This window comes from Salvia miltiorrhiza, chromosome 7 (assembly GCF_028751815.1).
Source record: "Salvia miltiorrhiza cultivar Shanhuang (shh) chromosome 7, IMPLAD_Smil_shh, whole genome shotgun sequence".
Classification (NCBI taxonomy): Eukaryota; Viridiplantae; Streptophyta; class Magnoliopsida; order Lamiales; family Lamiaceae; genus Salvia; species Salvia miltiorrhiza.
In genome coordinates this window covers 20,514,679-20,585,835 of record NC_080393.1, presented here as the reverse complement: position 1 = coordinate 20,585,835, position 71,157 = coordinate 20,514,679, and the positions used below count along the sequence as shown (strand labels likewise).

The 71,157-nt window shown below is 36.8% G+C and overlaps 5 protein-coding genes, 5 long non-coding RNA genes and 1 other non-coding gene across 16 annotated transcripts; 7 read left to right on the top strand and 4 right to left on the bottom strand.

Moving 5' to 3' along the window:
• Positions 1-4,357: 4,357 nt before the first annotated feature.
• LOC130993322 (uncharacterized) lies at positions 4,358-6,771 on the bottom strand. The gene is made up of 3 exons (XR_009091634.1): positions 5,970-6,771; positions 4,893-4,960; positions 4,358-4,537 (listed from the first exon to the last, which is right to left on the bottom strand). It is a non-coding gene; the product is annotated as an uncharacterized LOC130993322 (long non-coding RNA).
• A 284-nt stretch (positions 6,772-7,055) lies between these two features.
• LOC130993323 (uncharacterized) lies at positions 7,056-9,287 on the bottom strand. Its single transcript, XR_009091635.1, has 3 exons — positions 8,668-9,287; positions 7,591-7,658; positions 7,056-7,235 (listed from the first exon to the last, which is right to left on the bottom strand). It is a non-coding gene; the product is annotated as an uncharacterized LOC130993323 (long non-coding RNA).
• Positions 9,288-15,085: 5,798 nt separating this feature from the next.
• LOC130993321 (protein CLT2, chloroplastic-like) lies at positions 15,086-17,638 on the top strand. Of its 5 annotated transcripts, none has more exons than XM_057918154.1 (6): positions 15,111-15,631; positions 16,000-16,145; positions 16,281-16,318; positions 16,593-16,708; positions 16,997-17,145; positions 17,307-17,638. In XM_057918154.1, exons 2-6 carry the CDS (start codon positions 16,064-16,066, stop codon positions 17,336-17,338), a joined length of 417 nt encoding a protein of 138 aa, XP_057774137.1. In that variant the 5' UTR covers positions 15,111-15,631; positions 16,000-16,063; the 3' UTR covers positions 17,339-17,638. The 5 variants fall into 5 exon arrangements, 4 of the variants coding, with proteins under 4 accessions (XP_057774137.1, XP_057774136.1, XP_057774135.1 ...); XM_057918153.1 differs by having other exon boundaries at positions 15,829-16,145; XM_057918152.1 differs by having other exon boundaries at positions 15,777-16,145.
• A 5,560-nt stretch (positions 17,639-23,198) lies between these two features.
• On the top strand, positions 23,199-24,493 carry LOC130993319 (60S acidic ribosomal protein P1-like). Its single transcript, XM_057918151.1, has 3 exons — positions 23,199-23,459; positions 23,579-23,797; positions 24,277-24,493. Exons 1-3 carry the CDS (start codon positions 23,391-23,393, stop codon positions 24,328-24,330), a joined length of 342 nt encoding a protein of 113 aa, XP_057774134.1. The 5' UTR covers positions 23,199-23,390; the 3' UTR covers positions 24,331-24,493.
• A 1,594-nt stretch (positions 24,494-26,087) lies between these two features.
• Positions 26,088-27,094, top strand: LOC130993318 (uncharacterized). The gene is made up of 2 exons (XR_009091632.1): positions 26,088-26,698; positions 26,782-27,094. It is a non-coding gene; the product is annotated as an uncharacterized LOC130993318 (long non-coding RNA).
• Positions 27,095-29,103: 2,009 nt separating this feature from the next.
• LOC130993317 (uncharacterized) lies at positions 29,104-32,651 on the bottom strand. Its single transcript, XM_057918150.1, has 6 exons — positions 31,804-32,651; positions 31,054-31,216; positions 30,772-30,948; positions 30,574-30,657; positions 30,043-30,121; positions 29,104-29,762 (listed from the first exon to the last, which is right to left on the bottom strand). Exons 1-6 carry the CDS (start codon positions 32,118-32,120, stop codon positions 29,314-29,316), a joined length of 1,269 nt encoding a protein of 422 aa, XP_057774133.1. The 5' UTR covers positions 32,121-32,651; the 3' UTR covers positions 29,104-29,313.
• Positions 32,652-40,300: 7,649 nt separating this feature from the next.
• TRNAR-ACG (transfer RNA arginine (anticodon ACG)) lies at positions 40,301-40,373 on the top strand. The gene has a single exon. It is a non-coding gene; the product is annotated as a tRNA-Arg (tRNA).
• Positions 40,374-42,282: 1,909 nt separating this feature from the next.
• Positions 42,283-44,861, top strand: LOC130993316 (uncharacterized). The gene is made up of 3 exons (XM_057918149.1): positions 42,283-43,101; positions 44,232-44,314; positions 44,408-44,861. Exons 1-3 carry the CDS (start codon positions 42,394-42,396, stop codon positions 44,520-44,522), a joined length of 906 nt encoding a protein of 301 aa, XP_057774132.1. The 5' UTR covers positions 42,283-42,393; the 3' UTR covers positions 44,523-44,861.
• Positions 44,862-49,647: 4,786 nt separating this feature from the next.
• On the top strand, positions 49,648-51,643 carry LOC130993315 (transcription termination factor MTERF8, chloroplastic). The gene is given in 3 exon segments (XM_057918148.1): positions 49,648-49,960; positions 50,116-51,404; positions 51,406-51,643. Coding segments are annotated over 3 exon segments (1,626 nt in total). The 5' UTR covers positions 49,648-49,746; the 3' UTR covers positions 51,529-51,643.
• A 12,849-nt stretch (positions 51,644-64,492) lies between these two features.
• LOC130993313 (uncharacterized) lies at positions 64,493-66,845 on the bottom strand. The gene is made up of 2 exons (XR_009091628.1): positions 65,225-66,845; positions 64,493-64,756 (listed from the first exon to the last, which is right to left on the bottom strand). It is a non-coding gene; the product is annotated as an uncharacterized LOC130993313 (long non-coding RNA).
• Positions 64,750-66,973, top strand: LOC130993314 (uncharacterized). Of its 2 annotated transcripts, XR_009091630.1 has the most exons (4): positions 64,750-64,873; positions 64,951-65,009; positions 66,285-66,347; positions 66,840-66,973. It is a non-coding gene; the product is annotated as an uncharacterized LOC130993314 (long non-coding RNA). The 2 variants fall into 2 exon arrangements; XR_009091629.1 differs by having other exon boundaries at positions 64,768-65,009.
• Positions 66,974-71,157: the final 4,184 nt, after the last annotated feature.

Below are 71,157 nucleotides of genomic sequence, written 5' to 3'. Positions count from 1 at the left end.
CAATTAATTACTGGCGGATACTTGTTTATTGTGGTTCTATATTTTTTTATTTATGTTTCTAGTAATTTAATAGTTAATTATGCATTATTATTAGTTGATGTTTGTTAATTTATTATGTTTTGTAAATTGAGTTATTTTTTGTATTGAATAGGTCCGTTATTCGAGGCCCGAGCAAATCAATCGTCCAACAGTTGAGATCAGTACGTACAACAATATTAGTTACCTATCGACAGTAGTCCAGAGACTAATCGAAATTGGCGGTTTTGCACTGGAGAATACGTTCAGGCAGGGGTGCTTTGGGCTGATGTTGGATTGGCAGCCGGGCCAGAAGTGCAATGCTGCATTGCACCATATTGTCTCTCGTCATCTTCAGATCAGGAGAGACAATGAGGATGATGAGATCTCCTTCTACATCAACGGGAGGAAGGTTGAGTTTACTCCGAGAGATTTCGCTCTCGTGACAGGATTGTCCTTTGGGGATGATCCTTTTGACCCCGAGGCTGAGCACGATCTGGGGCAGGCTCAGACAATTAGACAATTTTGCCGCTCTAAGCCGGTGTCAGTGCGGGACCTGCGCGGATATATATTTCGACACCGTCAATCCAGTGGTTGACCCCGACGGCGGGTTGTACCTCCGTGTGGCCCACTTGTTGGTGCTACACGCATTTGTATTAGGAGTGGACGTGCGACGACCCGTGCAGTCCTGGACTTGGAAGCTGGTGGATGATTTGCCGGCCTTTTCCAGATTTCCTTGGGGATCGTGCGCGTATAGGAGCTTGAACTACAGGTTGAAGCACAGCACAATCAAAAAGGATTGTAAAAAGTATCACTTCTACGGTCCTTCTAGGGTCCTATTCATTTGGGGTCTTAAGAAAATTCCCAAATTGGGCCCAGCCATAGCCATATGCAATGCGGGGGTTTACCCTAGATTTCGGAGGTGGACTTTCGTGAAGACCAAGTTGGATGGGTTACAGAGTTTTTTTGAGTCTCCGGTAATAATTTAGTTGTTTATTTGTTAATATTATTTTATTTTATGAATATTAATGTTTGACTACATTTTTTTTGTTTCTAGGAGAACGGGATATGGGAGATGATCCCCGATGAGTACGAGGCCAAGACATCTTATTGGCTATCGGTGGCAGGCGTCAATGCCGGGATAGGGGTTCGAGTACCAGAGCCGGGAGTCTTTGGTCATAGGCAGCCTCGGGCGCGCTACACTGGTGGGGACCACAACGAGGATGCTCCTGAGCATCAACCTCAGCGTCGCAGTATGAGACAGGATACTGGCAAGCGCCCGAGGGGACAACTAGTGGACACCTCATCGAGCAGCAGCCATCACGATCAGAGCATTGGGGGCGATCACCCCGTTGATTCTGGTTGAAGGTCTCACAGTCACAGAGCCCCGAGGCCTAGGCACGAGGATGCTCCTGCACCATCACAGTGGAGCGAGGAGGATTGGCAGCGCATGCAGCACATGATGCGCGAGAGTGATGAACGGGTAGCGAGGACCGTGGAGGACAGCCTGTTCAGGAAGATTAAGAATTGGTTCGAGGACAAGTTGGATGCTATGCGTTGCCGATGCTCGCATAGCACTGATGTTCACGTGCCCAGACCTGCTCCACGATCTCACTCTGACAGGAGACGCGAGCCCCAGCCCGAGCCCGACTCCGATCCGGCGCAGCCTACATCCTCAGAGGCCCCATCGCATCATCGATCCCCTGCACATGAGTCTCCTGCACGAGAGGTGGGACAGACTACTGGTGATGCCATGCACACCCCGCAGTGGCAGCATGATCCGTTTGGTGGCCCGACTAGTTTTGGGCATGTGCAGACTCCGCACATGGGTACGAGGCAAATGCCCACATTCGAGGCGTCCAGTTCTTATGGTGGGCCACGCTACTCGTGGGCTGAGCCGGGCACGAGTTCAGCATACCCTTTTGAGCCGGCCCGTTCTTCGGCTCCGATCCTGACTCAAGATGAGATGCACGAGTATTGGAAGCAGTTTAGTGGGGTATGTTGTCGTTGCATTAAATTTACAAGTCATTTAATTTAAATTATGTCAACATTGTTTAACTTGCGTTGTTTTAAGTGAATTATAGGGAGTTTCTGAGGCAGTTTCTGTGGCAGTAGCTGCTGTTCCCCTCAGTATTTGTGCACCAGAGGTTCCACGCAGAAGCCGCCGAGAACGGAACCCGTCGGCTGCACTTCGATCACCGTACGTGCACAGCGCCGTGCCGAGACCCGTCGACTCACAGTATGTTGACGGGTTTGAGCGTATGATGAAAGCTGGCAACCGTGGCAACTACCGGACGATGTCGGTGGCAGAGAGCGAACACCCTCTCCCGTTTAGCTTTTGGACCACTATGCAAAACACGAGGACTGACCTCTCGTCCAATGTTGGTTAATTTATGAATCAGTTGTTATCATGTAAGTCTGGTCACTTGTTACTAACATTTAAGTACGTGCAGGCTGTTGATTGCTACATGATGACGATGAGATCGAGGTTGATGAGGGGTGATGACTTGATAGACGGTGTTGATGCGAGGACCACTATCGTATTGGATACAGAATTATTCGTAAGCATTTAATTAAATATTATTATTGGATACAGAATTATAATCAAATATGCTTTTAATATAATGTTTTAATTGCTGCAGAAATATTTCGATGATGAATTCACAGAGTTGATGTCAGCGTGGCGGGAAATGTTTCCCTCGAAGGCAGAAGGGCGGTTTAGATTTTCCGACGGAGTTTTTGCTACGTGGCAACCGCATTCCAAGAAGATGTATATGGTGCATGGGCAGGGGGTATCTTCGACTCATGGCTCTTGGATGCATGCCACAACGGTACACATATATATCTACAGTATAAATATGTTGGAGTAGTTCATTTTTTATTTCCTCTTCACCAATTGCATATGCGTGTGCAGCTCATTTTGCCTATACATGTGTATGGACGTTACATTACATGCCGAGTGGATTTGCTGAGTGGAGTTTGCGACATCTTCGATTCGCAGTTGTTCAAGACCCTGTCGCAGAAGCGCTTCGATGTGATCGCCGCCCTATATCCGCTGCAGTGCCTGTTGGGTAAGATGCTTGAAGTGTCCCAGTGGTTCGAAAGGACCACGATTGTCGCCAACCCGTTGGAAAACCTCCAATGGCGAAGGTTGAAAATCCAATATGCCGACGAGAATGAGCAGTTTCAGCAGCCCGATCAATGCAGCTCCGGTGTTTTTGCGTGCATGTATGTGGAGCGTTTGATATCAGGCTCGCCGAGCCTTGCGTGGGGCAATGGGCACGCCGCCGACTATAAGCGCAAGATAGGCAGTAGCATCTACGAGTTTTGCATCCCCGCATCGAAATAGCTTATGTATTTGTACATTTAAATGATAATTATGCAAATGACGTTTTGATTAGAGGTTGCAGTATCTTTTTGAGTATGTTTCTATGATTTTCCACTTGCATCCTAGATAAAATTATGAAATAAGATGATTTATGCAACTAGCCGCCAGTAAATAATTATCCGCAATCAGTAGCCGCTTGAAAAAATTTCAGCGGCTACTCACGGCGGGTAATTAATTTCTGGCGGCTACTTGGGCTAAACGTCTTATTTGATAGTTTAATGCATACAAAGGCATACTTTGGGTGTTTTATGCTATTAACTAAACTTTTATATAAAACATTGTTCATTTCTCCAAAGTCTCATTCATAATTTCAACTCATAATTGTTAAGACATGTTCATGTTGGTCATTACTAAAGGCGTGTATTTTCTGCTTCAAATATTTCAAATCAGGAAGCGCAATAGCTTCTAAAACATCAAAAAACCGCTAATTATCAAAGTATCCGCCAGTAAATACATATCCGCGGCCAGTAGCCGCTGATGTTTTTTGTTGGGCGGCTACTAGTGCTAAACCATTAATTACTGGCGGATAGTGAGCATTCCATGGTGTTTGCTAGTTCATCGATATTATGCAAATGACACCGCTTCGAAATTTATTCAATCAGTATCCAATACTCCCAACTTCAGAACATCAATTAGTGGAATGAAAAAACATCAATATCCATCGAAATTTAATATAAAAGGAAATTAAACTACTGCTCCCAGCCCGTACCCTTGCATGCTCTACGTGTGTGGCCAGGCGAGCCACATAGACCACAGGTTTTGGGTGCTCGTTTTCCCAGACTACTTGATGCATCCGCTGTAGTAGTCCTTTGTGTGACACCCTAATCTAATTAAAGTGTTAAATATAAATTTAAATAATTTTTGACAGCGGAAATAACATAAAGATTTGGATTATTTTCAAGAAATAACTTTTTAAATAAAATACTTGAAATAACTTGAAAAGAAGGCCAGCCATGCTAGGAAGCTAATATGATAACATTAAACTTGATAAGTTACACCAAAATCTCAAGAGTAGTTTGAGACTTCGAAAACTGTACAAAACAAAAGGTTGGGTGTAACTACAACATTATATTTTCCAAAAATATTTACTTGACGCGCCCATTCGATCCTCTACGCGTCTCCAACCTTAGTTACCTGAAAATGTTAAATATGGGATGAGCATACAGGGTACACTCAGTGTGGGAACATGCAATCATTGTCCACGTTAATAAAATGAGAATCACATATGATCAATACATTCGTAACTGAAAGTCGCACGGTGGCATACCAAGGACCTTTCCGTCCTGGACCGATTGAGCCGGCCCCTGGCGACTGGTTGCAACCATAACTTTAACATGAAATCGCATTGTGGCATACCAAGGACTTTAATGTCCTGGACCCATTGAGCGGGCCCCTAGCGATATAATTTAATGCAACTCACATATGGTAAACACATGATATTAAAATGGACAAGAATTAACCACGGCATGTACTGAAATAAATCCCACACCTGTAACTTGAACTTGAAAGTTAATTTTGATAATTCAAAGTAAAATCCATGTCCTAGTCGCGCCGCACCTAGTCAGATAAATTCAAATAATAACATATAAGGGCCTATTTGAAATGTAAAGATAATGTAAATATAAATATTAAGAATTTATTATCATAAAACCATTTAAAATCATTGGTCTAATAAATTATTAAAGAACTTTTCTTATAAAAAGATTTGGGCTCAATACTTAAGTAAAACTAAGTTCAAATTAATAATCTAGCCCAAATATTGTATTAATGACATCTTTTGAAAAATGATATGCAAATGCAAGTTCATTGGATAATTAAAAAGAGCCCAATCATTTAATAAAATTAAGCCCCAATTAAAGCCCATTCCCCAGCCCATCATCTAATCTCAACTTAAATTCACCCACACGCACACCAACACACAAACTCACGCAGTCTCACTCCCTCTCAGCCCTCCTCCCTCTCATCTTCTTCCTATCTCCCTTCTTCCCTCATCTCTCGCCCTCGCCTCTCATCCCCCTCTGTCCTTCTCTTCGCCGCCTGCCAGTGCCACCGCCCCGTCCTCATCTCCTTCACCTCCTGGCCGACAGCAGCAGCGGGGCTGCCATCGCCGCCCTCTGCGTTGACAGCAGCACCGCCCCGCCACCTGCTCTCTCTGTCCGCCCGGAATAGCACGGCAGCGGCCAAAGCCACCGCGCCGCGGCCTCTGGCTCCTCCCTCGTCGGTCGCCACCCCGGCTTCTCTCCGCCGGCTGCCATGGCGTACAGCGCCGGCGGCGTGGCTCCCCTTCTCCTATTGCTTACGCCGCTAACTATTAACCGCCGCCGCTTCACCGGCGGTCCAGCATCCGCTCACCAACAACTCCCCATCTCCACTCTACTTCTATGTTTCTAATTTCATTTTATTCTTTCTTTTTCTTTTGATTATTACAGAAAAATAAAATGATTATGCATCTGCTATGGATTCTATTATGCTGTGTAGAATAAATAGGATTTTGGGGAGTTTGGTGTTTGCCTAAAATAAAATAACCGATGTACTGAAATGAAACTACAGAAATAATTAAAGTTACCAGCTGAATGAGAGTTGCAGAATGAGATATGTGGTGAGAGGAAACATCAATGGTTGAATTTACGGTTTTGAAAGGTTTTGAAATCTTTTCAGAAAATGGAAAGAAGTAAACATGATAAAAATGAGGCGGTGGAAACTGGTAGATAAACTTTAAATTGAATGAATTTCATGATGCACAAGACTATTAAATTAAAATGATGCGTGCTCCCCAAGAATTAAAGAAATGTGGCTGAGGAATAAACATAAAAATGTGGCTGAAAAGAAAGGCACGTAATTTTTATCTCAAGGAATTAGTAAAGGAAAGAAATTAATGCTCACAATTTACTAAAAAATGTCATGGGATTTTACTATATCATTAGTCCAATATCAAGAAAATAAGAATAAAAATATAATTAAGGTCTAATATGTAAAATAAAATGTAATCGTGGTCCCATCTTAAATCAGAGTATTAGATAATATAAATCTATATTTTTTTTAAAGGCATAATTTATAATTTAAAGTGATATATCTAACTAGGGGCGCAACTAGATTAAACACAAACTCGACTCATAGATATATATTTTAATAACTAAAAAATATAATAATTTTCAAATAAAATTTGCAAATGAAGTAAATGGTTTTGGGCTGTGACAAACCTACCCACTTAAAAGAATTTCGTCCTCGAAATTTAACAAATCATAGCTGCAATAATCTTCAACATAATAACTTGAATACTGAACTGAACTTGTACTTTCTGATAATACTTCAATCATTGCAGCAAAACTCAACATACTTTCAACGTAAATAATTTATACTCATCCCCATGAAAATATTTTGAAATACATTTACCTTTAAGTCGGAGCACGTAGAGGTCGAATGGATTTGTCATACTTTACTTAAAAACATTTTAAGAAAATTTTTATTTTGCAGAGTCTACAGGAAAGTAGACCTGCTCTGATACCACCTTGTGACACCCTAATCTAATTAAAGTGTTAAATATAAATTTAAATAATTTTTGACAGCGGAAATAACATAAAGATTTGGATTATTTTCAAGAAATAACTTTTTAAATAAAATACTTGAAATAACTTGAAAAGAAGGCCAGCCATGCTAGGAAGCTAATATGATAACATTAAACTTGATAAGTTACACCAAAATCTCAAGAGTAGTTTGAGACTTCGAAAACTGTACAAAACAAAAGGTTGGGTGTAACTACAACATTATATTTTCCAAAAATATTTACTTGACGCGCCCATTCGATCCTCTACGCGTCTCCAACCTTAGTTACCTGAAAATGTTAAATATGGGATGAGCATACAGGGTACACTCAGTGTGGGAACATGCAATCATTGTCCACGTTAATAAAATGAGAATCACATATGATCAATACATTCGTAACTGAAAGTCGCACGGTGGCATACCAAGGACCTTTCCGTCCTGGACCGATTGAGCCGGCCCCTGGCGACTGGTTGCAACCATAACTTTAACATGAAATCGCATTGTGGCATACCAAGGACTTTAATGTCCTGGACCCATTGAGCGGGCCCCTAGCGATATAATTTAATGCAACTCACATATGGTAAACACATGATATTAAAATGGACAAGAATTAACCACGGCATGTACTGAAATAAATCCCACACCTGTAACTTGAACTTGAAAGTTAATTTTGATAATTCAAAGTAAAATCCATGTCCTAGTCGCGCCGCACCTAGTCAGATAAATTCAAATAATAACATATAAGGGCCTATTTGAAATGTAAAGATAATGTAAATATAAATATTAAGAATTTATTATCATAAAACCATTTAAAATCATTGGTCTAATAAATTATTAAAGAACTTTTCTTATAAAAAGATTTGGGCTCAATACTTAAGTAAAACTAAGTTCAAATTAATAATCTAGCCCAAATATTGTATTAATGACATCTTTTGAAAAATGATATGCAAATGCAAGTTCATTGGATAATTAAAAAGAGCCCAATCATTTAATAAAATTAAGCCCCAATTAAAGCCCATTCCCCAGCCCATCATCTAATCTCAACTTAAATTCACCCACACGCACACCAACACACAAACTCACGCAGTCTCACTCCCTCTCAGCCCTCCTCCCTCTCATCTTCTTCCTATCTCCCTTCTTCCCTCATCTCTCGCCCTCGCCTCTCATCCCCCTCTGTCCTTCTCTTCGCCGCCTGCCAGTGCCACCGCCCCGTCCTCATCTCCTTCACCTCCTGGCCGACAGCAGCAGCGGGGCTGCCATCGCCGCCCTCTGCGTTGACAGCAGCACCGCCCCGCCACCTGCTCTCTCTGTCCGCCCGGAATAGCACGGCAGCGGCCAAAGCCACCGCGCCGCGGCCTCTGGCTCCTCCCTCGTCGGTCGCCACCCCGGCTTCTCTCCGCCGGCTGCCATGGCGTACAGCGCCGGCGGCGTGGCTCCCCTTCTCCTATTGCTTACGCCGCTAACTATTAACCGCCGCCGCTTCACCGGCGGTCCAGCATCCGCTCACCAACAACTCCCCATCTCCACTCTACTTCTATGTTTCTAATTTCATTTTATTCTTTCTTTTTCTTTTGATTATTACAGAAAAATAAAATGATTATGCATCTGCTATGGATTCTATTATGCTGTGTAGAATAAATAGGATTTTGGGGAGTTTGGTTTTTGCCTAAAATAAAATAACCGATGTACTGAAATGAAACTACAGAAATAATTAAAGTTACCAGCTGAATGAGAGTTGCAGAATGAGATATGTGGTGAGAGGAAACATCAATGGTTGAATTTACGGTTTTGAAAGGTTTTGAAATCTTTTCAGAAAATGGAAAGAAGTAAACATGATAAAAATGAGGCGGTGGAAACTGGTAGATAAACTTTAAATTGAATGAATTTCATGATGCACAAGACTATTAAATTAAAATGATGCGTGCTCCCCAAGAATTAAAGAAATGTGGCTGAGGAATAAACATAAAAATGTGGCTGAAAAGAAAGGCACGTAATTTTTATCTCAAGGAATTAGTAAAGGAAAGAAATTAATGCTCACAATTTACTAAAAAATGTCATGGGATTTTACTATATCATTAGTCCAATATCAAGAAAATAAGAATAAAAATATAATTAAGGTCTAATATGTAAAATAAAATGTAATCGTGGTCCCATCTTAAATCAGAGTATTAGATAATATAAATCTATATTTTTTTTAAAGGCATAATTTATAATTTAAAGTGATATATCTAACTAGGGGCGCAACTAGATTAAACACAAACTCGACTCATAGATATATATTTTAATAACTAAAAAATATAATAATTTTCAAATAAAATTTGCAAATGAAGTAAATGGTTTTGGGCTGTGACACTTTGAGTAGGCCTCTCACCAGCTGAAGGAATTCTAGATTCTCTTGGTCGACCAGCTTGTCGCCGAGAAAGGTTTGGCAAAACAATATCAGTTGCAACTTCAAACGGAATTTCCCAGTGCTCTAAGGGAGGCAAGTGATTTACTGGACCGGAGTATGTTTGAACCAGTGAACTCCGCAGGTAGTAAGCTTCCACGTAATCTTCCACTGGCTCTTTCGCCTCACTGCGAAAAGAAAGATTATATTTAGTAGGCATCTAATAACTGTAATTTTATAATAAAATAGATTTAGCATACGTAATGGCTGCGATCGCATGAGAACACGGCATGCCGTCCAGGTCGAATTCATTGCATTCACAGCTCTTCGCTTGAAGGTTAACCATGAAGCGACGATCACCAGCACGAACCCTGTATTTTCTCTCGGAGGTCCTCTTCGCAGTGTAGCGACGACTCTTTGAGATCTCCGCACTTATCTTCTGTTTTGCCTCTGGAGTAAGAAGGTCATCGCTCTCTTCCGCAGACGCAAGTCTGTCATTGAACCACTGCTCCAGAACCATCCTGATTGCCTCCAACATGGAGCATATAGGAAGGCGTCTGGCCCACAACAAACGGGCATTCAAAGCCTCGGCAGCATTAGATGTAAGAAAACTATAACGGGTCACCGGACTTTGTGATCGTGCCCACTTCTCAGGGCCTACGCGCATCAACTTCCCGTACGCCGCCGGCTTCAATTGAGCCATAGCCGACATTGCACGTGAAAATTCTGAGTCCGTGTAGGCGTATGCAGCCTGGCGGAAAAGCTCAACAACAGCTTGCCCGTAGCCCTTAATTTTGTTCTGCAAGTGGTAGTAGCAAAGACCGTGAGTAGCATTTGGTAACTCGCTCTTCACAGCATTAGCAATGGAGACATGCGCATCAGAGACAACTAGTAAGTTGTCGGGCTGACCAAAAGTTTGTCTCACATTTGAGAGGAACCACTTCCATGACTCATCATTCTCGATCGGCCCGACACCAAATGCCAACGGAAAAACTTGCTCGTTTGCGTCTTTTGTCACGGCGACGAACAAAATGCCATTGTTCTTCCCCTTCAAGTGTGTGCCGTCGACCACAATCACTGGCCGAAGCGAAAAGAAGAAAGGTGTGATGGATGCCGCAAGAGCAAGAAACAGATGTTTGAACCGGTTGTTTTCGTCTACTTCCAAATCCATCACGGTGCCTGGATTCGCTTGACTTAGGGCATACAAATATTTGGGCAGAAGAAGGAACGAATCATCAATTCGACCGTATATCTTCTCTAAGCTGAGATTTCTTGCACGCAGCGCGACATCATATTTGATTCTGACGCCAAATTCACGTAACAACTCTGACATAATAGATTTCGGCTTAATGACCTCTCCGTCATCGCGTATTCTTTTTTCCACATAAGCTGCAACCACATTCGAATGTGCCTTTATTCGTTTCAAAATGCCCAACTCCCCTTCGCAAGAGTGCTCTTTAAACTTATGCACTCCCCACATCCCTCCGCCGTGACAAGATGCACGCACATCGAACTTGCACTTATCAGAGTGCTTGCACTTGTAATAGAGGCGTCCCTGATCTGAGCGTACAACTTTTGCCTCAGCCCCTTGCTTCATATTCCAGAAGCCAACAGCAAGGACCAATTCTTCTTTACTGTTGTAAAAAGAGTTCTTCCCCAAATCAGCAACTCTGGACAGCTCACTCTCGCGAGCAACGAGCGAAGTCGTGGCATCCACTGGAATCAACGGAACTATCCAATTAGATAGATCACCGGTCGAGTCCGTCGGATTTTCATGACGAGTTCTACTTTGTCGGATCCAACCTGCTCGCTCGGTCGCCGTGAACTCTATCAGATCATCGTCTAATAAATCCTCAGAGGCGGCAGAATCTGTGCCCGACTCGTTCGTTGGATCGTATTCTTCGTCTTCTTCATCAGAATCGTCATCAGGTTCTTCGGCTTCGTCTTCAGGTTGTACGGCTTCATCCGTCCGCACCTGGTTGAATCTCCCGCACATTTCATTCAGATTCCATGCGGATTCGTCCAACGGTTGCCCATCCCATGAAAAGTACTGTGTTGGAGGCGCGCTCTCGCGAGCATGATACGACGTCTCATACTGACTAGATTGTGCTTCATCATCTCCGTATCCCGAAGCCTGGCCAAAATCAAAAGTAGGGATGTACGCTTCTTCGACCGGGTCGTTGTTGTGCTCAACGTACACCATGGGATATTCTGCAGTTTCCAACAAGCCTTGCACATCATCGTCGTCACTTATTACGCATTTCGTCTCCCTTCCAAATCGATTGGTCGCCAAATAATACAATTAATAGTTCGGGCTCAACGAATGCGTTGTCAGCACATTGTTGATGCTGTATATCAGGCTCGCAACTGTTTCATTTAAGAGGGGAAGGACCTCCGTAGTCCCGCCAACATAGTGTATACCATCGACGACTCCGTTGTATCTCACATATATGTATCTCACGAATTCCATCTATAAAACCACATAAAGTATAGTATTAAAATACGCTTAAAAAGTTTAAAACATCACAATAAGCTCGAAAAATGAAGTATCCGCCAGAATATCGTTATCCGTCACCAGTAGCCGCTGACCTTGTGGGGTCGGCGGCTATTGTCGGCGGATAATGAAATTCTGGCGGATACTTTAATTTTTTTGTTCAAAACATTCAATTATATTAGAAACAGGTTTAATATTTCCCTAACATGCTTTTAAAGTTCAGATAATAAAGAAATTCATTAAAATAACGTAAAACATGCTCTCAACGTTAAAAACAACATACGATTAAATATGCAAACTATAATTTATACAAACAATACAGAAGAATCACCTTTTCGGGCTGAAATTCAACACAAATTGTCTGCTCTCGCACAAAACCACTCAAATCTTTAGGGTATGCCTGAATTTCTGAAATTCAAGGTGAGTATTTCAATTTGTGTTTTGGTCATTCACAAATGCAGCCTTATAAGGACTAAACTTGATTCCTTACAAAAAGTTCACGTGAAGTGTAGTGTTCATTCAATACGGCTTCAATCTATTATTGCATGTCACCTCACACATGCATAAAATTAGCATTAATGCCCCACTACAACCAAAATTTTTGCAGAGTCACCTTCTCAGTATGTACTTTTAATATTTTACTAAAAAATTAACAAAAAAAAAACAACAAATACAAAAGAGGAATGCGTATGTTATATTTAAACATTCATAACAAGCTGAAAAATTAAAACTTATACATATTTTGAGATAAAATAATATTTTCTGCCTCAAAGGCCCAGTATCCGCCAGAAAATCGTACAAAGGACCCAGTAGCCGCCCTACCTTTTTTGTTAGCGGCTACTGATAAAGAAAATAATTTTATGGCGGATACTGTATTTTTTGGCTATAGAATCACTACAAGAAAAAAGCAAATAGACAACGGACAAAAACGTTGTCTATTAGAAAATCAACTGTTGTAAATGAATGTATTGTCTATTGAAGGGCGGTCATAGACAACGGTCGGAAAACCGTTGTCTATTCTCTGATAGACAACAGTCGGAAAACCGTTGTCTATTCTAATAAAACCGTTGTCTATGACCACAATTTTTTTAATATAGGCAACAATTTCTATTTATTGATAGACCACACTTTTCCTGCTCGTTGTCTTTTCTTGTGTTACAATATTTTTTTGTAATTTATTTATATTTCCTTATTTTTTAAATATATATTTACCAATACTAAAAACTCATAATAGAAAACTAAAAATACATATATTAATACTAAAAATCCATACATTCATTCAAACATTATTCATTAAATATTACATTCAAACAATATGCTATATCTCATAATGCATATTCTCCATCTAAGCATTTGGGCAGTACCCTCATCTTGTCTCCATCTAATGCTATATCTCACCAAGGCATATCGGGCAGTCCGTGGACCCCACCCCCTGCCTCGACCCGTACACCTCCACCGGGATATGCCGGAGCGCTGCCTTCCTCAGCCCCTTCCTCCCGAACTGTGGCGGCGTCTCGCCCCGATTAATATTCAATTTTGCAGTGAGATCCAGTTTTTCCGGGACTTCTATACCACTGAAACAAAATATATTTCAAAATCAAGAACTATTTCCTATGTTGGAAATGTGAATCCATTCATTATACATTAATGTGTGTGAGAGAGAGAGAGAGGGAGAGAGTATACCAAGTAGAGAGGGTAGGCAAACTTTCTGCTTTGCAATCTTTTTATGAATAAGAAATATTTTCAGGTATTAATAAGCTGAAGCACTTACCAGGTGCCGATGCCATAACAGAAGGATCTAGATGTCCAGAAACAACAGCTGAAATCAATTCCATCTCATTCACAGTAGGCAGAGCATTGAATCTTTTGAAATTTCCGCTATTGCTTGTCATTCCAGCTGGCATCACGCACACCAGATTGTCTCTGGTATTCTATAAAAGCCACATTGATATAGAATGAACAGATACAATTACTAACCTCTGGTTCGAAGAACTTGATTCCCTATATAAGCACAGATGGAGAAAGATCAGAATTCGGGCCAAAAGCAACAGAGTCAGCATTGTAGAAAGCATAGAACAATAACAATAAAAATAAAAATAAAATACAGAAAACGCTCCATATGTGATTCCACCTTCCTTTCTGCAAGCTATGAATTTTCCTCGTTTTATCACGAGGCTGTAAGTACCTGGCTATATTTGGCCCTATCTGGAGTATCACCTTCCTTTGGGCCAACAATAACTGAAACAACATTAATCACCGATTTTACTCAGGTAGCAATGTGCTTGCTTTGGTAATATCTCCAACAATCTGATTGATATATTTTGAAGATGTCAGAGTAGCATTAAAGAAATTGGTTTATCTTATCCAGCATGTTCAACTGGTGAAATTCAAGAAGCAGTGGCTGTTAAACATTTTAATTGTTACAAAAACTAATAGTTGGAGGATACTGGCGATTCAAAGTCATCATCATTAGTTAATAAACACTCATATAGCTAGTCGGTAGTTAATGAGCATCCCTTCTTGTAGAAATCAGAATAAGCTCACTTAGAGTAACTTATGACTTGCCATCATGTTAGGGTTTGAATTAAGTTAGGGTTTGAATTAATTTTGTAGAGTAATTTTGTATTTTGATGGTAAAATCTGATATGTAATTAAAATTTCTTTTTTTATTAAATCTGATATGGTAATAGACAACGATATTTAATAGACAACAGCTTTGAACATCGTTGTCTATTCTCTAATAGACAATGGGTTTTGGAGAACCATTGTCTATTTAAGGCGGTCATAGACAACGCGCTTGAACACCGTTGTCTATTTTCTAATAGACAACGGTTTCCAAACCCGTTGTCTATGACCGCCCTAAGTAGACAACGATTTTTCCAAAATCTGTTGTCTATAGTTATAATAGACAACGGTTTTTAGACTCGTTGTCTATGACCGCCATAAATAGACAATGGTGTTTGGAAAACCGTTGTCTATAATCATATTAGACAATAGGTTTTGAAGCATGTTGTCTATATTATGTTGTCTATAAGCTCAATTCTTGTAGTGAATATTATTTCATTGCCGAATATATGAATTTCCAAATAATTGGTATATAATTTCTTATTATTTTTGTGTCAATATATTAAAGTAGCCTATTTTATATAGCAAAATTAAAATTTAGCCTATAGGATAAAAACATAAAATTTTAGCCACTTTTAGCGCGAAAAGACTAAAATATCCCTCCATAAATATGGGCAAATTCTGTCTCTGTAGCATCGCTCCTTCTCTTCCTTCTCTCTCGCTCTCTCACTTTTGCTCTCTCTCCCCTCTTCTCTTTCTCTCTCTCTGCTAATCGTATAAGCGTCGTTCATCCGCAGTCGGAGGCGGAGCATCATTCTTCTCCGACGTCGGTGCTGGCGCTGGAGGCGGTTCCTCGCCGACGTAAGTGTAAAGAGAGAAAGAGGGGAAATAGAGAGATAATTAGGGTTTGCAGATCACCGTTTAAAATGAAAGGGGGTCCGGCGTCGCAACCGTCGACCGCCTCAGTGGGCTCGACAAACCGATGGGGGCATGGCTTGGTGGCGCAACTGTGGTGGTGAGGAATCATCAGAGTAGTGAATTGAAGGGAAATTGGGTTAATTCTTTCTCGTGGACGTGAGGAATTAGGGCTTTTTTGTGCGATTGGATTTTGGTGAAGGGTGAATTTGATTGGTGATGAAGAGCTTGGTGGCGACGGCGTCTTCCACGGCCAGGGCCAATTGATTAATATCAATATTGAGTATTTTGGTACCGATGAACTGCTGCACTACATTTGTCAGAGGTAATTCTGTTTTCTTTTTCTTTTTTTGTGTGTGTGCATAAGTGACCGCAATTTATCTAGAAAATCAATTATTTATGGGCTAATTTTTGTTGTAGATTAGCTTCAATTTATTGCAGAAGTTTTCATTTTTCTTTGGTTTTCGTAGAGAAAAGGGTGTATTGACTATTGAGTGCTCTTTTTGGCTGAATTGCATCCAGTCATCGTATTGTTTGTTAATGGTGTGAATTCCATGGCTATCTTCACTGAGCAAGTCGCAGATTTATCTGAGCAAACATCATGAATTCCTGAATGGAGGGAGTAGCTCTAAATTGGTACCTTAACTTTTCATTTAATTTGTGATATATATATAGAATTAATAAATGATGCAGGTTGGTGGTAGTTTTCTTCTGGGTGCTGTATGTGAGATATCATGTCGGCGTAACGACCAATGAGATGCTGGCTGTTCCCAAGTCGCCCTTTGTTGCGATTGGCTTTCTTGAATTCCTTTCTTCTATATGCGGGATGTATGCCGGAGGTACAATACTCATTTTTTGTGTATAAATGGACCAATTATCACACCCTTTGAATTTAATTGGCAAAGCCCTTACCATACACATGAGATCATATAACATTAATTTACTCATTTTTTATTCAACACCATCTCTTGCAGCCATGCTTCCGGGACCAGCCATACCCTTATTATATCAAGTAATCAACTACTCTTTATCTGAAATATTGTCGATTTTTAGATTTTAGCAATGTAATTATCTGCAGATTTGATATGCAATTCGACAAGTTGTATTTATTTCGTTCCAATACAAAATTGAATGATGTACGTGGTAGCAACTTTGATCTACATTTACAAGGAATGATTAATTGATACAAACTATCCAATCTAGCAAATTAAAAGTGTTGTTGACTGTACTAACTTGTTTATTCTGGAATTAAATACTTATAGCCATAAGTGATTTGTGTGTGCAAGACATTCTTGGCTTGGCAACTGGTCTTTTCTAGCCTCCTGTTGGGTAAAAGATACTATTTGAACCAAATTATGGGATGCTTTCTTGTGGCAGCTGGTGTCGTAGTTGCGGTTTCAAGGTATTGCTCTTGTTCAAGTCTTACTCTATTCTAACACAATTTGCACACTGCATCAACTACTATTTGTTTGAAGAAAAGAACAGTACTAGTTTCTTGTTTCTTCATTAGGAAGATATATAAATAATTAGATATTGTGATGAAAAAATATAGCTACTAGTCTTGGTTGTTTATGTTGTACCTGAAAACTATTGATGCTCTAAAATTGTATTTAATTTTCTGTTTACCTCTTAAATAAATGTTTATCTCCATGAAATTCACTCTCGTTTTTCTATCTAATTAATTTCACAGGGTTGGTATGCAGCTACTGCGAGAGGCAAAAACACAAGCAGTAGATTATCTGATCCTGTTGATTGTCGGAGCTTGCTTGGGCTCACTCATCAAAGCGAATGATGAAACCTTCGGTTTTAGTGCTTATACATATACGATTATTTCTGTTTGTAAGTCACAAATCCTTAGTTTCTTGTGCCAGTGCTGATAATTCATCTATTATGAATCAAATTTCACTTCACCAAGATTGAAAAACTGAATCAAATTCTGTTGCATCTCTATGCAGAAGATTAAGTATTAGGGATCTGATCTCCAACACTCCTGTTTACAGTTCAGCTACTGATGTATCAGGAGAGGGACTGAGTTTGGTGTTGAGGCGATGGGCTAGCAAGAAAATGGCCGGATCTACGAAAAATGGCCGTGACTCATTGCCCAAGCTTTTCATCCTGTTTGGTGAAAAAGGTTGCTAGACATGTTGAAAGCTAAAAACAAGTTCTTGTGTTTTGATTGCTTAGATGTAATATGTTGTCATTGACTGCAGCACTGAATTGAGTTATGCTTAATAGGGTGTTAGTATTGTCTCAATCGAAATAATACATTGCAATAGTGAGTGGTGTGAATTCCATGATATTATTGTATTTAAATGGTGATTTTTGGCGTCGATTTGGTTTCTTGGACGTAGATTTGGTTTTTTGGCGTAGATTTGGTTCCTTATGTATTGTAACTTCGATCAACCGTTCATCTTTGTATTGCCTACTTGTTGAGATGATGATGAGATTGACATTATTATTATTATCTTTTTTTAGTTGAATTGGATGTTGGATTTGCAAAATGGATTAATATCAACAATTTTCGGCAATCAGACTCCACACAATCGGAGATGGATAGAAATCTTCGATTTGATTGTTGACTTTGCTAGATCCATGAGTTTTATTTTTGAATTCACAATCAGATCTTTAAATTCACAACTTAATATTATTAAATTCACTACTAGATCTATGAATTCACTACTAAAATTAAAATTCACAACCAGCTCTATTGCTGGTTGTGAATTCAAACTTTAAAATTAGAATTCACAACTAGAAAATTCACAACCAACTCTATTGCTGGTTGTGAATTCAAATTTTAAATTTTGAATTCACAACTAAAGGAATTGATGTATTTTGATGGTAGATTGAGTTGTTGTATTTTGGTGTTGTACAACAATTTGATTGAGCTGTATAATTATTTTTTTAATGTTCTTAAATTCACAACCAAATTTATGAATTCACAATTTAATGTTCTTGAATTCACGACCACATTTATGAATTCACAACCAAATCTATAAATTCACAATCAAAATAAACTACAGTTTTAATTGTGAATTCAAACTTTAAAAACTCAAATTCACAACTACTTGAATTCACAACCAAAATAAATTCTAGTTGTGAATTAAATTCTGATTGTGAATTTTACTGGTTGTGAATTCCCAACCAAAAAATTCTTGCTATGTATTAAATTTTGGTTGTAAATACACAACCAAAAAATTCTTGTTGTGAATTATATTCGACTATTTAGGGTTTAGGGTTTAGGGTTTAGTTTTTAGGGTTTAGGGTTCGGTTCAGTTCAGTTTCAGTTTCAGATCAGTTGTGAATTCACAACTAGGGTTTAGGTTTAGGGTTTAGTGTTTCAGTTCAGTTCAGTTGTGAATTCACAAGCGTAACAATTCACAACTAGGGTTTAGGTTTTAGGGTTTAGGGTTTAGTTTTTAGAGTTTAGGGTTCAGTTCAGTTCAGTTTCAGTTTCAGTTCAGTTGTGAATTCACAACTAGAGTTTAGGTTTAGGGTTTATTGTTTCAGTTCAGTTTAGTTGTGAATTCACAATCGTAACAATTCACAACTAGGGTTTAGGTTTAGGGTTTAGATTGGGTTTAGGTTTTAGGGTTTAGGTTTTAGAGTTTAGGGTTTAGTTTTTAGGGTTTAAGGTTCAGTTCACTTCAGTTCAGTTTCAGTTTCAGTTCAGTTCAGTTTCAGTTTCAGTTTCAGTTTCAGTTCAGTTGTGAATTCACAACTAAGATTTAGGTTTAGGGTTTAGTGTTTAGGGTTTCAGTTCAGTTGTGAATTTAATGTTTCAGTTCAATTCAGTTAAGTTTCAGTTCAGTTCAGTTGTAAATTTAGTGTTTCAGTTCAGTTGTGAATTCACAATCGTAACAATTCACAACTAGGGTTTCGGTTTAGGGTTTCAGTTTAGTTGTGAATTTAATGTTTCAGTTCAGTTTAGTTTCAGTTCAGTTCAGTTCAGTTGTGAATTTAGTATTTCAGTTCAGTTGTGAATTCACAATCGTAACAATTCACAACTAGGGTTTAGGTTTAGGGTTTCAGTTTAGTTGTGAATTTAATGTTTCAGTTCAGTTCAGTTCAGTTGTGAATTTAGTGTTTCAGCTCAGTTGTGAATTCACAATCGTAACAATTCACAACTAGGGTTTAGGTTTAGGGTTTAGGGTTTCAATTTAGTTGTGAATTTAATATTTCAGTTCAGTTCAGTTCAGTTGTGAATTTAGTGTTTCAGTTCAGTTGTGAATTCACAATCGTAATAATTCACAACTAAATTTTAGAATTCACAACCAGGTCGATGAATTCACAACTTAACGTTCTTGAATTCACAACTAGCTCGATGAATTCACAACTTAATATTCTTGAATTTACAACCAAATCTATAAATTCACAATCAAAATAAATTACAGTGTTAATTGTGAATTCAAACTTTAAAAACTCAAATTCACAACCAAAATAAATTCTAGTTGTGAATTAAATTCAGGTTGTGAATTCGACTGATTGTGAATTCACAACCAACATAAATCTGGTTGTGAATTAAATTTTGGTTGTGAATTCGTTTGTTGTGAATTCACAACCAAAAAATTCTAGTTGTGAATTAAATTTTGGCTGTGAATTCGACTGGTTGTGAATTAAATTTTGGCTGTGAATTCGACTAGTTGTGAATTCACAAACAAAAAATTCTAGTTGTGAATTCGACTGGTTGTGAATTCTCAATTCACAACCAGCGTGAATTCACAACCAAAAAAAATTGGTTGTGAATTCACACTGGTTGTGAATTGCGGGATTTTTTAAAGGGGTGATGTAAAGTGGACATTTTTTTAATTTTTAATGTGGAAGGGTATTTTGGTAACAGTGGCCATTTTTTAATATTGTTATCTTAGTGGACAATTTTTAATTTTACAATATGAAAGTGGCCATTTTAAAAATCCACTCATTATTTTTTGTGCAAGTCTATTATTTTATGTGCAATCAAATCATGCATAAAGTGAGTGTTATTACCCCCACTATAATCCAAATTTTGGCAGATTCACTATCTCTCATATTTCCCATCCATGTGTACTTCTTGTACTGTAAATATTTCACTATCTCTCATATTTCCCCTTGTAAAATTAAATAAAAATCTAAAAATATCGGTGCATATGTAACAATAAAAAATCACGAAGGATAAAAATTCACAATCATGTTAATTATGAACAAATTGTTTTTTTTTAAGCGAATAACACAAGTATCCGCCAGTAATTAGTAGCCGCTGAATAGTAGCCGCCGGTCACAAACTTCAGCGGCTACTGCGGCCGGCTACGAATTACTGGCGGATACGTGGTTTACTAGTTTCAAAAAAAAAAATTTGCTTAAGAATTGACATATTCGTGAATTTTTTGGCCTTCGTATTAATGTTTGTAACACACAAACGTCCCCTAATTTATTCAAAATTTGCAAATCTATTTAATCTTATAATGCATGAAAGTGACGTGAGTTCACATTTTCTCACATTTTGTACCAATTTTAACTGTTTTCTTACACAACTCTTACACAATTTCCATCATCATCAACTTTTACACAAAAAACCAAGCAACCCATCACCATCAAACTTGCTTTTCGGTCTTTGACTTTGAAAGTGGGTAGTTTTGCAAGACATTTTATCAATGTGGGTAGATTCCCCTATTAACACATAAAGCAAATACATATTTGTTTTATAAATTGTTATATTAATCGTTAGTCTTTTGGACTTGGTAAATGCATTTAATTTAAATAATCATGAAATTAAAGGATGAATGTGGATTTCAAATCCTTTTTTCAATAACAATATTTCATTTCACCTTCTACACACTTTTACAAATCTAGAACCGAAACAAAGGTGCAATGATATTTTATTCCCACCACAGCGGTCAACCTTTAGTTGAAAAATGTTATTCCCTCGTTCTGTTCTCACGAAAGTGAGTGGTATTTCTTTTAGGGGTTGTTTTAATTAAAGTGAATCGTTTCCTTTTTTTTTTGCTAAAAATTTATTAATTACGAACTTAAATTTAAGATATATATTAAATATTTTTTTTATAAATCAAATTGAATGATGTTTAGGAAAAAAAATTAAAAAAGAGAAAAAAGTAAGAAAAGAATTGGTGGAGAGAGAGATTTTGACCGTAAAAGTTGAAAGGAAAAAACTCCCATTTTATTATAGGGTTAATATCCAAAAAATACACGAAGTTTGCCCGAATTTGCAAATTGCACATGACCTTCAAAATTGGTCTCAGAATACATGACCTTTTGATTTTATCGTGATTTGCACATGCGTTGACCATAACTTTAAGCCTAGTTGACGTGGCTGCCGAAAATTGCAGACGTGGACTAACCGCCGGGCAAGTAATACGACGTCGTTTCTTGAGTGAGTAAAATTTAAAAAAAGAAAAAGAAAAAAGAGGAAAATCTCGGTCTTCTTCTCCGCCGTCTCCAGATCCGCCGTCTTTTCCAGACGCCGAGCACCACCGCCACCGCCGAGCACAGCGCGGTCTTCTTCTCCGTCACAGGCCATCGCTCGCTTTCTTTCCGCTGCCTCACCGCCGTCCTCCATCCTCCGCCCCTTTCCCTGAATCTCCATCCTCCATCCGCTGCCATTCTCCATCTTCGCCGCACCGCACAGCGCGGCCTCGTCTCCAGCCGCCGCTTTCCACCAGCCACAACACAAACACCACACCACGACACAAACACCACACAACGCGACGACACGACACAAGCACTACACCATGCCACGAATTTCAGTAGTGAAGAGCCGACAATCCCCAAATTTGCAGAACCCCCAAATCCACAAATTCCCCACAATCCTCCTCCGCCTCCAACCTTCCAAAATCGAAGTCGAGCCGGATGAAATCGAAGGAGTGGTGAGGGAAAATCGGAGTCAAATGGGAAGAAATCCCCAGATCTGAAGCCACAATCCTTCTCTCCATGCGCGTGGAGTTCATCAGCTTCGTCACCGGCGATTCTCTCTCTCTCTCTCTCTCTGTATCTCTCTCTCTCTTATGCCACATGTATAAAAAAATTACATTGTTTTTAATTTTTATGCCACGCGTATTGCCACAGCATTAAAAATGCCACGCGTATTGCCACGTCGTTGCCGGTCAACTTTAATTATAGCCGGAATTCTCGCCGTGTGCAAATCACGATAAAATCAAAAGGTCATGTATTGTGAGGCCAATTTTGAAGGTCATGTGCAATTTGCAAATTCGGGCAAACTTCGTGTATTTTTTGGCTATTAACCCTTTATTATATAGATTTTGACTAGAGAGATGTGTTTTTGTCAAGAAACCTGACTTATAGTTATAGGGTGCAACGGCAAAGGATAATAATATTTGGAGTGCGGCGTAGTATCTTCTAAAATTGAGACCGATTGAATTTAGATTTTATTAGAGAAGAAATTTTTTTCTAAAATCCTTGAAAGCACATGCTACGTACTAAACCTCAAAATTCGTTATTACTATTATTATTATTATTATTATTATTATTATTATTATTATTATTATTATTATTATTTGGCAAAAATCAAATAGCAAAAAACAATAATCCCTTTCATCCATCAAACATCTTTCTCGATGAAGTGAATAAGAATTTTAAGAATAGTTAATTGTTTATTTAGTAAGTGAAAATTTAAGTTCAACAAATTAGAAAAAAATGTGATAATGAGTTTATGCGGATCAATTAATATGGTAATATATATAAATACATAAAAGAATTTAAAGTTGATAGTTAGTAAGATTATGTCTAAAAAGGAAATAGATAAATATTTTGTAAACAAACGAAAATAGAAAATTAACAAAAAATTAAGAAGATACTCGTCTAACCCATAACCCGGTGAAAAGAAAAACCCATAGAAATAAAAAAGTGCAGCCGAGCCGAGTATGAGAAAAGGCAAGGGAGAGTGAGGCCCACACAAAACCCAAAAATCATGAACCCGGGCCATCACCATCCTCAGCCCAAACATAGGGCCGATACATACATATAATAGGGGAACTTTTCTTCCTAACCCTAGACTCGATAAAGCCGCAGCAGCAGTAGAGCAGCATCGCCATCTGCAAAACCCTAATTTCCCACTCACTTCTCTGCAAGAAAAGATGTCGGTTGGAGAGCTCGCTTGCACCTATGCTGCTTTGATTCTTCACGACGATGGAATCCCCATCACTGTAACATTTCTTTACTAATTAATTTGCGTCTTCATATTTTCTGTTTTTGACCGGAATTCCATACATTTCGATTCGTATAGACGTTTTTGTATTTAATTTAAACGCATACCTATTTTTAGGCGGAGAAAATCTCGACCCTGCTGAAGGCTGCTAATTTGTCGGTTGAATCGTACTGGCCTAGTCTTTTCGCAAAGCTTTGCGAGAAGAGGAATGTGGAGGATCTTATCGTGAACGTCGGCGCTGGTGGTGGCGGTGGCGCCGTCGCAGTCGCTGCTCCAACCGGCGCTGCAGGTGGTGGCGCTGCTGCAGCTGCCCCTGCTGTAGAGGAGAAGAAGAAGGTATAATTTGACCTGTTTTTCGAAGAAGTATTATTCTATAGTTTATTTTACGTTTTATCAGCATTACATGTTAAAAAAACTCACAAGTAGAATCAGAATACAACTTTTCAACAAAATTTGTGCACTTCAGTCTTCAGCTTTTGGTCATAGCAATCAAGAATTTAGCCATTTAGGTGACATTTATAATATATTTGTGTATGGTTACGATCAAATTCAGATATACAAGATGAGCTGGATTATGTGTGATTGAAGAACTTAAGAAAGAATATTAGAGCCATAGTTTTAAATCCATTGTTTTATCCACTGTTGTTTGTGTGTGTTAATATGGATTTGAATTATGATATATCTTAAGTAAGTTGTGCATATTAGAAGTAGATTCTAATTTGTATTTGCCCTCATTTAAATTGTAAGCTTGTTATGTTTTTTTGTGTGAATATTTTTATGATGCTAATTAAACTTGTGCTTTTTAATCTTTTCAGGAGGAGGAAAAGGAGGAAAGTGACGACGACATGGGCTTCGGCTTGTTTGATTAAGAGACGTTATTTTGAATTTGCTTTTTGCTCTACATTTGCATACTTGGGAATTTTTTGTTATTAGTAGTTTATCTTACTTTAATGCAGTGTTACTACTGCATATATCTCTTGACAATTGTAGTATTCGATTTTGGAGTATTATGAAGGGTTGCATTTTGGAGTATCTTTTCCCTTGAGTTCTTGCAATTTCATCATGATTATTAGTATCAAGGTTATTGTTACTACTACTATTACTATCAATTTATCATCATCATTCGAGCAAGTACAGGTTTTTATCCTTTTTGGGGCAGTCGAATATTACTCCATTAATGGTTTACCTCATGAATTTATATTTTATTTGATATTTCCTAGATTTTAACTGGATTGTTTGTTTTTGCTGTGTTAAGTCTTGTCAGTTGGTTTTTGGATTTGTAGAGGCGAAAATGACATTTTGTGGTTAAGTTGTTTTTAAGTTGAACATGTCTTGTTGAGAAGGAGCAATGACGGTACCCTTGCCTAGTTTGTAGGGTGATTCACTGCAAATTCTTTCTAAATCGTCTCTCTATAACTTTGGTTGTACCTCATCAACCCTACTTCCTTTGGTTTTGGATTATTTGTTACTCCCTCCGTCCCACTCCAATAGGCTCGTTTTTCTTTTTGGGACGTCCCACTCCAATAAGCCCAGTCTAAAATTAGAAATAATTAGGGTTATAATTAAAATTATAACTAGTTAATTAAAGGAGATATGCACCCCTAATTAAAACCCTAAAAACTTTCATTTATGTTTTCCTCCCACCTTCAGCCGCTTCAGCCCTTCTCCCTCTCTTTCACGTTTTCCTCCCATTTCTGCTCAAATTTCGTCGCCGCCACTTCCCAAAATCCGGCGACTGGTCACGCCTCAGCGGCTCTGAAACTCTGGCCTCTTTTCTCATCCGGCCCTCTTCCCGATTCTCCAGAAATTGTCCACCGAAACGAGCCCTAACTCTTCACTAAAATTTTCGCCGCTTCTGGAATCTCCGGCGAGCGTCGCCGCCTTCAACGGCTCTGCCCTCTTTCTTCCTTCATTTCTCTAGTAACCTCAAGTGGAACTCAATTGGAGCCCTAACTTTCCCCTTTACTCAATCTCAACGGAAACACACAATTGGGAGAGAAATGTCGAGCCCCAGCTTCTCCGAGCCTCTCTCTTTCTTCCTCTTGGTTCAGACAAAGTCGCCTCTGTAACTTCGGACGAAGTCGACGCCGCTCTTTGGCCTGTGTTGCCCAAAGGCCTCTGTGAATTTCCTTCGTCGTCGGGTTTTCGACTAGATGTGGTTTTGATTCTTGTTGCTACTATCATTCTTGATTTCGTGAATTATCCAAACTTTCGTTGATTTTTGTGAAATGAGTTCTTGTTGCTTGATTAGTTGATTTCTTGAGTTTGAGTTTGAGTTTTTGAGATTTTCGTTGATTTTTGTTGCTTGATTTTCGTTGATTCTTGAGCTTGATTTTCGCTGATTTTTGTTGCTTCATTTTCGCTGATTGCTGATTCTTGAGTTTGAGTCTTTGAGATTTCCTGCACATTTTTGTCAAATGTGAATACTCTTGATTCACTTTAATTTCTGCGCATTTAAATGAACAAGTAATCAAATGAGATTAGGAAAAAAAAAAGAAGGAAACACTTAAACCTTAATTGTTGGTGGACCACACCATTTACCTACCAAAAAGTGAGTTTCTTAATCTCCGTGCCGAAAAGAACTGGGCCTATTGGCCTGGGACGGAGGGAGTAAAACAATCGAATTTGTAATTTTCATAATAATGCTTTTTTTTTTTATCCCAAATGATATTTTATTAAGTTTGATTCTTATCAATTTAGCTCGCCATTTTTAGCGTTGTTAAAAATAACAAACCATAAGAGTGTTGTTTTTGTAAATTAATTTTGTTTCAAGTATGAAAGAATAAGTTGGAATTGAGAAGTTAATTTTTTAGGAAACATAAATCATCGGAGCTTATTTTGTCAAATATCTCCAAAGGCTACTCTTGTATTTGTAATAAGGAAAGTTTCCCCCTTCCAAACAAAAAAAAGAAGAAAACTAAAGGTGAAATATTGAATTGATTGATGGATCAAAATTTTTGAAGTATAAAAAGCGATGGCCGAAATACATGTGTTTTTAAGCCACATACATAATGGTCCGTTTGTGTTAAAAAGCATGAATGAATGTTGTTTTTATTGCCTTTATTCTTTGATTGGCATTCCCGTCAAGCTATGCATCATCCCTTCTATACCTATCTTTGCAGCTCATAAACAAAACCATAACCAAAAATGGCTCTGAGTAGCGTTTATGTTACCGCGCCGGCAGCAGCTGCAGCAATGGGCCTCTATTTCTTCGGAAAAAATCTCTCCAACACCAATGTCTTTATTCTTTATTCATCCATTCCTCTAAGATTATGGGAATTGAAGCCCCAATCATGAAATCTTCTTCACGTTTTGTGCAGGCTGCTGGATTGGTGGGCAAGGACAAGATCAAGATCAAGAATGCGCCTAAATTGGCTCCGCAGTTTGATGGTTTGCACTGTTTCGAGACTATTGTGCGCCGTTAATTGATTCATCTCTCTTTTCTTATGATTTCATCATTGGAGTTTAGAGATGATGTTTCATTTCAATAGGAAACCAAATATCTCTGTCTTTTAAGCAGACATTGAGATTCTTGTAGATGATGTTGATTCACTTCAACTTAGTCCATACCATATGTGGGCTTTTTAGCGTTATGGAATATAAATAAATGTTAATACTATTTTAGTGCTTCAACTTCCAATTTGGATTTGGTGCTTGAGTTTCTTTCCTCTACATTCCAGTGATGCAAAAACTAATTCATTTAGGTTCAATATGCATTTTTCTTATAATTGTTAAAGTTCCAAATTAATAAAATAACCGGTGAATGTAAAGCAAGACATATCCAAGAAATTTGACTAAGATCGGATCAAGATATGTAAAATATATCGAGATCAAAGCTTACGTTGTTTGGCGTGTCTGTAATTATATCGATGTCTAATTGTAATTTACGTTTATTATATTTCTGAGGAAAAGAGTACATATATAATAGGATAGAACCACTAACTATAATTGGAATGTGAAGTCGCAGAATTAAAAGTTGATTCCACTTAGACCCTCGTAACATGTCATTAATGAGGAAGGGAGGAAAGTTCGTGTGAGGAGGTTGAGGAAGAAAGGGAAAGAGAAGTAGTTCGCCAGAGAGAAAAAGAAATGAATATTATGACAATAAAGTTTATGAATATTCAAATTTGAGGAAGTATGACTATAGAAAAATTGGCTAATTACCGCAAAATTCACAAATTGTTGTTAAAATCGGTTTCTTCCCATGACTTTTAAAATTATAATAAAAATATATAAACTTTTAGTTTAATTTAATTTCTTCCACGACCCCTAATTACATGTGTCAATTGTAATTATAGCATGTCTTAATCATCTAATTAACTAGTCGATGCGTTTTATTTAAGGGGTATTGACCTGTAAATACTCGAATTTTTCTCATTTTCTGATTTTGCACTCCAACTTTAAAATCTACATATAAATACCTAAACTTTGTATTGTTTCTGATTTTGCACCCGACTTTTTTTTACCCTTAAATCGTTGACGACATGGCAGCCGGATTGACATCCCAAATCATATAATTACATGTTCCAAATCTCACATTGACAATAAAATTATCGACTTCATTATGCACTTAACTCTTAATTTGGAGAAATCATTTTGTGTAAGGTTTAAAGGGCCAAGAATCAAGAGCTTTCTTCCTCTCAACTTTCATTTCTTCCCCAGCTCGAAAATCTCAGTCGATCAAAACCTAAAACAACGCCGCATTTGAGCTAAGAGAATAGCATGCTGCTGTACAAATCCTATCACTCTAAATCAAAATCCTATTTTGATTTTTCCACTGAGACCCCAGCTGCGCCGTCGTTTGGTCTGCAATACTTTAATTTGCTAGCTTGTCCCACCCAAGTTAAATAGTACTCCCTCCGTCCCAATAAAAGTGGCCACTTTTTTTTGGGCACGGAAATTAAGAAGGAGATTGTTATGTTTTTAATTGAGTGTGACCCACCAAAATTAATGAGTAATTTTTAGAAAGTGGCCTACAATTGTTGACCAAATTAATGAGTAATTTTGACATTTTTAAAAAGTGGCCTACAATTGTTGACCAAATTAGTGAGTAATTGTTGACTTAATTAAAGTAAACTTTTGCTATTTTTAGAAAGTAGCCACTTTTAATGGGACACCCAAAAAGGAAATGTGGCCACTTTTATTGGGACGGAGGGAGTAATAATTTCAAAAGTTGAAAGTTGAGAAAGGGACATAGCAAGAAGAATATTTGCGCCCAAATTAGAGCATTTGAAAACTAAATTTGATTTTTGGGGATTAATTAATAGTTAAAGATAAAACGACAACGTTTGATCATCATACGACACGGTTTCTCTTTTAAAATAAAATATTGTCGTATCCTAGTTAGCGTAAATTTACCACATATTACCCATCTTAGTTTTAATTTGATCGAAGAAAATCACTACAAAAAAATCAAATAAAATTGAACGTTCATGTATTTTGATGTCAATTTTAAAGGTCATGGAAAATAACCAATTTTTACAAAATTAATTAGTCCTAGAAAAAATTTAAAGAAGTTTGAAATGAAGAAAAATGTAGACGTAGAACTGATGTGATACCACAATGAAAAAACACCATCTAGGATGCTCTAATATGTGATGTGAAATGCCACATCAAAAATACACATACAAATACAGAGTAGATTTAGAAACAAAATTTGAAGCCGATTGCCACTTGAGATGTGGGGCAAAAAAGGAGCATAAATTACTCAGAGAAACTTAGACAGTTTCCACAATATTGTATCTATAAACAGTATTGATCTTTCCAAAAGCATTGATCTGCTCTGCCTGAATGTACCAACAACAGCTGCTTATCAACACTAAACAAAACAAAATTCTAAACTACAATCCTCATCAGCTGCACGCCCGTCCTCCCACGTTTCCCAGCTTTCTCGCGACGCCAAATATGAGCGTCTTCGTCAAGAGTCCCCTGTCCAGGGTGCAGGCAACAGCGATTGCACCCCCGATTATCAGAAGCTTCGGTATCTTCATGCCCTTCGCCTTGTCGTCAGCCGAGGCCACTAAAGGCGTGTCTGCTGACACCTCTTCATCTTCTAACGTCTTCAGGTAGTCGGGGTCGAGCTTGGTGTTAATTTGAGCCATGAATGCGTGGCGAGAGAGGGGTGCCCCCGACGCTCTGTGCTTCTGGTAAGCTCTGAAACCACGGTCGATGTTCTTCACCGCCCCCCACATCCCTTGGCGCACACCGAATTTCGCAATCTCCCACGGGATGCCCATGTCTTCGTGGTGGAAGAGTATCACCTCGCATGCAGACAGCTGCCCGTCTCCTTTCCTCGATTCCACTGTTGCCAACGAAAGAGAAGGAATTTAGAGACAGACGAAAACCCAACTTACTGTCACTAGATTCAGCAACACCGAGAGACGTACTAGCTCAATCTCTGCAGTGACCACAACACAACCAATTGCAACATTTTTGTTTCTCAACATTCAAAAGAAAATCAAGTTATCTGAGTTCAACCAGACAAACTATCCACAAAAACGTGCGTGCCGCCTACCAAGCTGCAACGCTGAATGCTGGAAGATCGGGTACTTTAAAGAACTAAGGAGCCATGAACTCTTTACCTGCTTGAATGAACCAACTTGAGTAGAGAAGATCAACGCGCCTTGGTTTGTCTTTCCTCGGAAAAGACGAGGGAACTCCCTGGCTCAAAAATAAAAACACGGGTCACTCAATTCTATCAAACTAAGCTAACATAACATAGCAACTTCACCAACATATGCACATATTTACAACAACTACAATTGGGAAATATGTTAAGTTCATATTTTCAGACACGGCGTTACTTGATGCAACTAAATGTCCTGGAAGATAACTTATTATTCCCATCAGTATATATGTTCGGTGAGGATGTTATGTGGAGTATATAATTTGGTCACTCCAACAAATCTCATTTCGGTATATAAACAACTTCTACACTTTTTAAGCAACTTTAGATAATCATTTAGCATGTGTAGTAGCATAAGTAGAACTTACATAGAAAGAAAACACATTCTAAATTCTCCCAAGCTTAATTAAAACCATCGCGGTGACCTAAAAACTATATTAGGCAGAGAGAATCTAGCAGAAGGAACAACATATATCTTTAGCTTTACCTTAGTCACGCAGTAATATGATCTTCCCGACTCCCATATTCTACGTCCTATTATATATTCTCGGTCACTGCAGAAGAAAGGGAACTGCAAGAAAATGGTCAGACCTCAATTCTAGGAAAAAGTTAAATAAAACAACTCACAGTATCTCAATGAGGGAAAAAATGAAAAAAGAAGAAAAAGGAAAGGGTTATTCCCAACCTTGCGTATCCAGCGAACCACCATAATCCCTGTGGTGGGGCATTCTTCTAGAATCGAGGCATGTGTAAGCATATCATCCCATTTTAATCGGAAATCATCATCCCAGAAAAAGTCTCTTAATATTTCTGGAGTTGCATCTTCATAAACAGTTCTGCTACAATATTGAGGGGGCCCACTCTTAACAGACACCAGAAAATAACAATCAGTGACACATATACCAAATGTCACACTTAAGAGGAAAACAAATTGGGGAAGACCAATCAAGAAGGAGTATTGCAGTACCTGAGGTTCTCTTTGCCATGCTTGGTAGCTCATATTATGGGATGAACGATCCATCATATGCTTCCAAGGGGGTCCTCCATCTTTCCTCTCAACAAGATGGCATAGATGTTCCAAATCCTCGTTTGTAATGAGTGGCTGGTCTTCTTTGCCCATTTCGGATGGACTAAAGAAGCAATATACATAAATTTAGTTATCAAAAGGAATAACCCAAACTAGTGCTTGTTGAATAGGACCAATCAACCTTAGTTATCAAGTAAATTCTCATCATAATATGGTGCTTATTACTGCATAAACCCCCATAGCAATTCCAACTTCCGACAGATACACCGTTTGAATATATATGAGCAAATACATAACTAGCAGCAAGAGGCAAACAGTACTCGCATTCTTCTTTTACCAACATAGCATCAATTCAAAACCTGCGTGCGTTGTTGTGCAGGTCTTAAAGGCACTAACAAGGAAAATTCTCTACCATCATAGACCAACAGCATAGCTATCTGGAATTGTTCTTGCAATCACTCAAAATGATACCTATACTTCCTATTAACAGTTCAAAGAGTGATAAATACTTATTACATGAAGGAAACTTAGAGATTGAAGTTTATTCATGGATTCAAATTCACCATAAAAACCTCACACTTAAAACATCAGACTCAAGAAAAAATCACACAAGATGAAGCAACAATATAAATATTCAAAGACAAATCAGAATTAAAACCTAGAATCAGATATATGATGCAAAAAGTGAACCTGCAAATAGCAGTGTCAATCGTTGGTATCGCCATTTGCTCCTTCCGAAAACCATCATCCAAACTACAACTTGCAGTCCCATCCTTGCCAGAGTCCAAACTCTGAGGTGAAATCAAGCCTCTAAGAAGGGCAGAAGGCGACGAGGGCGACGGAAAATCAAATTTACAATTCCCCAAAGTTGCCCACTTAGGTTTCCAAACCCATCCCACCATTACACCCAAAACAAATGCAAACCAAGCCGGCCCCAAATACTGTATAATTCCAATCATCATCGCCCAACTCATCGGCATCCCCAAAAACGCCTCAACCACCGCCATAACTATTTATTATTACAAGCAATAATCAATAAATAGCAGGCGGCTGTTTACAAGAAAAAACCTCAAAACAATAAATAATTTTTTTCCTCACCCGGAAGAGGAAATACACAAGAGATGTCAAAGGGGTTTGCAGGGACTAACGGATAAGAATAAAGAAACAATTAAAGGTCGAAACTTGGTTTGTGGGGGAGATTGATTCTGCGTCGTTTCTTTGTTGTTGAAGTCGTTCCCGCAATAAATTATAAAAATACAAACCTTTTTTTTTTAGTGACAAAGATTGAAAAGAACCAAAGATAGAAATATGGAAAAGAACAAAAAGAAAATAAAAGGGGTTATCGAATTGCACCGCCAAACAACCAGTGGTTTTGGATTGATGACGGCGAGAAGATGCCAGCTGTGTGTTGACTGTGGATTTTTATCATCTAATCTAATCTGAAGCAAATATTGCGCCACCTATTTTTCTGGCTGCTAAAATTCGCAGCGCCTGGTTTCCGCGGTGGCCTGCTATAAAATGACAATTTTCTCAATTTTTTAAATTCACTGTAAAAAAGTTCCCCTACTATTTTAATTACTGACAGGAAAAATATTTTTTTTAATTGCCGCCAATTTTGGCAAAAAGATTAGTTTTTTTATTTTATTTTTCTTATTACTAATTCGAATAATTCTCTTTTATAATTTTATTACCCATTTTCAAAATAAAAAAGAAACTCCTTAATTACCAATTATGTGCGCCTAAATCTAACATCAACCATTCATTACATGTCTTGATGTCTAAATGCTTAGATCATTTTACTTGATATTAGTAGCTTAAATGATAGCTTATTCTATTAGAAGTTAGCTGAGTTAGTTAGTTGTCAAAGTTTCTGTTAATAAATTAAGAGTGTAGCAGAAGAAACAAATTGTGTAACCGTCTCTGTAAACTCTCCTCTATAAAAGGAGAAGTGATAAGATCAATAAACTTGAGTTTCATTTCACAATATACAAAGCTTTCATATTCTGCAGTTTAGCTTATACTTCAATATGGTATCGAGCCAGAAAACTTCTCTCTGATCCTCAACTCACGCTCATCTTCATTTTTATTTTATTTTTCCTTTTATCCGTTCAAATCTGCGCATATTTCACATGAATTCTTCTGCTATCACTCCAAATCTACCATCTATTCATCCAATTTTTCTGTAAAATTGGATCGCACAAACTACATGTTCTGGAAAACTCAGATTCAAGCAACAAAAAGCGCTTATGGTTTTGATGATGTTCTTTATCAAGGTGTTGCTCCTGCCAAATTCCTTGAATCAACATCTAATTCAACCGATCAAAGGCCAAATCCAGAATACTCTAAGTGGCTGTGTTGAGATCAATTCATATTTAGCTGGATTCTAGCCTCTTTATCACCATCCATGATTGGATACGTTGGTCGCTGCAACAACTCAGCTCAGTTATGGAGTACTTTTGAAACTCTATTTCAGTCTCATTCAAAAGCAAGATCTGCTCAACTCAGGTTTCAACTACAAACACTGAAGAAATCCGATTATTCTATTGAATACTACATCCTCAAATTCAGAGGCATCTCCGATCAACTATTCAGCATTGGACAATCAATCTCTCAATCAGATCTAGTCAACTACATTATTACTGGATAAGGTCCAGAATATGAGAGTATTAATGTCCTCCTTCGATCACGATGTGAAGAGCTCACTATTGACGAAGTACAGTTTGCTCTCCAAACTCATGAAATCCGCCTCTTAAATTAAGCTCAAACTCAATCCACCAACACAACTGCTTTCCTTGTTGGATCTACCTTCAATCAGCAACCTCAAGCCAATGCAGCATATCAACAACAATCTGGAAATTGTGGCCATGGCTGCTATGGAGATCGAGGTTCAGGTAACCGCGACAGAGAAAACGAAAGGTATAATGGAAATAATAACACTAAACCAATATGTCAGTTGTGTGGTAAAACTAACACGTTGCTCTTAAATGTTATCGTCGCTTTGATGTTAGTTTTACTGGTCCTACATTTTACACAAATTAAATCTCATATGCTCAATCACCTCAAGCTCACTTCACACATAATGAGCCTCAAAACTCATCCACCTATTGTGTACCTGTTCCTACTCAAAATACTCAATCATATCCATCACCAGCACAAACTCAACCCACTGCCTACACCATTTCTCCCACCTCTCAAAACTCCACAGGTCCTGAATGGTATTTTGACTCTGGAGCCTCAGCTCATGTGACTTCAGACTTCTCAAATCTCCACATACAGACTCCATATCATGGTCAAGATACTCTCACCGTAGGTAATGGTTCGAAACTCCAAATTACTCACATAAGATCTACTCATTTACCTGCATCTCACTCAAACAAATCTCTCATTCTGAGTAATGTTCTTTTTGTCCCACATATCACCAAAAGTCTACTGAGCATATCTATATTCACTGCTGATAATAATATGTTTCTTGAGTTTTGCCCTTCTTCTTGTTTTGTCAAGGATCAAACCACCAATCAAATCCTACTGGAGGGAAGGGCTCTACCATCTGAACTTACCTCAAACTGCTCAATCTACTCTCAATAAAAACCAGTCTACATCTAGGTGCTTTCTTGCCACTAAGGAAGATACTCTCAAACTATGGCATGCTAGACTAGGACACCCTTGTATTAGCATTCTAAGTACAACCTTAAAGTCTCTAAATCTCAATGTATCTTCTTCTAGTTCAAATTTCAGTGAGGCATATACTGTAGGGAAAATCCATTGTATGAACTTTCCATCTGTTACTGTAAAAACCACCACTCCATTCTAATTAATACATACTGATCTTTGGGGACCTAGTTCAGTCCCTTCATCTGATGGCTTTAAATACTACATATACTTCATAGATGACTTTACTCATTTCACTTGGATATTTCCAGTTACTCAAAAATCTGAAGTCTACACCATCTTTAAAAACTTCAATTCCTATGTAGAAAGACAATTTAACACCAAAATCAAATCATTGCAATCTGATTGGGGAGGTGAGTATAGAACATTGAAACCTCTACTAGAAACTCTAGGTATCATTTTTAGACATCCTTGCCCACATACCCATCAACAAAATACTAGAAACTCTAGGTATCATTTTTAGACATCCTTGCCTACATACCCAACAAAAAAATGGAAGAGACGAGAAAACATATAGACATATCACAGAATTAGGACTTACTCTTCTAGCTCATGATTTTCTCCCTCAAAATTACTGGTGGGATGCCTTCTCAACTGTTGTACACCTTATAAACAGGTTGTCATCTCCCTCCCTTCATCATATCTCACCTTATAAAAAACTCTTCAATCAAATTCCTGACTACCATATGCTCGAACCCTTTGGGTGCAGCTGTTTCTCATACCTTAGCCCTTATAACACCTCTAAGTTGCAGTTTAGATCATCTAAATGCTTGTTTCTTGGCTATAGTTCTACTCACAAAGGCTACAAATGTCTACATCCAGCAGGGCGCATGTACATAGCCAGAACAATCATATTCAATGAGCTAGAATTCTCATATTCTCAACTATTATCCTCATCCAAAACCTCTTAACCTTCAACATCCACTGAAATGCCACTCTCTATCCCAACTTTTCCCCAACTTCCACCTCCACAACATACACCACAACATCATCAGAATGTCTCTCATCACCATTCACCTAATATATCACCTCATCCATCACCAAATGCAAATCCATCTCATCATTTCACTCAAATACACCCACACCTTCACCCTCTCCTGATGTCTCTTCCCATAATACACCTCCACCAGTCAATCAACATCATATGCGAACAAGAGCAAAATGTGGTATTTATAAACCAAAAGTTTTCACTGCACAAACTAGAAAATTTGGTAACATTGTTATTAGTGCCATTCTACCTATCTCTACCTATGGAAAATGAGATACATGCTATTGATGACAAATCCACATGGGAACTTGTTCCCTATACTCAAGACATGAACTTAATTCAGTGTAAATGGGTGTTTAGAATCAAGCAAAACTCTGATGGTTCTCTTGACAGGCTCAAAGCAAGGCTTGTAGCCAAAGGTTTTCAACAAAGAGCTGGCATTGACTTCATGGAAACCTTCAGCCTTATTTTCAAGCCAATTTCAGTAAGACTCATTTTCTCTCTTGCCTCAACTTACAGATGAGATATTCAACATTTGGATATAAACAATGCCTCCTTAAATGGCACCCTGGAGACTCCGTTTACATGCAGCAACCTGAAGGATTTGTCAATCCTCAATTCCCTAATCATGTTTGCAAACTCAGAAAATCACTTTATGGCCTCAAACAAGCGCCTCGCGCTTGGTATGACAGACTAATTAAAGAACTACTTGCTAAGCTGTGGATTTGTTTTCTCCACCTCTTATCACTCTTTCTTTCATATGAGGAAAAATGGTAAGCTAACTCTACTTCTTGTTTATGTCGATGACATCTTAATTACATGAGAGGATTCCAATCTTATATCTCAGATCATCCAAAATCTGTCTAAAGAGTTTGCTCTCAAACACCTGGGCTCTGTCAACTTCTTCCTTGGAATTCATGTGTTCAAAACCTCATCTAACACCTATCACTTAAATCAATCTAAATACATTCGTAAGCTCTTAGCCAAAACAAACCTCACTGACAGCAAACCACAACCCTCACCCTTTAATGCAGGATCTAAACTCTCAAAAAATGACAGCCCTCCATTTTCTAACCCTACTATATACCGCAGTATAGTAGGAGCCCTTCAATACCTTACTCTCACTCGCCCAGACATTGCCTTCATGGTTAATAAACTTAGCTAGTTCCGTCATGCTCTCACTGAGCTTCATTGGAAAGCATGCAAGCGCTTACTCCGCTATCTAAAATGCACCATCAATCACAGCCTAAAGTTCCACTCTTCGCCTTACCTTCATCTCAAAGTTTTTTCGGATGCTGACCGAGCAGGGTCAGTTGATGATCGCAAATCTATTGGCGGTTATTGTGTGTTTCTTGGCTCCAATCTTCTCTCATGGAGTTTCAAGAAATAACAAGTTGTTTCCAGAAGCTCGACTGAGTCAAAATATCGGGCACTAGCTGATGCCTCTGTCCAAGTTATTTGGATTAAATCTTTGGTGCAAGAAATTGGTATCACATTGCCTCATTCACCCCTTATATGGTGTGATAACAAAAGCGCCGCCGCTATTGCTTCAAATCCTGTGATGCATGCAAGGACAAAGCATATTGAAATAGACACTCACTTTGTTCGTGATAAAGTTCTCCACAAAGAGCTGAATGTTCGATATGTGCCTACTGATGAGCAACTTGCTGATATCTTTACCAAGCCTCTTTCCATTATACGTTTTCAATATCTTGTAAGCAGGTTTCCATTAGACAAAGGATAGTTCTAGTTGAGTAAGGGTTGTATTAAATAATAGCTTAAATGATAGCTTATTCTGTTAGAAGTTAGTTGAGTTAGTTAGCTGTCAAAGTCAGTTTCTGTTAGTAAATTAAGAGTGTAGCATAAGAAACAAATTGTGTAACCGTCTCTATAAACTCTCATCTATAAAAGGAGAAGTGATAAGATCAATAAACTTGAGTTACATTTTACAATATACAAAGCTTTCATATTATGCAGTTTAGCTTATAGTTCAATACTTGAAATTTCTTTTTTGCCTTTACTTTTGGTGGGAATATTGATGTCCGTGTTAAAGTCCGGCTTTTTTTGTCCACAAAAAGTAATTTTAGAAGATGACGATACGAGTTTTAATGAAAGTACTTAAATTTATTGTGGGTGGAGAAAAAATTACATATAAAATATAGTGTTAATAATTAATTATATTGTGAGTGGAGAAAATGGTCCATCATATAATAAAAAGTTTTCAAAAGTGAAAAAAAAATCTAATTTTTGTGTATATTTTAAAATGACAAAAATGAATTATATTTTGTGGACGAATGGAGTAATATTTATTTATTTTTAATGGAAAAGTATACCTAACTTGGTGTGGGTTTCAAAAAAAACTTGGTGCAAGTGTTTCAATTAATTAAGCCCCTCCATCAAAATAGAGGATATTCCAAAGGATTTAATGATGCTCGAATAAAAGTTAGGCAGTGTAAGAGTTCATTTTTTTGTTACAATGAGATTGAATAGGTACAAGAGTTCATTAAAATAATGTTTTATAAATAATTTTGGGATGTGAATAATACATTATATATAATTTATAAATAAAACTAAAACGAAAGGAAAATCAAACTTTATCTTCTTTTTTTCAATGACAGGGAAATGCGCAATTATTATTTGAGAAAGCATTGGCCTAGAACTCTAGATAGCATTAACATTGATTGGGTTTTAACTCAAAACATTTCATCATAAATTATTTCTCTTCACACTAGATAACCCTACTCTACATTTTTTGTTCTATATATGAGAACATTATTGATATCATCACCATTATTATTTTTATTAAATGCCAAACGGCTAATCGTATTCATACTTAATCAGACTTCTCCATGGCGTAAAAATAATCAGAAGTCTCCATATTGGATTTTAAAACAATGTTTGCTTATATATAAGTAATCATATTAAAGTAGTTGGTGAATTTATATTGGGATGGATGTCAAAGAAGTTATACAAATATCTTGACCTGATTTTAATAAATTTATTTGTAACCAAATGTATGATTTTGACATTTTAATTTGTTTGGTTTTAATTTTAAACATTTCTTTTGTGAATCTGGTCTAGTCCTGGAGGTACAGTTGCAAAACACGTGGTATTCATTAATCGCCAAAAAAATCATTCGTGATTTAACACCAGTAACAACTTTTTATAAACAAGTAATTAATGAAGGTTATCTATAGAATTATATCCAAGCAAGAATTTGTATTTTTGGACAACTAGTTATTTAATAGTGTGTGTTTTTTAAGCCACAAATTAAAAAATATAAATTTCTCGTCACTTTTTTCTTGGCAATGGGGTGGATGGTCTCCGGCGGCAAATTGCTGGGTTTTTACCAACAAACAAAAAGAAATGAAGTCAAATGTAAGGGGCAATTTGAGTAGAAAAATTAGGTTTCTAAACTTGTGATTAAAAGTATAATCTTTTTGTTTATATAGAGTAGGTGGAATAATTTTGATCTGACTTCTTGGCTGCAGGCGCCAAGTCCTACTAATGTGGAAGCATCAAGTTGTCATCGAAATCGATTTTATATATTAAGTAATTGGTCAATGTTACAAAGAATTATTCATGGAGTTCATGTTATAAGATTTTTATTCTTTAGAGCTATACTTGCATACTCTCACACACTACTAACTGAAGGAAGTTTTATCAATTAAGTTTGAATTTTATTACCATGAATATAACAATTTTTTGAGCTTTGGCTATTTTTCATAGTAGTGGTCATATTCTTCTCTCTCATAATCAAATGGGTCCGATTTATTTTGCAGAGTGGCTAATATTTTTCATAGTTTAAGCGATAACTATATATAATGCAGAAACTAAAACAAAAATTTACTGAATGAAGCATGATTTGCTAGTTTTGTGTGTTTTCTTTCCTCAAATTAATGAGGAGTTCTTCTGTGCTCCATGGAGCACCATGCTCCCGGATGCAAAATGACACTAACACTAACACATTATTTTGAAATGACACTAACACTATTATGTTTTACAAATGACACTATCATGTTATATAAATAACACTGTCGCGAAATGACACTAACACTATATTGAAATGACACTAATATTAAATGACACTATCATGTTATCGAAATGACACTGTACAATCGGGAGCATGGTGCTCCATGGAGCACAGAAGAATTTGCACAAATTAATTTGCGTGGAAGTGGAAGGAAGCAATCACATAAATATGCCTCAAGTAAAAGAATAAGTAAATCTTGTTATAAGTACTTGCCAAATTACAATTTTTTTTGATAAATTAAATAAGTAAATAAAGAAAATTAAAGCACTTGCCAAATTACAACTTTTCTTTTTGATAAATTACATAAGTAAATAAAAAAAATTAAAGACAGTACGACAGAGAACTTGAACCCAAAACTTTAGGTATTAAACATCTAGGCCAACGCACAGATTAATAGGAATTACAAAAGGAAAAGCTAATTCATCTTATATATGCCTTTTGCCTTTGGAATGTAATTACGTACAAATATATTTAAAGAGTATTTTTGTTCATGAGTTGACTCCATGGCCCAATGGATAAGGTGCTGGTCTACGGAACCAGAGATTCTGGGTTCGATCCCCAGTGGAGTCGTTTAATAACATCCATTATTTTTTGTTGCTTCTGGTTTCCTTTCCTTTCCATTATCATGGTGAAGATTTATTCATCCATTTCTGGTTTCCTTTCCATTCATGGTGAAGAATGAAAATAAGGTTTTCATCCGTTATTTCTTTTGCCAATTATGTGTAAGAAGTAAGATCGCGGTCTTACTTCTGGTTTCCTTTCCATTATGATGGTGAAGAATGAAAATAGAGTAAAGATGAACTCTTTCTCCATGGAAAAGTTTATTATATGAGATTTTCGTTCACGTAAATTAAATGTAAATATAAGATGGATTCTATTATGAGGGCGTTTGATTAAGCTTATTTCAAAGAGCTTATAAGATGTAGTTTTTTAAGATTTTATAAGTTGTCAAAGTGTTTGGATAATTGAGCTTTTGAACTAGAAAGATAAATTTAATTAGAGTGAGAAAATAAAAAAAGAGATGAAATTAAAATAAAATATAATGAAATACAAAATTCTAGTGGAGTTATTTTTGTAAAATGAGTGTTGCTTATAAGAATATGAGAAAATAAGTTGGGGGTAGAGGAACTTATTTTTTGGGGAGCTTATAAGCTCTTAGGACTTAATTTTATAAGCTCTTTAGGAGTTTATTTACCAAACACTTTGAAGTAGATTATAAGCTCTTTAAAACAGCTTGTGCCTACGGCGCTCGCGCGCGCTTGAGACACCCGACGCCTGATAGGTCTCGTGCGCGAATAAGGCACACGACGCTCGGCCAGCACCGCGCGCGCCCGACGAATATCTATAAGTTCAGCCAAATACCCTCTATATATCTCCATGGCCCAAATGGATAAGATAGTGGTCTACATAATTACAGAGTCTAGGTTTCATCCTCAATGAAGTTTTTACAACATTTATTTAGTTTAAGATATTCTATATTTATTTATGTAAATGGACACAATATTAATAATATTTTAAATATTTATAACATTTTTTATTTGTTTAATAAAGTAAATGGTTATTAGCATGTAAATACACAAATTTTTCTCATTTTCTGAAATTTAACATGACTTTTATTTTCTATCCACAAATACATAAACTTAACATTTTTTTTACATCGATAAGAAAAAAACTCTAAATTATTATTAACTTGAAGGCCGTAATACTACGTCATTCACTCTCCAATCAAAATAATGAATACAACTACTCTATTCAAGTGCATATTTCGTAGTCTACATCATGTATTTCAGCCTTCATGTCAATCGTAAATAAATTTTTCTTTATCATGTCAAAAAACCTTCATATCGTGTATTTTAATTTCATAAATTTACAATAATAAGGATGTCAATCGGGTCGGTCCACTCGGTTTCGGGTCAGCCCATTTAATTTTGAGTTATTTTCGATTCGGGCTAGTTGAATTTTTTTTTTATTTTTCGGGCTAAATTTTTTCGACCCTAATCGTAACCCACTCGATTTCGGGCTAGCCCGTTCGGGCCCGTAAGTTTATGATTATATATATATATATATATATATATATATATATATATATATATATTTATAGATAATCATATTATTGTAATAAAAATATATCGTATTTTTTAAATCAAGACATTTCGCCTTGTCTTAGATACAAAAATTAATGTTATTTTAACGTAAGTTTACATAATATCTAACTTTAATTTCATTTTCGATAAAAATTGTATATAGATTTAACATGAATAACTATTTTTCTTTGGGTTTTATGTCATAGATGTTTGTTATTAACCGTTGAAAAAAAATCAAAACATATTCTACAAGTATCAAAATATTATTATCGAATTAAAAAGTAAAGTACTAAAGTTTAAAAGCCAATTATTAAGAAAGTGTTCGTTAATCTATTCGGATCGACCAGTCGCTTTCGGGCTTTTTACCTCAGGTAATACTTAACAGTACAAAATAATTCGAGTAAAGTGTAGAGTGGGCATCGCTCTCGTCTAGCTCTCTCCTAATTTGTGCTCTCCGCGCTGTATATGTCACGCATTCTCATTTTCTCTCTCTAACCCCTCCGGCCATGCTATGCAGAAAATCCGGCTCCACCTGGCTGGACCGGTTGCGGATCGCCAAGGGCTTCCCCGTCGACACCACCGGTCTCGACAGCTTCCTCGACAATCCTGATTCTCCACCACTTGAAGCACCGACTCCCAACCCGAATTCCGTCTCAATTTGCGCTCCGACTCAAAATGAGGATAAGCAATTGCTCACTATAATGAGCGATGTTCTCAAGGAGCTATTCAATTTTGGGGATAAATGCAGTAACTCAACCAAGTTAAAAAAATCTGCCCGCAAACAAACAAACCCTAGAATTTGTGCATTTTCGGGCAACGGGAGTCGCGACAACGACGATGCAGCTCCAGGGAAGGTGACATTGTTAAGGAGTGACGACAGAAACAGTGGATTGAATGGAGTGAAAGTGTTGCATAGATGGGAGACTGAAGAGGAGGGGGTTGGGAGGGAGGCCAATTTGGTGGGGTTTTCTCGGACGGAAGTAACGATTATTGATACGAGCTACGAGTCATGGAAGTTTGAGAAGTTGTTGTACAGGAAGAAGAATGTGTGGAAAGTGAGGGATAAGAAGGGAAAGAGTGTGATTATGGGGGGTAAAAAGAAGAGGAAAATGAGCGAGGGCGTGGAGGAGGGTCATCAACATGGAGGGAAGAAGTGGAAGGTTGATAAGAAGGATGGGGTTGGAGAGCAGTGCGCTTTGCCACGATTGAATGAAGTATGTTCCGAAATTATTGTTGCGTACCGTTTGTTATTATGTTTCTACTTGATTGTTTTTTGCCTTGATAATGTGTTGCTCTAAAATTGTAAGGAATATGTGATTGTTTGATTAACAGATTGAGGAGAGGCTGAGTAACTGGTGCTGAACTTTGGTTGTATATTAATTGAAATGGCATAACCATCCATTATTTAGTCTTATAAGCAGTAATTTGTGTTCTGTGGACTTTGATTGTTTGTTATGGAGAAAGGATATTGGCATGGAAGAATGCTTATTGATTTTTATACTGGTTGGATGAAATTTATGCGCCTTAATAGGACGCTAGCTTATATGGTGACTGGAGCTGTTTATCTTATATGCAATTATTACTTTGGTTGGTTCAATGCGATAAAAACTATATTTCTCTAGTCTTCAGTTTATCTGCTTCTGAAGTTCTGATTGTGATTGTGATTGTGATTGTGATTGGTATTAATCTGTTAATTTTGTTTGTTTATCAGAATATTTGGTTTTGTCCATTCAAAGTCAAAATTTTCTTCATGATCATTAGTTATACAGTGCAGGAATTTTGGGGCTACTGTTGGGATGTCTTGGGAGTTGGGACTCCTATAACTTATAATGACATGTTTGTGTATTTGGCAAGGTTGAATGCTATGATTAGGCTAACTGATGAAAATGCGGAATACTTTGCAGAATTTACAGTAGTATGCCATGCTTGGGCTGTAGTTCCTAATCCTATCTGATCAATTATGTGACCAGTCTGGTGTGGTCCAACCCTTTTAGTTATTGGTTGCCGTATTTTGTTATTCTCTTCACGGAAATTATCACTTTACAGATGCATGTTGCAAATTATTTGTGGTGGCACTGTTTGTATTAAGTTGTGTTTAACATTTTCCCTATTACAGTACCTTCTTCAACTTTATGCCTCTCGAGACTTCATGCTTTTTAGATTTATCAGTTTTGATCCTTTGAAAATGTTGATACTGTCCTTCCTATGTTGTTCCATCTCATCATGATCTGTGAAGAAAGAGTGGAACGTGTTTATAGTGTTGCATGCTTCTTGTTGACCTGCCAAGTATGTTTCTGTGGTACAGCCTTTGATCTCTATCCGTGGCTTATGATTTGCTCCACAGGTGTATTATCAGACCAACACATCAGAAGTTCATGATAAGCACTCAAACAAAGTTGTGGGGACTGACAAAAACAACCAATCCTTGTAAGAGAGATTCATGCCCGTTTTTTTTTTTCTGTGTCTTGCATAAATGCGTTTTCGTGTCCTAAATGACAGCTGCATCTCATGGCTTTCCAGGTCCTTGGAAAATGGGAGCTCATCTGTTATTCTTATTAAGAGCATACATGCTGGTAAGAAAAATAGAACTAGCATTTCCAAAAGCTATCCGAAGTTCAAAGAAAAGAGAAATTGAGAATGCACGTTGCTCATTCTGGCACTGGACTTGCAAAATACTTGAAGGTGATATTCTCTTGCGATAAGCAATCATTGAAGCATTCAGGTACATGACACCTGGAAGTTGCTAAACAAAACATTCATCAAGTAGTTCTATTTCTGCACGATCCAAAGTGCATTGGCAGTCATGCTCGTTTTGTGGGCTATTTGGGTTGGCTTTCATGCATATACTAATGTGTGATGCCTCATTGTTTTGTGCATATAAACATTGCATTGTAAGTTGTAACTATGCTATGTAGGTGACTATACACAATGGCAAATTTGCATATTGATCTATATTCATAAGTTGTCGTGATAATTTGCTTGGAAGTTTATTTCTCTACTGCCCTAGTTTTCCTGATCACCACTTTTCATTGTTGGTCGGACTAGATTTCATACCCCTTTCATGGTACCGCGGCTTATTCACGATCAAGGAGTGATAATAGTTCTTCGTTCTCATTTTAAATAAAGTTTCTCATTTGAACATCTACCTACATGTCAATATGTACTTCTTACATTTCAATTATATAGATTTTTTTGTATATCCCAAATATTCCCTCCGTCCCATTATTCATGACACATATTCATTTTTGGGTTGTCCCAACTTACATGACACATTTCTTTTTTTTAGAAAAAATCAGGGGTCATTTAAGCATTAAAATAATCAATAATCACTAATTAATCTTAAATGATTTCTACGGACTTCAAAGAAATCAAAATCTTATTCCTCTCCTCTCCATCTGATTCATCTCTTCTCCATCTAATCACTAATCAAAATCAGTCGATCCGCCACCACTGCCCGTCGATTTGCCCCCACCACCGGTCCACCGCCCGTCGATCTACCGCCTCCACCTCCACCACCACCGCCAGTCGATCTGCCTCCTCCCCCCTCTCTCTCTCTTCATCCGTCTCTCACCTTCTTTCTCCCTCACCTTCCGTTAGCCTCACCTTTCTCTTGCTCCAGGCCGCCGCCAAATAAATATTCCTTACAAAACACCAAATAAATATATATATATATATATATAAAAAATGCATGAAAATACCCCACTTTATACCAAAATCTGGTTTTTTGACAATCTTTTTTTTGTTGCAAAAATTTCAACCACCTTTCAATTTGTTGCAATGTCCGGCCCGTCAAATTTTCCGGCCAACTTAAATATGAGTTGGCAGCCGGAATGCCAACGTGGCATTAAAAATGCCAAATCACACACATACACCCCCTCCCACGTCACTCTTCTCTCTTCCCCCTCCCCCTTCTCTCCAGATCCACCCTCCCCCTTTCTCACTTCCGTCGGACACTTCCCCTTCCCCCACCCCCACCGCCGCCACTTCCTCCGGCCTCTCTCTCTCTCCTCCACTCGATTCCCGGCGAGAACGACGCCCGCGCGCCGCCTTCTCCGCCTAGTCGTCTCACACACAAGCGGTAACCACCGCCCCGACTCAGACAACACAGCAGGGCTCAAGACTCTTCTTTTATTTCCATTAATGGATCTATGTTTATGTGTGGCAAAAAATTGTAAAATCACACATTGTTTGTAGAAGCTTATGCACATCAGATGCGTAATTGTTGGTTTGGTTTCTGAGATTTAAAAAGTATGCTGGGGATATGGGGAGGGGGTATTCAGGCGGTTGTGGCGGCGGATCTGGGTGGATCTTCCGACCGGGAATCGACTGGAGGAGAGAGAGCCGGTGGCGGCAGCGGCCTGATGCTCCTGCTGGCGTCTGCCATAAATAGAGAGAGAAAGGGGAGGCGGCTGGACGGTGGGGCTGTTCGGCAGAACGAGCAACGGCGGCCTCGGCCTTTGAGGTCGACCGACGGTCCAGAGAGGGTGAGATCGGCGGCGGCGGGAGTGAGCTTCTGGCTCTTGCTGTCTGTCTGCTAGAAGTCAGAAAGGATTTAGGGATTTTATTTGCAGATTTGGGGTTTTTGCAGGAGAGAAGGGGAAAAAGAAAGAGATGAGAGGGCGGTGGTGGTGCCCGATGCGGCGGCGGTCGGCGTCGGCCTCTGCCGCCGGAGGAGAAGGAGAGAGACGGCGTTGGCAATGGTGGTCTGCAGGAGTCGAGGTGGCAAGGGGGATGGGGATGGGGGGAAGAGAGAGAGAGAACCGACAGGGAGAGAGGTGGGTGACGTGGGAGGGGAGGGGGTGTGATTTGGCATTTTTAATGCCACGTTGGCATTCCGGCTGCCAACTCATATTTAAGTTGGCCGGAAAATTTGACGGGCCGGATATTGCAACAAATTGAAAGGTGGTTGAAATTTTTGCAACAAAAAAAAAGATTGTCAAAAAACCAGATTTTGGTATAAAGTGGGGTATTTTCATGCATTTTGCCCTATATATATATATATATATATATATATATATATATATATATATATATTTCCTTACAAAAATGTATATTGTTAATGTTTGTATACATGTTAGTGTTTGTTGGTGTTTTGGAATTGGATGTTAGTTTTTTTTCATTACAAAAATGTACGTTTGTTGGTGTTTTAAATTATTCATGATTGTTGGTGTTTGCAAGCTAACATGTCTTTGTTGCAATTCGTAACTTTGTTGGATAAATGCATATGTGTTCTACATAAAATTCGTACATTAAGAAACGTTTAAATTTTATAGACTTAAGAGTGTTTTTATTTTAGCTCACCCCTATATATATATATATATATATATATATATATATATATAGGAGGGCTATACATAAAACTCCCCTTAGACTATAATATAAGAACAAATCTGAACCATTAATATCAAATCTTGGACGGATCATATTAACTTTTAGTGGGAAGTTACATTCGAAAATGATGCACATATAATTCATAGGTAATTTTCGCATAAGGGTATCATATCTTTGGTAAGTGCAATTTAATCTCTCTCCACATTGATTCTCTAATCCCGAAATTAATGCCAAATCTCTCTCTAATAATTCGTATAGTATATTCAAAATATTTGCCTAATAATTCGTACATGGAGTATATAATTCTTATAGTTGATAGTTCATACAGTACATTCGAAAATATATACTTGCCTAATAATTTATACGCATATAATTCTTACAGTTGATAATTCATACATTACATTAAAAAATACTTGCCTAATAATTCATGCGCATATAATGTATATAGTTGATAATTCATATGTTAAAAAATGATTGCCTAATAATTATATGAAATCAAACAAATAATGCACCTATACACCGATAATTCGGTAAACTAATCATGTGAATTGTATAATTCAATATTAAACCAATTTAATTAATGCGAGTGCATACTAATTCATAAATAAAGTACATAATTCATGACAGTTCAGCAATAAAAATAAATATGTAAATTAATTCATAGTAGTTCATAAATAAAAATATAGAGTAGTTAGAATTAAAATTGTACTCGTGATGAATTATACGTTTCATTGAGATGTTTAAAATAATTATTCGTACGATTTCTGGGTTGCCCACAGTCTGTGACGTGAAGTTTTCAATTTCCTAATTATCGTGTTTGATTTTGATTTAGGTATAGAGTTAAAAAGATACACGCTTCCAAGAAGATCCCCACAATTAAGGAAAACATATCTAATAAAAGTTTAAAATTACTTGTTTATATATATATATATATATATATATATATATCAAATTTAGCGCTCGTACCAGCGAGAATAGTGGAGGTTGTGGTATTTACTCTTCATCGGACAGTCGGAATCCTTTTGACGAGGAGGATGCGACAGTGGGACTTCGGCGGGGCGGTGGCTTCGACGGGGTGGGAGGAACACGCCGGGAAGGACAGGACATGGCTTCGACGGGAGGTTGCAACAGCGGGACTTCGTGCAGCAAAGGTCGCGGTGGCTTTGACGGGGCATGGAGGACGCAACGACGAGAGCGGTGGCGCACACCGATGATGACAGACACGCCGATTAGGAATTTCTGGAAAAAGAGTGCGATGAGTATTGAGAGAGTGTGTATGTGTATGTGTATGTTTGTTTGAATCTTGATTTTGTAGGGTAGGAAGTGGGACCAAGAGTTAACCTAAATCAACTAAGGTTGTAATACTCAAACAATGATTATTAACTAATGTATTAGAAATTATGGCTATAAAACTTATAAATTTATGAACTTTGGCTTTCTCTTTTAGTTTTGTGGTGTAATGAATATTTAAACTGAAATGATGAAAAGTCTATTCGATTTATTAGAGCTAGTTGTTAGAATATGATCATAACTTTTGGTGTTTTGAACAAAATGACTATATATTACTCCCTCCGTCCCATGAAGCGTGACCCATTTCTTTTCGGTACGAAAATTAAGAAATTGGTATTTTGTGTGTTAAGTGTGGTAGGTGAAAAAGTGAAAAGGTGAATAAAGGGTAAATTTTTTGCCATTTTTAGAAACAGGTCAAGCTTCATGGGACAACCCAAAAAGGAAAGTGGGTCACGCTTCGCGGGACGGAGGGAGTACGAAATTTGAAAATAAGGTCTATAATTTTCATTTTTTACATTTACACTCTTATTTCGGGCCGAAAACCAATTATTTGGACTTTTGGTGACACCTAATGCCCATTTTTGTATTATCGATTTTTTAGCATATTTCAACTTTGATTAAAATTAATTCATTTTCGGTTAGAATTTTCTAATTAGAACTGATTAATTAATTTAATAAAAATAAAAAGTAAATAAGAAGAGGATGGACACTACATTGAAATACGAATATTATTTGAACAGATTTCTTTGTATTATTGTTGAGACAATTTAACATAATTGATGTGTTAAATAATTAGATTTTATACATATTAAGTGTAAAAAATATGTTTAAAAAAAGGTGTAATTTTTTTTTAAAAAAAGGAAAAACTATAATTTTATTTTTATTTTAGACTATATGTGCAAAAAAAATTGATAATATAAAAAAGATAAAAAAAAATGCCAAAAAGGTGACATGGGTCACGAGCAACGAACCTTAAGTGTCACTAAAAGTCTAAATAATTTATTTTGGGCCCAAAATAGAAATATAAATGTAAAAAATGAAAACTATAATTCTCACTTTTAAATTTCATAAGTCCTCTTTTTGAAAATACTCAAAGTTATAGTACTGTTTTAACAATTACTCGGTTTATTATGAGATTCAAAAAAACCGTAGAAAAAACCGGCAAGAAGGCGCGGACAGAAGTGGGGCGGAGCCTATCCATCTCTGAACCACCTTACCATTCCTCCTCTTTCTCATCCATGGCTGCCATTGCCAATCCCTTCACTCTACCCTCCAATTATCCACTCCAAACGCCCTCGCTTTACTTCCCAGCTTCCGCTTTCACCTTTTTTCCGCTATCTAATTCTTCTCTCCCTCATAAATTTGCAAACAATCGGCCTTTTCTCCGCTGCCGCTGCGGCGCTCTCACCATCAATGACAATCACTCTACTGCTCCCACGCTCTCCGACTCCGGTAATCTCAACATTATTATATACACACTTCTAATTCTAAATCTGGCGCTTTCGAATCAAAATGCTCCCGTTTTTTATTTAAAAAAAAATTAAATTAGGTTACATGTTAAATGTTGGAACGCTGAAGATTCTTCTTCTTTCCTTATTTTTTGTCAGGTATCATGCTGTTTTCGTTGTTTCAAGAAATGGGGTTGAATGAGAAAGAAACCGAAACAATTTTGGATGCCAATGCAGCTCTTAGATTAACTCCTTTTGAATCTATCCGCACTAGAATTCAATTTTTGCAATCTGCTGGATTATACGGTGCTGCTCTTACTAGATTAGTTGCTAAAAGGCCGGATGTATTAACAGCTGAAGAAATCAATCAAGTGTTGAGCTTGATTGTTGTTAACGATAAGTTAGAACTGAAAGGGAAAATCGAGCCGGCCCAGGTTGAACGCCTCTTGTATGCAACGGACCCTCGATTTCTGGTGGGATTCGAGAGGAAGGTGCAGTTGCTGCTTGAGTTTGGTGTTCCTAGAGATAAGCTTGCTCGTGTGCTCAACAATGTTAATCTCACCAAGGCATTGTGCCTTAGATCATTGCAAGAAATGGATAGAATGCTCGCCTTTCTGCAGCGTTTTGGGGGTCCTCAGTTGATCCTCCGTAGGCCTGCTGTTCTTAACTATGATTTGGATGCTCAGTTGATCCCAAGAGTTGGCTTCATCCTCGAGTTGAGTGGCGGTGATGAGGCTGCCACGACCACGGTCTTGCACAAGTTCCCCTTCGTGCTGGCTTACACGGTCGACCATTTAAAAGACCATGTCGAGTTCTTGAATAAGTATGCTGAGTTGAGCTACGAGGAGATTTTTAAGATTGTTCTTGTTTATCCGGGCTTGTTCAGCGCGAGCAGGAAGAGGAAGTTGCAGCCGAGAATTGATTTTCTCAAGCAGTGTGGATTGAGTTCGCAGGAATTGTACAAGTTCTTGATGAAAGCGCCTCTGTTTCTGAGTTTGTCCTTCGAGGAGAATCTAGCCAATAAACTGGTTTTCATGGTGAAGATTGGATATAGGAATAGAACAAAGGAGTTGGCTATGGCGATGGGAGCTGTGACAAGGTGCAGCTGCAAGAATTTGCAAGAGGTGATCGGGGTGTTCTTGAACTACGGATTGACTTGTGAGGACATCTTGGATATGAGCAAGAAACATCCCCAGGTGTTGCAGTATAACCACGAGTCGTTGGAGGAGAAGCTGGATTACTTGATTGAGGAAATGGGTCGCGAAGTTGGGGAGTTGCTGTCGTTTCCTGCATTTCTTGGTTATAAGCTTGACGGCCGCATCAAGCATAGGTATGAGGAGAAGAGGAAGACTTTAGGCGTGGGGATGTCTATCAACAAGCTGTTAAGTGTATCCGTCGCCACGTTTTCAACCAAGAAGAAGAAGAAGAAGAAGAAGAAAGAGGCACCACTTAAACATGATTCATGACCTAAATCAAAGTGAAGGCCCCATGATTCTTTCATCAGTTGGAAGCTATGGCTTTGGCAAATGTTACAAAGAAAAGAGGGAATGTGATTGTTTCTTAAGATGGTGAGGATTCGGTGTCTGTAATTGGCATCAAGAAAGGAGAATGGTGCTACAGATAATGCACAAGAAATTGTAAATCTATAACTAGGTCAAATTATTTTGCTCTTTATGATTCTTTGATATATGCTTGGCTTCTTGCATATTGTTGCTAGATTTTATTTTCTCTACCTGCGTTGTTGGATTTTTGGGAATGATAAGCTTTCCTTTTGTAGATAATGTTAACCTCAGCTAAACAAGAGGAATAGTAGCAAAAAGCCATGAATGCAAAGATCAAAGATATTTCTTTTTTGCCAGTTAATGAGCATAGACAGAAAATCTTGAATCCACCTCCCTTACGAAAAAATGACTCTGCTTTTCTATTGCTTTACCCCACTTCTCTTCTACTGGCTCCTCACAACTGCATTACTTCTAAAACACATTAATTTTCTTCATAAACTATCAAGAAAGTGGAAGCTTACAGATAGTATAGCACATAAACTCATACTACAACATCACACAAAACAATCTAATCAACATTTACTGCAGGGCTCGATCCCAGTATTATTTTGTATTATTATTATTGGCAAATAAAAATTCGAGGACAAAAAAAATTAATATGCATTTAAAACTCGCATGATCCTAAACATAAAACATGTGAGAGGTTCCTGAAAGCAAATGGCAAAGGGATGAGTGATTATTGCTCCATTTAATTTCTTTGACCCATGTGTTATTTCCTCTTTCAAACCACCAACCAGAAAATATCAAGAAATTCAATTATAATCATCTCTCTGAGTAGAAGCAAAAGATCCAAGAAAGTAGGTGTTATAGGCATAAAGAGGAAAAGGGTTTTGGCTTGGAGAATAACTTGAGAGACGAGAGGCCACCCATGACATTTTGGGTCCCTTTTTTAAGGAAACACATTTCATGGGATCTGAAGCTCAAACCCATGAAAACTAAACTAGCATTTTGGAAAGAAAGTGAAATGGAGTGGAATCTTCTCGAACAAAGTAACCGTACGTGGACAGCAGAAACCCAGAAGATGATGAACAAGAAATGTTGTGCTCATGATTAAGCTCTCATGCACAAAATAGGGCCCAAATATAATGCCAATTTATATTTGTTTAAGTATTCGAGTGTTTGTCGTTTCAACAAGTTAGGGCTAAGGAACATTTACATGTTAGCTTTTGAGCGTCTGTCTGAATGAGTAATGCATGTTGCCAACATATTAATATGTCGTTGCGTATCAACACTCATTTATCTTTCAAATTAACATAAAACACACTTTTAATTAGGTCTTTTGTTTTTAATAAGGAAGACTTCATTCAAAAACTGAATTTTAACTCATCATAAGTAAATGTATATTATTAATCTTTCTCTTTTTTTTTTATGTTTTATTATTTTTAGTTGTGGAATAACATAATTCTATGTAGTTAGCAACATTTCAGTAAGTGGAAAGGTTGTTCATGGTCCATGATCTTCAACCAATATTCCACGAAACACTGACTAGCGATTTTTCGGAGAGGCTTTAGAGTGGTTGTACGAAGTGTATGGAAGTGGGAAATAGAGGAAAATGACTACGACATGACACTTTATAAAAGCTGTAAAATGACTCTTCATGCGTACGAGATTTGGAAGTTTTCACCGACATAACATTCACCACAACTATTTTGTCATTTTTCTGCTGCAAACGTAAAACCAGTTCATTGAGCCTTGCTTTGAAACAGGAGTCTTCGGTAATCAATCTATAAAGGTTATATATGTATTGTCGGGAGGACAAGGACAAGAGTCAAAGAACAAGGTTGTTTATTTGTTCGTTGAACCTTACTGTTATTTTATGTGTTGAATAAGTACAATTAATAGATACATATTTTAATCTTAGATAGTCAATCTGATCAATTTGTAAAGATTGATCACCAAGAGATTTTGTACTGTATTTTATAATATTGTTAAACATATATAGTGGATTTGGCATGAGACTCTCACAGAGTATATTCATATAAGAGTTAATATATCAAACTAGCCTATTTTTTATAGTAAATTTAAAATTTACCCACTCAAATAAAAAATTTAAATAATGACCAATTTTTATGTTAAATGACTAAACTGCCCTAAGATTAAAATTAAAAAATTACTGACTCTTAATCTCTATCTCTCCTCTCGGTTTCTTCGTTGATTGTTGGTATAAATTCTCGATTTCTCCGTTGATTGCTAGTATAAATTCTCCGTTGATTATTGATTTCCTATAAACTTTTGTAGATACTGATTTCCCAAAAAAAAAATGGAGTTTTTGGCATGAAATTTCGGATTATGATATGACATGGATTTTAGTGATAACTGATTAATAATCTTGAATAAACAACTAGATCTATGAATTTAAAATTTACTATTCTTGAATTCACAATTAGATCTATGCATTCACAACTTAATATTCTTGAATTCACAATATATGAATTCACAATTAGATCTATGCATTCACAACTTAATATTCTTGAATTCACAACCATATATATATATATATATATATATATATATATATATATAGGGGAGGGCTACAGTGGAAACACTTCTTAAAATATAAATATAAATATTTTTTAATGTACGAATTTTATCCAACAGAATTACGAATTGCGAAAAATAAATTTTTGTTACCTTTGGGATTCGAACTCGGGACCACGAATTCATCCAACAGGGTTACGAATCAACCGTAGATCTTAATGATCTAAAATCTGAAAATCATTTATATTTTATACACTTAAGAGTGTTTTTATTCTAGCCCTCCCCTATATATATATATATATATATATATATATATATATATATACAGAGAGAGAGAGAGAGAGAGAGAGAGAGAGAGAATGGCTAAAATAAGAGCATTTCTTAAGATATAAAATAAGAATCATTTTCAGCCCTTAGATCATCAAGATCTACGATTGATTTGTAATCTTGTTGGATGAATTTATGATCCTGAGTTCGAATCCCAAAGGTAGCAAAAAATTATTTTTCATAATTCATACATTTATACAGTGAATTCATACCGTGTTCTACATAAAATTCATACATTAAAAATTGTTCTTATTTCTTATTTTAAGATGTGCTCTCACGGTAGCTCACCCCTATATAGAGGAAGGTTCAAATAAAAACCATCCTTATCGTAAGAACGTAGAACCAATCTTGTCCATTTATTTTGGTATATTTAAAGGTTGATATTAATTGTATTTTTTGTATTAATTTTTTTCTTATAATTAACGTGGGGTTAAATATTAACTGTTATCTTAGTGCCGTTTTTTATGGAGTTTAGATATTCATGTATGGTTTTTAAATCTGCTGCTTCTTTATGTTTTCATTTTAATTTATTGTTCTTCCATTAGCAATCAAAATGGTTGAGACCGGTTAGGTGAATTGTAGAATTTGATGTTGTTGCGCTATAAATGAATTCAATGATTCCTTCTTGTTTGATAGATTAATGCGGTTTAGTATGTATTGTAGTGCATATTAATTTGTGGTTCTGTGCAAATCAGTTCTGTAATTTTTTTTTTTGAGATATATTGTCATTGCGTGAGCATTGGTTTGGTATTTTGAAAAAATAAACAAACAAGTTTTTAATGTAGATTCATGCTATTAAATTTGTGCTAATGTGTATATCAAATTATGTTTATGTGTGTGTTTGTTATGTGATTTCAACTTTTATATCAAAAACGTGTGTTGTAGTGTGGGATATGCATTTATTATACGATTTTTTTATATCCTTATTATGTATTATGGTGCATATTGTTTTTTGTTGTAGTGCATATTAGTTTCACATTTTTGTGCATATTATTTATGTTCTTAAGTTACTCATGTGCATATAGATAATTATACAATGAAATGCATCTACACATTATGGTGCAACTCGATAATTAATCACATATTTAAACCAATTAATCGTGGCCATTAAATTATATTTGATTAAGGGTGTAGATTAGTTCTCCATTCTTATCTTAAGGGTGGTTTTTATTTTAACCCAACCATATATATATATATATATATATATATATATATATATATATATATATATATATGGACGCGCTCCAGTGAGACCCCATATTTTTCGTGTAACATGAGTACAATGAATAAGACATATAATACTAATGAACAAATCGTATATCTAATGAACAAGATGTATATACTGATGAAAAATAAAATTTTAAAAATTCGTAATGAATAAGACATATATACTGATGAACAGGGTCGTATATACTGATGAACAATGCAGTATGTACTGATGAATAACAAAATTTAAAATATTCTGCTCTCTCCAAGATTCGAACCCTGCAAAAAAAAATCACCCTCCAGATACAATATCACTCATAGGATTGATAAAATAAACGCACCAGATCGTGCCTTAGATCTCACTAAAATTAGGGGGTCTCATTGGAGCGGCCCCCTATATATATATATATATATATATATTCACAACTAGATCTATTAATTCACAACTAAAACTAGAATTCACCATCAGTTCGATGAATGCACAACTAAATTCACAAATAGAAATAATGCTAGTCGTGAATTTAAGTTTTAAAGCTTGAATTCACGACCAACACTATTTTTAGTTGTGAATTCAAACTTTAAAACTTGAATTCACAACCAATACTAGCTATTCAGTTGTGAATTCGAGTTTTAAAGCTTGAATTCACAGCCAAAATTAATGATAGTTGTGAATTCGACTGGTCGTGAATTCGCGGACAATTTTTAAATTTTTTATATGCAAGGGTAAAATGATAAGTATGACTAATTTTTAAATTTTTTATCTGAGTGGCTAATTTTTAAATTTACTATTCCAAAGTGTCTATTTTCAAAATCCACTCTTCATATAACATGTGAAAAAGTATCACATGTGTTATTTAATTTTCGCTGCGTAATAACTTGTGATAATTTGGAGCACTAAATTCTTTCAATTTAATTTATAAATTATGGTTCAATGAAAAAAATATAAATATAAATTTAAAGGTTTTATGAACTTTGCCAGCATAAGCAAACAATTTAAAATACCTAGTCTTTTTCAGAATCGGTCCAAGTAAAATAGCAACGACGTATTCATGAAACGCCTCAAGATGAAGGAAAAAATCGTTTTAATAATAATAATTGTAAGCATCGGGTACACGTTCAAGAACTTTTACAACTCAAAAATTAAACAAATGAACGAAAATCTGAACTAAAGAAATAGACAGATTAGAAATAACATGGAGGAGCAAACTGAATTACAAAGAAACTAGAAAACAAACTGGAAAATGCCGAGTTGAGATAGTGTCTTCCCGCAAGAAGAATTTCACCCCGGTAGTGCCACTACAAAAAAAAGTTCCATTAGTGACATGAGGTTTGGTAGCTATTTTGTGTGTCACAAAAATTAGTGACATTTGATGATATAGCTAATCACTAATAGTTACACTTTCAAACGCCACTAACTTTTATGACACGAATATTAGTGTTCGCTAATATTTTCACCACGCCGCAAGTATACGGGTAGTTGTAATATATGGAAGCAAGGTCGTATCCCACAAGGATTAGTAGTTCAATCTAGTGATTATCCTAATTCATTATGCTAGAGCTATTTAGACTAAACGAAGGAGTGATTGGTTTGATTATGTAACTAAATACTTAACAAGTGTAAAGACAAATAAAAACAAGTAAGCAAAGTGGATTAATAAGATGATTAAGGCGATTTAGGGACTAGGCATCGATGATTAAGCAAAAGACTTCAATTATAGCTCAATATTAATCTTGACAATCCTAATTATCTAGAGTGATCTCCCAACTAGTGCTAGCCCCCTCCCGGACGACTAGAGCGGTAGATTACGGGTCATAGTTGTCGTCCCCGGTCAACTTCTAACCTATAACTCCCAAAAGCACACAAAGATCGACATACTCTCACCCAACTCTCAACCTCCCGGTTATCGAATTGATATGTTTCAAACACCTTATCTATTGCAATTATCCTCTCCCGATTCAAAGTGCAAATTAGAAATGCATAGAATGTGGCCAACAATCCATACAAGAAATAAATCAAGGGTTTGAAAAGATAATGTGCAAATGAACAAACAAGATTTATATTGAGCATAAATAATCAATCCATTACAATAATCATCTAGCCTAATCCCCAAATCAAAGAGAAATTTAGCCTAACATGTTCAAACACAATAAATCAAAGTTAAAGGTGTACATAATGAAAGAGAGAGTAAGAAATGACAAATCCTATTTATGAGCTTCTTCTTCCTTCTCTTCTCTTCAATGGTCTTCAATGGTAGATGGGTGTGTTAAAGGAGGCTAGGGTTTAGTGTGTGGAGTGTTGGGGAAGATGAGTGATGGAGAAGAAGAATAATGAGAGAAAAAGGGGGAAAATGGGGTTTAAGGGCTGAAAAACGCGACTCCGCTCTTTTCCCGCGGTCATGGCCCGCGCCCGCGGCCGGCAAACGTGGGGGAGAGTCAGGGGACCCGCGGTCCCGCCCCGCGGCCGCGGGTGGTGACCGCGGGTGTCTCCTGAGTCGGGAACAGCTGACCCGCGGTCTTACCCCGCGGCCGCGGGTGGTGACCGCGGGGTACTGGGCGTTTTGCACAGTCCGCTCGTTTTGCTCCGTTCTCCCTCGTCCGGACTCGGATTTGGTCACCGTTTGCGCTCACGGATTCCTCTCGAGACGTACTTCAATCTCATATCTTCAAAATCCTCCAATTAATCCTTGATTTTTCCTGAAATTACTCCAAAACTACACCAAGACATCAAATCTTCATAAAACTCAACATTATGGTACAAACACGCATTGGCAAACAAAACATGAAGGAAAATGACAACAAATCATGTGGAATTGAGGTACGAAAACCATGTTTGTCAAGCCCCCAAACTTAAAGCGTTGTTTGTCCCCAAACAACAAAGAGAAGAGAAATAAAAGATAACAAACATGTGAGAATGAATTGGTGTCATTTCAAGGGCTTCAACAATTTCAAAAATCTTTCAAAAGTGTATCACAAGTAGAAATGCATTCCAAGAAATCACAAGTGATGAAGAGTTCAATATTATGGCCTCCAAGCTTGAATCCTCACAAATGTGGATGTTTCAATGATGCACTCAACTCTCAAGTGTTTAGATTGGGCGTGTTTGCACTCAAATTGAAACAATGTATGCAATCTACCATAAGCTTGCCATTTATCCTAACTCTCTATACTTCAATGTGTTATAAATAATGATCAACAAGGGCTTTTCTTTAGGTTGCAATGAGGGCTCTTTGGTGAGGTGAGGTGTTTATAGGCAAAGTGACTCATATCCCATACAATTCCCAAATTGAATATGTCATATTCACCATTGTTCTTTTCTAATCAATCAACCAATATCCCCACTTTTCTTCCTTTTCACCCTATGAATACTTATCAAGACCATGATTCAAAAGGCAAATCACTCCCCTTTGTGCTATTTTATTCACATTCATTTTCATTTTTTTTTTCTTTTTTTTTTCTTTTTCTTTTTAAGCTCATAGGGGACTAGTGATTTTCACTCAATCAAAGCTTGATAAGCAATTTCAATCATTTCCAAACATTTTCATCAAAGTAACCACTAACAATCTAAGTTCTACCCATCATTGGTTAATTCAAAGAAATGCTACAAGGCACAAAGAGGGTAAACTAGGATCATATGAGAATTTGGACACAATTTAAGTCAAGTGGCTAACAAGGATGGCCTTAAATCACTTCAATATTAACAACACATCTACTTTTATTTTCAAGAGAGGACTCATGGCAAGTTCTAGAGATCAACACACATGCTCAAATGATTTACACTCAAGAACAAAATGAGATTGTAAATATATGACAATCAAAGGCTCAATTCTCACAAGCTCATTTTCGTTTTCAAGTTCTTGGAGGTACAACATTTAGCTCATTTGTCACAAGTTCAAACTCTACATGCAAAATCAACAAGTGAAACACAACAAATTCTTTTCAAAAACAACATTCATATCATAAGCCCAACACACATTTCATCCAACTCATGTTTTTCAACAATCAAGCTCAAACTCAAGAGACATGGAAAAGCTCAAGAAAAGAGACAAAATCTCATTATTCGAAAACTAAACTAACTAAATAAATAAACAACGGATAAACGAGATAAGTAACCCATCTTCACCCTCCCCCAAACTTATTTCACACAAAGGAGAAATAAGTTTGGATGAAGGAGAAAATGGTTACTTGTCTCGTACTCACAAGCGAGGTGGAGGCTTAGGCGGTGGCCATTTCTCATCAAATTTGCATGCTTCATCCACCGCGACCCAAAAATATGGTGGTTTTGCAATTCTTGAGACATCACGGGCGTCATGGTAATCTCGTTCACCATCTAAAGTACCACAACACTCAAACAATTCCTTATTAGATAAATCAAAATGAAAATCAAAAGATGAAGATAAATAAAAGTGAAAGAAGCAAGCCTTCATAGAATCGCCCATGTCGAGGTAAGGATCGACAAAATTTTTGACTTTGCATTCTTTAAAGCTTGTGAAATCTTCATCTTTTTGGAATTGTAGAGGTTGCGTTGGAAAAGTTGGGCTCTCAACTTCAAGGGGTTTGGAGAATTGATCCTCATCTTCTTTATACTCTTCTTCAACTTCTTGAGGCTCTTCACTTAGCATCGGCATTGGTTCCTCATACAAGGTTCCATTCCGTAGGCTAATGGCCATGCACAAATCATCAATTCGCTTTTGATTTTCCATAGTGGTAGCCAAAGACCTCATTTGCTCATCTAGCATAACCTCCGATTTTGCTAGACTTTTTTCTATCCAAGCTTGTGTAGTTAAGAAGCATTGTAGGAGATCGTCTTTCGAATTCGATTTCTCCACTTGATAGTATCGATTTCTCCCTTGGAAGCCTTCTTGAGTGGAATAAGAATTTTCATAATTCCAACTATTGAAATGGTCCTCATACTCCAATGGTGATTGCCACTCCATGGCATTGCACCCCATGTCATAATACTCACCATAGGAAGGTGTTGGTTGGAAGGCTTTTTGGATCATTGGTTGCCTACAATTTCTTTTGGCTTCCAAAACACGCAACTTAAGTTGCATCAACGCCAATTGTAGTTGGAGTTGCTCAACCAACTCATTCCTTCCATCATCCATTTTTGGTGCCGCTTTTACGGTTGTGGAGCAATTTTCTCTAACAAAAATAAATAAACATATAAATAAACAAACATAAAAACAATATCTAAATTAGATAAAAACAACTTTTCACAATATCAAAAGTAAAAACTCAACCAATCCCCGGCAACGGCGCCAAAAACTTGTTCGCTAATATTTTCACCACGCCGCAAGTATACGGGTAGTTGTAATATATGGAAGCAAGGTCGTATCCCACAAGGATTAGTAGTTCAATCTAGTGATTATCCTAATTCATTATGCTAGAGCTATTTAGACTAAACGAAGGAGTGATTGGTTTGATTATGTAACTAAATACTTAACAAGTGTAAAGACAAATAAAAACAAGTAAGCAAAGTGGATTAATAAGATGATTAAGGCGATTTAGGGACTAGGCATCGATGATTAAGCAAAAGACTTCAATTATAGCTCAATATTAATCTTGACAATCCTAATTATCTAGAGTGATCTCCCAACTAGTTCTAGCCCCCTCCCGGACGACTAGAGCGGTAGATTACGGGTCATAGTTGTCGTCCCCGGTCAACTTCTAACCTATAACTCCCAAAAGCACACAAAGATCGACATACTCTCACCCAACTCTCAACCTCCCGGTTATCGAATTGATATGTTTCAAACACCTTATCTATTGCAATTATCCTCTCCCGATTCAAAGTGCAAATTAGAAATGCATAGAATGTGGCCAACAATCCATACAAGAAATAAATCAAGGGTTTGAAAAGATAATGTGCAAATGAACAAACAAGATTTATATTGAGCATAAATAATCAATCCATTACAATAATCATCTAGCCTAATCCCCAAATCAAAGAGAAATTTAGCCTAACATGTTCAAACATAATAAATCAAAGTTAAAGGTGTACATAATGAAAGAGAGAGTAAGAAATGACAAATCCTATTTATGAGCTTCTTCTTCCTTCTCTTCTCTTCAATGGTCTTCAATGGTAGATGGGTGTGTTAAAGGAGGCTAGGGTTTAGTGTGTGGAGTGTTGGGGAAGATGAGTGATGGAGAAGAAGAATAATGAGAGAAAAAGGGGGAAAATGGGGTTTAAGGGCTGAAAAACGCGACTCCGCTCTTTTCCCGCGGTCATGGCCCGCGCCCGCGGCCGGCAAACGTGGGGGAGAGTCAGGGGACCCGCGGTCCCGCCCCGCGGCCGCGGGTGGTGACCGCGGGTGTCTCCTGAGTCGGGAACAGCTGACCCGCGGTCTTACCCCGCGGCCGCGGGTGGTGACCGCGGGGTACTGGGCGTTTTGCACAGTCCGCTCGTTTTGCTCCGTTCTCCCTCGTCCGGACTCGGATTTGGTCGCCGTTTGCGCTCACGGATTCCTCTCGAGACGTACTTCAATCTCATATCTTCAAAATCCTCCAATTAATCCTTGATTTTTCCTGAAATTACTCCAAAACTACACCAAGACATCAAATCTTCATAAAACTCAACATTATGGTACAAACACGCATTGGCAAACAAAACATGAAGGAAAATGACAACAAATCATGTGGAATTGAGGTACGAAAACCATGTTTGTCAATTAGCTACCAAGCCTTATATCACTAATATGAACTTTTTTTGTAGTGTGCTCACGGTTTGGCAATTCTTCCCCAAAGGTAAAACAACAACGTCTCGTTTAGCACCATAAATCGGATACAACATCCAAACTTTAAAATACAACCGAAATCGGTTTTGAGATATCAAGTATACTACGTTCATCTACTCGAGACGTAGATTAACATCCAATCATTATTTTAATTAAATAATAAATATTTAATTAAATACTAATTTTCAGCCATGGTCTTAAATCATATTTCCAACAACAACAACAACAACAACAACAACAACAACAACAATAATAATAATAATAATAATAATAATAATAATAATAATAATAATAATAATAATAATAATAATAATAATAATAATAATAATAATAATAATAATAATAAATTGTGTGTTTCAAATATATTTACTTTCGAAAAAGAAATGGAATTAATATGTTGAATTGAATTAAATAAATAAACATTTAGTATGTGATATTTTATATATATATATTTATTTATCTTTTTTATCAACATATATAAATAGTTGAATATTCTATTTGAGAGAATGGAAAGAAATTAAATCATTTTATTTTATTATATTAGATAATGTAATTTCGAATTACTAATATAATTTTAATTATTATTTGGAATTATAAAGTCATTTTATTTTATTAGATTAGATAATTTAAATACAAAATTTAATTTAAATATATAATTAAAATATGTAAATAATATACAAATTATAATTTAAATAAAATTAATGTATATATAGATATATAAATGGAGTATGTATTATAGTGGGACCCTTAAAAAGTAAGAAACTAGTTTGTTATTGGAGGAGATGTAAGAAAAAAAGTAGGTGAGTTTCTAAAGTTGATGTGACACTTTAGAAACTGAAAATTGAGTTTATGATTGGAGGCAAGCAGCCGGTATTTAAAAAAAAATCAAATAATATTTATTAGTGGCGGCCGGCTTGGTTACCGGCGGTGGTGCCGCCGGTGATCACCGGAGGTAATTTTACTGACGATATTTCATCAGAAATTTTTAAAAAGACGGGTCGCGTCCCTCACCGCCGATGTGCCGCCGGTAATTACTGCGACGGAGCCGTTGCCAGTAAATTCTATCGGTATTTTCGCTCCGTCGCCGGTAAATTCCGTCGGTATTTTCGCTTTTTTTTGTAGTGATAGAAAGTAGAAATAAGAAATACAATTGGAAAGAATTGACATTGACAAAATCAATAAAAGTGTGAGCGAACTTTAAAATTTTACAAACAAACGGCCTCCATCCTTATTTGTTATGCTTCCACTGATTAGTTTTAGTGATGATTAATATTATTTTCATTCGAAATATGGAATCATGTTATGCTTGGTTTAATTTATTTTTCTAATTTGTGTAAATTTTATTATGTAAGCGTGGCTTTGTTAAAATTACTTATTGATTGATGAGCACATACAGTGGGTGGAAGTTAAAATCCACAATTGGAAAATTAGGCTAAAAAGGTCCCATGATAATATCTAAGAGATATCTAATTTCCAGCGCAACTCGTCAATCAATAATCATCGTCATTATGTTTTGCCCCAAGTATCATCAAATTAAATCATATTTTTATTCTATTTAAAAAAAATCAAATCGAATTGAATTAACCAAAATTTTTATAATTAAAACGAACAGAACCAAAAAATCAAATTAATCCAAATAAACTGAAAAACCCGAAAATTTTGACAAAAAAAACGAAAATTCTGAAAAAAAAACAAAAAAAACTATAAAATTAAACAAATATTAGAAGTTAGATATTATAAAATTATAATTAAAATATTATATAATATATAATAGTTATATGTAATGCCCCGCTCTTTTAAATACATATTAGATTAAATATGTGAATTAGTTATAAAATTCTTTTAATTATTTATTGTGACTATTTTGTTAAGATAATATTATTTCAGCAAAAGTCTGTATAAGATATACAGAGCTGCGATTTAATATTCAGTCATGAATCAAACCAATAATTAAATTATTGGTTTAGCTACACGTTTGAAACTTTGCATTACCAGTTGATTGATTCAATAGTATTAGAAATTTTAGATTTATAACCGATTTCATAAATCGTGTTACTTAAATCGAATTGTTAGAATTATAACTTGAGCTTATATGATTAATAATTTTATTATTTCACGCTATATGTGTTTAGTATTAAGTCGCGAATTAATTCCGACTTTCACGTATTAAATCCCAAGTTTGAGGATTTAATATATACGACGAGTATTTTATTAACAAGAACTGGAGAATTATTACACAAACAAGTCCGAACTATGAGAAATTAGATCTCGATACATAGTCACATCAAAATCCTACACTATTCCACCATCCCCTCTAACACCTCATTACTTCAGCCACCTTTTTTTTCAAAAGCTACAGATTTTCTAGTGTAGCAAATCTTTCTGTTCAAAAGCTGCAAATTTGTTTTTCAAAGTCTGCTGACATCTCAAATCACCTCAACTCTCTACGGCATGATCCGCATTCTTCTCAAAGGCTGCAAATCCTCCTACTCCCTACACAAATTTCAACCTTCATAATTTCCATTGTCTACGGAATCCACTTATAAATAGCATATCAGTTAACACACAACTCACTTCACTCTAGCAAGAACCACACCCGTGCAGAGAAAGGTAAATAAACTTCACTTCTTATGCACTTCCTTAACAGCTTCTCATTCAATAACCTTATTCTTGAATCATTCTCGCAGCCAACACAAAACCAATCGAACTCCAGAACAACAACGAAAATCAGAAAGCTTTCTTCAAGGTTTCACATTCTATAACTCACTAGCTTCATCATTCATATATAGAATTATTTTCGTGATATTCGAAATGAACAGAGGACTTAGAATATATGTATATAAATGTGCTCTGCTTTCATTCAAAAGAAATTCTAAACTAGAGGACAGAAAACCAAGTTTCCAGCTAAAAATCAAGTCTTTACACCATTTGAGTTTTTGTAAATTATTTCAAATTACAAACCTATCGTGAGTGATAAAACGAGAGAGAGCGGATGGTGGACTGTCGGAGCTCTGCGACTCACGGCGACGGCAGCTCCGGGAGAGGCGGCTGTCGGGCTCTTGCTGCCAACAGCAGCGGCCGACGACGGCGCTCCCCTAACGAGCCGCTGACCACCGAACGAGCAGCAGCAACTCCAGGCCACGACTCCGGCGAAACAACAGAAGTTGGCGGCGACTCCAGGCGAAGCAACAGCAGCTCCAGACGATGGCAGCTGCTCCAGACGGCGGCGATGGCTCCAGACGGCGGCGGTTTCACTGGGAGATTACAGGCGGAGCGGGTGACGGCGCGACGACGGATCCTTCGCCGGTCTCAGGCGGCGGCGACAGATCGCGTGAGAGAATGAGATGTGCGTCTGTGTGTGTGCGTTTCTTTGAAGAGAGAGAGTGGGATAAGAGACGTAGAGAGAGAGAGAGAGAGAGGTAAATAGGCTTAAATTTGGGCCTCCACTTTGGGCCAAGGTTTTAAAACAAAACTGAAATTGGGCTGCGTTTTTTTTAGGCTTCAGAATCTTGGGCTAGTTTTATTTATAAAAAAATGGGCTAACAGATTTCATTTATTTAATTTATGGTCTTTTAATTTATTTTAATTAAGCCTTGATTAATTGGTAATTTGACTAAGTTTTACTAATTACTTAGTTCCTTTAAGTAGTTAATTATTGAAACCCTATTTTATTTTATTACTTCTAATTAGAATGGATTATTCCATTAATTAGACTTATTGTCTTTATTATGGACTAATCTAGATGAGAGTTATTTATTGATTTAAGGGAATCATGTTTCATATTACTTAGTCTATTAATTATTTCCTTAAATTAGATTATTATTAACATGTGCTATTAATCTAACTCGTTAGTCAAGTCTTTAATTTAGTTTTGTTATATAATCATAGTCATGATTATTAATAAAACTACTCGAGTTATTATCTTAGAATAATAATTTCCGGTTAATAAGGACTTCATAGTAAACATGCATTCTCATTATTAAGGATTCCCAAACGACTTACCTTATATTCCTAATAAAAGGTCAAGTGTGGGAGTCGGTGCTATCGGGAGAATCACTGCCTTAGTAGCGAAACTCTACAACAGGTAGGCATTACTTTCATATATATATCCAGCAAAGTAAATGTTTACATTCGAGCAAGTTATTATTTTCAGGAATATTTGAATTGAAATTATTTCAACTATTGTCTTGCCATAAATGTTTTAGATTTTAGTATGATATCTATCTGCTTGTTTATAATCGAATTCGGATCCTGAGCGGATAGCTATCCTGCCGGGATTAGTGTACACAGTGACCGTGAGTCATCGAGCGAGTTGGCCGGTCAAGTGTCCGTGAGGGGTGGCCACCTCTCCGGCACATAGCTTCAGATATGATAGAATACAAAAGAACTTAGACTGATCAGTCGAACTTTAGAATCACAAACGAATTTAGTATGCCTGGGCCTTTATAAGTAAAAATCCCTGGTTATACTTTTGAAATGGCATGACAATTTATAGTTTATTAATATGTATATGATTTTCGGCATATGTCTACTGAGTACTTTGTACTCAGCCCTGCATGTATTTCTAAATGTGCAGGTTGAGCAGTGATGAGTGATGATGGGGTGTCGTGCGGAGCTTTGTCATATTTACTAAATAAACTCTTGGCGATACATGTCTTCATACATGTATCACGTTCTCATTTCCGCTGCGAACACTCAGTTATGATGTAGTTTATCCTATTATGTTGGATTGTCAAATCAAGTTATTGTATAAACACTTAAATCGGATACTCATGACCGATTACTCGCTATTATCTATATATGTGTGACTTATTCTCATATTATATCTTAATCTTAATTTAATTCCTTTATAATTATTTATCACCCCTTTCTGTTCCCTCTCCTAATTTCCCTTCCCTGGTCACGGTTTCCCGGCTTACCTATCCTTAGTTAAGTCCGGTCGTGACATTATATATGTAATTAAATATTTTATATATATATATATATATATTATAAATATAATTCGATTTTTCGGTTTTGTTCGGTTTTAAAAAATCCGAACCGAACCGAAAAATCAAAATTTTATAAAAAAATCGAATCGAACCGAAAAATCGAAAAACCGAACCATATTTTAAAATTTTGGTTTGGATCGGTTCGGTTATTCGGTTTCGGATTTTTTGCCCACCCCCTATTTGTAACTTCAAAATCGTGCTACATGTCTTCTTTGTAGGAAATTAGTTATGAATCTTCTAATATTTGACCAATTTTAATAATAAAAATATTTAATTTAGTATAATTAAATGATGCACGATCCATCTATGTTTTGCATAGATGATCGTAGTATATTTATTGACTCAAAATCAATTTTCGGTCAGTGAAATAATTATTTAAAGTTTGTTACTCGAAATATAGAGTTGTGGGAAAATGATCAGCATTAAAGAGATATTTATGCTTATCACTCATTGATTAGTTAACACTAATTAATCCAATATCTAAGTTATTACATACATGTAACAAAATTATGTGCACAATTAATGGATTGCAAAGTCCACATGCACGCCGATGCCGCTCGCCCGACCCCTCAAACTTGGACTTGGTTCTTGGTCGGTGGTCTTTGGGCCAGTTCTTAGCGGCAACAACAAATTTAAGTGGTCTGATCTTCTACATTTTTCATTTCATTTGTAATCGTCAGCAAGCAATACTTTTTCTTACATTCTTTGCCAAACATATTCTTATCAGTCATAGATGCTCAGTGTATTAATTTAATATTAAAACAATAAAGGTTAATTACTCTTTTATTTGTTGCAATTAGTTATTAGAATCACTCTTAAATTTAATTGGTTTGTCAAACCTACGATTTCAAAGTTTTTTTCACTCAAAAATATAGTTGTGTTAATAGGGGAATCTACCCACATTGATAAAATGTCTTGCAAAACTACCCACTTTCAAAGTCAAAGACCGAAAAGCAAGTTTGATGGTGATGGGTTGCTTGGTTTTTTGTGTAAAAGTTGATGATGATGGAAATTGTGTAAGAGTTGTGTAAGAAAACAGTTAAAATTGGTACAAAATGTGAGAAAATGTGAACTCACGTCACTTTCATGCATTATAAGATTAAATAGATTTGCAAATTTTGAATAAATTAGGGGACGTTTGTGTGTTACAAACATTAATACGAAGGCCAAAAAAATCACGAATATGTCAATTCTTAAGCAATTTTTTTTTTGAAACCAGTGAACCACGTATCTGCCAGTAATTCGTAGCCGGCCGCAGTAGCCGCTGAAGTTTGTGACCGGCGGCTACTATTCAGCGGCTACTAATTACTGGCGGGTACTTGTGTTATTCGCTTCAAAAAAAAGTTGTTCATAATGAACATGATTGTGAATTTTTATCCTTCGTGAATTTTTATTGTTACATATGCACCGTTATTTTTAGATTTTTATTTAATTTTACAAGGGGAAATATGAGAGATAGTGAAATATTTACAGTACAAGAAGTACACATGGATGGGAAACGTGAGAACCATCAAATTCAATGCATCCACTGTAAAAATTAATGCATTCGTTGTTAAAATTAATGCACTAAAAAAAAAAAGGCTCCCTTCAGGATTCGAACCCAGGATCTGCATTCATCCAACAAGATGATGCATCCACCGTAGATCTTGATGATCGAATGACTGAAAATGGTTCTCCGTTCTTCTTTTATTTAGTGGTTCTTTCTTGAACCTCTCCCTATATATATATATATATATATATATATATATATATATATATATAGGGGAGAGCTACAGTAAAAATACTTCTTAAAATATAAATATAAACGTTTTTTAATGTACGAATTTTATCCAACAGGGTTACGAATTCATCCAACATGGTTACGAATTGTGAAAAATAAATTTTTGCTACCTTTGGGATTCGAACCCAGGACCACGAATTCATCCAAAATGGTTACAAATCAACCGTAGATCTTGATGATCTAAGGGCTGAAAATCATTTATATTTTATACACTTAAGAGTGTTTTTATTCTAGCCCTCCCCTATATATATATATATATATATATATATATATATATATATATATATATATATATATATATGGATATTTAATACTCCCTCGTCCACAATTTAATGCCCCACTTTGGTGTGGACACAGAGACTAAGAAAGTTGAAAAATGTGATGCGGATGAAATAAAAGGGCAGTGGTAAAGAGATTAGATTACTTTTACTAATATTTGCTTTGTAGGTTGCTTTTAATTTTTGAATTTATTTTTATATGCATTTGGGATTATGTTTTTTTTCTTATTCTTGTTTACTTGTCTAAACTTTCATTCTTTTTTTTTTCGTTTTTTCTGTCGTCTGAAAGATTCAAACACCGACTGCGTCGGCTCCAATCCAGAGAGAGAGAAGCCCTCAGCTTCGTATTCCGACGATTCAGAGAGAAGGAGGTGCGCGGCTTCGGTTTTCGGAAGCAACCATGACGTCTCTTCGAATTTAGGCATTATTGGCTCCAATCCAGAGAGAGGGAGGTGTGTCGCTTCGGTTTCCGGAAGCAACCATGGCGCCGCTTCGGATTCTAGCATCATCGGCTCCGATCCAGATAGAGGGAGGTGCGTCGCTTCAGTTTCCGGCAGCAACCACGGCGCCGCTTCGGATTCTGGCATCATCGGCTCCGATCCTGATAGAGGGAGGCGTGCCACTTCGGTTTTCGGCAGCAACCACGACGCCGCTTCGGATTCCAGCTGCATCGACTCCGATCCAGAGAAATGGAGCAACCACGAAATTTGATAGAGATCGAAAGCCGCCGCATTGGATTCCGACAGGTTCGGCTCTGATCCAGAGAGAGGGAACCACGACACTTTGGATTCCGGCACGAACTCTACCGATTCATAGAGATCGAAGCCTGGAAATTCCATTTCTGGCACCATCGTGTCCCACAAGAAAAATCGATACACATAATCCATAACAATTAATACCCTCCATTGATGAAGATGGAGGAATTTTTTAGGCAGGCGGATTCATGGAAAATGTATCACTCAAGAAATGAAGAGAGATGTAGATTAGGGTTTGAGAATACTCTAGAACTCAAGCAATGAGCGGCTACAAAGAGATATGTAGATTATGGCTTTAATTTGTAGATAGTTTTTTAAGGGCAAGTAGGGCTTTAAATTGTGGACGGAGGGAATACTAGCTAATTATGAAAATTTTCATAAAATCTACAAGTATTAATTATTGTTATCAAAGGTGTTAATGTTCGGACAAAATTCGTCTTTACTAAAGGTGATGAACGGGTTGGGTATGGAATAATCGTACCCGAAATTTGGATACTTATACCCAAATATAGAGCATTTATATTACTTGTACTCGAACTCAAATGGTATTTGATTGCCGGTTAAATGCGACGGTTATATGATTCGGTTATACTGGTAATCAAAATATCGATAAAAAAAATTGTATGCTATCTATGCCAAGCGTGTGATGATAATGAAAAGCAACAATTAATGCAAATATATAAATATTTATGTTCTCCTCTACATTCAATGGGTTTCGAACCCGCGCCTATAAGTTTGATGAAGTGTGGCTTACGCTGTTGCCATTGTAGCATCGCAAAAAATTAACAATTAAATAAGGAAATTTAAAGATCGCGTTACGGTAGACTCGAATTCAAGATCTTTGATCTTAGACATTAATCACTCTACCGCTAGATCAACACAATATGATACTCACCTACTTCATTGAGCACCACCAAATTAAGGGAAAGTGACTGATGAGGATGATTTTGGGTACTTAAATACATTTAGATATGATTTCAATGAAAATATAAAACAGGAATATCTTAGGCTAAAGGAGGATCAGAATAAAAGTGAAAAAAGAAAGATTTCTATTATGACTATAGAGACGTAGATTTGAAACCACAAAAAA

Coding starts and splice junctions, on each gene's coding strand:
- LOC130993317 (XM_057918150.1), bottom strand. CDS start 32,120: ATGGCGGTGGTTGAGGCGTTTTTGGGGATGCCGATGAGTTGGGCGATG. Junction 30,949..31,053: donor CATGGCAAAGAGAACCTCAG/GTACTGCAATAC, acceptor GTGTCTGTTAAG/AGTGGGCCCCCTCAATATTG. Junction 30,658..30,771: donor TGGTTCGCTGGATACGCAAG/GTTGGGAATAAC, acceptor ATTTTCTTGCAG/TTCCCTTTCTTCTGCAGTGA.
- LOC130993321 (XM_057918154.1), top strand. CDS start 16,064: ATGCTGGCTGTTCCCAAGTCGCCCTTTGTTGCGATTGGCTTTCTTGAA. Junction 16,146..16,280: donor ATGCGGGATGTATGCCGGAG/GTACAATACTCA, acceptor CATCTCTTGCAG/CCATGCTTCCGGGACCAGCC. Junction 16,709..16,996: donor GTCGTAGTTGCGGTTTCAAG/GTATTGCTCTTG, acceptor TTAATTTCACAG/GGTTGGTATGCAGCTACTGC.
- LOC130993319 (XM_057918151.1), top strand. CDS start 23,391: ATGTCGGTTGGAGAGCTCGCTTGCACCTATGCTGCTTTGATTCTTCAC. Junction 23,460..23,578: donor ACGATGGAATCCCCATCACT/GTAACATTTCTT, acceptor ACCTATTTTTAG/GCGGAGAAAATCTCGACCCT. Junction 23,798..24,276: donor CTGTAGAGGAGAAGAAGAAG/GTATAATTTGAC, acceptor TAATCTTTTCAG/GAGGAGGAAAAGGAGGAAAG.
- LOC130993316 (XM_057918149.1), top strand. CDS start 42,394: ATGCTATGCAGAAAATCCGGCTCCACCTGGCTGGACCGGTTGCGGATC. Junction 43,102..44,231: donor CTTTGCCACGATTGAATGAA/GTATGTTCCGAA, acceptor TTTGCTCCACAG/GTGTATTATCAGACCAACAC. Junction 44,315..44,407: donor GACAAAAACAACCAATCCTT/GTAAGAGAGATT, acceptor ATGGCTTTCCAG/GTCCTTGGAAAATGGGAGCT.